Here is a 65118-nt window from a genome sequence, read left to right as displayed (position 1 = left end):
AAGAATTTGCTTCTGCCAAATGGCAGAAGGCTTTGGCCTGGGGGCAAAACGACTTCTGACTGGCAGAAAGCCGTTGGCAACGTACTACTGGCGACCAGTAGTTTGTTGCCAAACTTTTTTTAAAATTATTTTTTAATTAATTTATTTTTTCTATAAAAAACCTTATTTCAATTTTTCATTTTTACTTTCATTTACAATTACAAATTTTCTCAACCTTTTAAATCTCTCCATCTCTCAAACTCCCAATCTCTCAAACTCTCAATTCAACTATTTATATATTTTTAATCTCATTTTTATTTTAATTTTATCATTAATCAATTTATAATATGGATTCAATGTCAAATGCATTCAATCTATTTGAATATTATCATGCTGGCATTGATGTTTATTATATGATAATGCACAAGGTGGAATAGATGGAGTACCAACAGTGTGAAAGTGGTACGAGTACAAGTTCGCATTATTCGACAGACAGAAAAAGAAAACAAACTTCAATGGTATGAGAAATCTTTGATAGAATAGAGGAAACAATAAAGGGGAAAATTAATTGTCGAGCAGTATGCAAACATTGCGGTTCTTGTTTAACATGGCAAGTACAAATGGGATGGGACATTTTCGCCGACATGTTATGATTACTGTAAAAAAATTCCACATAAACTTAGAGGACAACAAACAAATTGCATTCACCAGATTGCGATATGTTGGTCCTGGTGCCACTTCAGCAGGAGGTCCGAGCGGTTCTGGACATATGAGATAAATGTCGACTTTTACGTACGATCAAATGAAGGTACGAGATTACATGGCCAGGTATGTCGTTGCTTTTGATCAACCTTTTAGTTATGCAGAAGATGAAATTTTAGAATGGATGATGCAAAATAGTATTCAACCAGCATTTAGAAGAATTCCTAGGTCAACTCTTAGGTCAGATATATTGAGAAATATGAATTAATGAAAATAAAAATTATTGGAGAATTAAGTAATTTTAATGGTGTTATTTCAATAACTTCTGATTTATGGACTGCTTTAAATCAATATATAGGGTATCTTTGTGCAACTACTCTTTATATTAATTCTGATTGGCAATTATGCAAAAAAGTTATTGCATTTAGAAATTTAGAATATCCACATAGTGGTCTTGCAATTTATCGTGTATTAGCAAATATTTTTGAGGAATATAAAATTAATAATTTTTTTTTCAATTACTTTTGATAATGCTAAAAATAATAATAAAGTTATTGAATATATGTATATTATTTATCTCCTCCATTTAATGAAAATTTTTCATGTTAGGTGTGCATGTCATATTATTAATTTAATTGCTCAAGATGGCTTGAGTTAGGCAAAAAAACATTTAGAAGTAATTAGACATGTCATTGCATATATTTCATCATCCCTATCATGGGTACAAGCATATCATCAATTATATAGATCAATAGGGTTAAGAAGGAAAAAATTAAAAATAGATATTAGCACTAGGTGGAATTCAACATATCTCATGTTGAAAGCATACGAAGGGTATGAAGTTCCTATAACACGATACTTCAATACCCAACCAATGGATTCGCAAGATCCTATTTTTTTGACAGATCAAGATTGGGAAATAGCTATGACTTTAATGAACTTGTTAGAGCCATTGAAAACAGCCACAGATCATTGTTCAGGTGTGTATTATCCAACAACTTGTTCTATAATATATAGTATGGTAGAAATAAGTGATATTTTTAAAGAACACAGGTATCGTCACTCTCATAATGCTTTTCAAAATATATGTATGCAAATGGAATAAAAATTTTAAAAATATTGGAGTGAAATTCCTTTACTTTATTCTGCAGCTACTATTTTAGATCCTAGGGCAAAAACTAATGGATTACAAAATTTATTTGATGTTATTAATAAAAATTTGTCAATTAATAACAATATAAATTCTGTTGAATATGTTCAAGAATTTTTATTTGATATGTATAGTATTTATGAACAAAAATATGGAAAAACTAGACAAAGTTCTGCACCAAAGGTAAGTTCTGGTAGTTCGGGTAAAAAAAAGTCACGCATATGGTCTTTATTGCGTAAAGGTAAACAAACTGTTAGTCAAAGTATAAATTATAGTCAATTTTACAATTATATAAATATTGACCATTATCCTAAAATTGTTCAAAGATATAATGCTGAAAAACTAGATGTTTTGGCATGGTGGAAAGACAAGGCAGAAACCTTTCCTGTGCTTGTAGCCATAGCTCGAGATCTACTAACACCTCTAGTGTCAACTGTAGCATCAAAATCCGCTTTTAGTGCAGGGGGATGCATGCTGGATGATAGACGATCCAATTTACATCCAAATATGGTTGAAACGATAATGTGCATGAAAAATTGGATCAAAGCTGATTTTAAATTACAGAATCGTGTGACAGAAGATGTCTTTGAAGAATTTAAAGATTTGGATGTAGAAGATGAATAGATAAATATTATATAGTAGATAAATTTTATTTATGTTTTGTAATTTATACAATATGTAAATTAATTTATTTTTATTTTATTAACAATTTTTAATATTTTTTATCATGTAACCACGGTAATCCTCCGCCATAAGTGAGAGATTATAAATAAAATATTCGGGGTATTGTCCTCGATTTTAATAATTGAAAAATAATTTGTATTTAAAATTTTTAATTAAAACTTTTTTTTAAATATTTAATAAGACCCGGCCCGACCCATTTAATAAAGCCTGGCCCGACCCATTTAATAAAGCCTGGCCCGGCCCATTTAAAGCCCGTTAGTATATGGGCCGGGTTTTGGGCCTTTATATTTTAAAGGGTCGGCCCGATCCGAAGGCCCATTATTATTTGGGCCTCGGGCCCGACCCATTAGCCCAACGGGCCCAGCTGGAGTCGGCCCGGCCTGACCCATTGACGTCTCTAAGTTCAACCATTAGTTGAATTAATGATAGATCAAATAAATATTTAAATAATATTCAATCAAACATAAATATGACATAATGGAATGTTGTTAATATTCTTTGATGGATTTGGTTCAAGTCTTAGAAATTGTGAAGAGCAATAGTTTGAGTTCGATGGTACTCTTGCAACACAAAAGGTATTGTGGTCGTACTGGATTATTTGACAACTAGATTAAAGAAGGGTGAACAAAAAAATTGAACCAAAACTGTAGGTATCCAACTTTTGATTCTGATTTCTATCTGAAACTAGCCTATCATAGATAGGTTTCAATTTTAATTCTGGTTTCGGTTCCACCTTATAAAAAACCGAAACCGAAACCGAAACCGAAACCTATAAATAAATATCATATGCTAATAAAGGCCTTTTAATTAGTAATCTTATATTTGAAACCTTGAAGTCTTTTACTACTATTATTGACATGCTATTATCCTAGACTAAACAGAATATGGTGGAGATTATTTTTTCTCTTTCATCATCATCTTTCTGATTTTTCTTCTTTGAGGCTACTCGATCGAAGCCATGTTTTCATATGAAGTTCTTTTCTGAGACAGGTTTTTTTTATAAATTTGCATAAAATGAAGTTCACCCAAACAAGAAAAAGAACTGGATCTCTATTGAAATTATAGCTACCACTTCAGTCTAATTCATAACATCAATTGCTGGCATCAAGAAGAAAAAATTAACTCTCAAACAAACGTATTTATGTGCTTGTTCACGGTAAGAAAAATTATTTTGATATATTTTCCTAACAATAAGATGTAAAGTATTTTATACCATTTAATATTGTACAGTTCGAGTAAGAATTAGAACATGCTCCAAATAGATAACGTCAATTCCTATCCAAAACCGATTTTATGGGTTTCAAGTTTCTATTTTTAAGAACTCGTTTACCTTTAGATTAAAAAAAAGTTCAAACTCACTTGAATTTGAAAAAAAATTATCACACAAGAAGCTGAAGAAGAAGAAAAGTCATAAAAAAAAAAAAGAATCTATCAATTACTCATTGGATTCAAGTCAAAGAAGAAAAAAAAATCAGAAATAATAAATATATTAATCGCTCACTAAATCGAGCAAAAAAAAAAGAAAAATTATAAAAAATAATAAATATATCAATCACTCACTGTATTCAAATTAAAGAAGAAGAAAAATCATTGAAAAAGATCAATTTATCAATCACTCATTAAACTTAAGCCGAAGAAGCATATTCATATTGAAATTCAAATAAACTCAAAAGTTAAGTCCTAATAATTATAAAATATTATTAGAATAATATTCTCCTAAACAAAATTGTTCCATGATTTAAAATATAAAATTTTTTTATTAAAAAGTAAAAACTTTCCCACAACATGAACCCTTCATCAGTCATTATCAAAACAAAGAGGGGTAATTTCGTCAACTTAAATCATTTTTAAGAAATTTTGAAAACAACCAATTTTCCAAAACCCCCTCTAATAATTTGGCTAATTTTCCTTACAGTTTTAGTTAGTATCTTTCTTCTCTTCAGTAAGAAAAAATAAAAAATAAAAAACTCTGAGTTCAAAATGAGCAATTCCACGAACGTTGCCGCCGAATCATTCAAACCCGGACAGCGAGTTCACTCAGCCAACGACACGCGTCGAATCGGTACGGTTAAGTATGTCGGAGAAGTGCAGGGTTATTCAGGCACATGGATTGGAGTCGATTGGGACGGCGACGGAAACGGAAAGCATGATGGATCCGTCAACGGTGTCCGTTACTTCAATGCCCGAACCGAGAAGTCCGGATCCTTCGTTCGGGTCCAGAACTTGAGTCCAGGTATTTCGTTGCTTGAAGCTCTTGAACTAAGATACAAAGGCGAAGCTACTAAAGAGGAAGAAGGTCAGTGATTAATTTCAATTTTTTTAAGATTGTGTTACTTTATATTTAATTTAAAATCATTCAATCACCTGTATACCCATTTATTGGTTTTTTATAACGAAACATTGGTTAAATTGCAATCACCGAGATGATGATAATTTTAAAAGTACTGTTCCCGTAATGTGACTATGGCTGCTAGAGTTGGAAAATAATAATATATTCAGATATAGGTTGTATTTTTTTTTTTACAATGATGAGTGTAACACCTCACAAAGTGAATAAGTGATGTTGTGCCGTACCGAAATGTTCATTCTGGTAATGTTACTGTAATTTTGGCAACCAGTAACATGGCATTCTGTTAAAGTGGCTAACTGGAAGTTGCGCAGGCATCATTACTAGTTACTTTCAAGTTTCAATAATGTGATTGGTTATATGTAGCGATTACAGTTGCCTTATTATTTTAGTGCTGTGTTTTTGCATATTTCTTTCAGTTTGATGATGAAGTTTCTGTTATGTTGTGCATTCCATTTCTTTTTCGTTGTTTTTGGTAATGTTATGAGCATTTGTATTTGGGTAATGTAGATGAATTCTTGTTAATGTGGCTACTTTGTAGATGAAATGTATGTTCTATCAGCGACTAACAAAAGGGTGTCAGTTGAATTTGTGGGGAAAGACAAAATTCAAGATAAGTTAAGTAAATTTGAAGAGTTGAAGAGTGCCTCATTATCTTACATGGGTGTTAGCTCTCTTGGAGCTGGTATTGGTTCTATTGTACCAAGTAAGTTGCTTTCATTTCCTCTTTGTTTCTTGAATAAAAATTAATGAGTGAAATGATTTGAAAATTTTTTTCCCTGATTTGGTGATCATATTGAGTTCTTATAGTAAACTTTTGTAGAACTAAAGGAGCTTGACTTGACTGGAAATTTGCTTTCAGAATGGAAGGTGTGTAGTCCTGCAATTTGTAGTGTGTAAGAGTTGCTTTTATGTGTTTATATATTACCATATTCTGTTCTGCTCTTTGCATTAAAGTTTGTACTCATCTAATTTGTGAACTCTTATTTTTGCCGACTTTTGCACTTTCTTAGATTATTTAATTTGTGATATTTCTATTTATTTTATATGAGGTTGTCTTTGTTGTTGAACTTCCTCGTATTGCAATTCTCCACTTGACATATTGGCTCATTGTAAACATGCTACATTGATACTTTAATGTAGTGGCTTGTTATTTTCAAAGCTTATTGAAAACCTTGCGCTGGTGTTGTTGGCATATGATCTAGTGTTTTTCTAGAATCTTTTTATTAGTAAAAGTTGCTTCTGTTGCATAGTCTGGTATCTCTTTTGAGTTGGTCTTTCCTTGCAGGATGTTGGTACCATTTGTGAACAGTTGCCAGTTCTTACTGCTGTCAATCTTTCTCACAATCTGATGTCAAAGAATATCTCTGGGCTTTCACAACTAAAAGGCATCCGCATTTTAGTCTTAAACAATACTGGTATAAATTGGGTGCAGGTGGGTTATTTTTCCCTTCCTCTTTGCTTTTCAAGTTTTATTCATATACTTAAATGTTTAACTACCATATTTTTCTTGATATGGCAGGTTGAAATAATCAAGCATTCACTACCAGCAATTGAAGAGCTACATCTCATGGGAAATAACATAAGTGCTATACAGGTAGTGCTTGTTGGATAATATTAATTTATGGCCTTAAAGTCTCTATAATCTCATTAGCATACCGCTGTGCATATTATTTGTCATTATCTTTGAAATTTTATTTTGGCAAATTATTTCAGATTTCACAAAGATAATAGGTGGCTATTTAGCATAAATTTATTGCATGAATAAAAACTTGTTAGGGATGAAAATGAAAGCGATGAAAGTGCTATAATTGCAGAGATGGAATAGAAAGTATAGAGAGAAGAGTTCAGATATCAGTATGTATGTATGTATGTATGTATTCGGAATAAACCAATACAAGTATGAGCAATAAATTGTATTGGAATAGATCCCATGCTTACTGAGAATACACTAAACTGTTCATCTCTGCTTTCATGATCCACTGTAGTTGTTTGTGCCTTTCAATAATTAAAATCCTAAATCTTGTATGATCATATAATTCGGAATAAACCAATACAAGTATGAGCAATAAATTGTATTGGAATAGATCCCATGCTTACTGAGAATACACTAAACTGTTCATCTCTGCTTTCATGATCCACTGTAGTTGTTTGTGCCTTTCAATAATTAAAATCCTAAATCTTTTTGTTGAATGGATCTTTCTATTCATTCACTGGTTTCTAGCCAGTGTCATCATCTGTTATTCAAGGATTTGAGTCTTTGCGACTTTTGAATTTGGAAGACAACTGTATAGCTGAATGGAATGAAATCCTCAAGCTTTCTCAGCTAAGAAGGTTAGAAAGAACTGTCTGCTTTTCTATCAGCAACTTTTGGCATAAATTTACAATTGTGAGTTGCTAAATTTTGCTGTGATCCTTTAAATATGCTTTCTGGCTTTCAGCTTGGAGCAGCTTTATTTGAACAAGAACAATTTGGCCCGCATCTTTTACCCTGATGATGATACAATATGCAAGCTGCTCGGTGCATCTGAATCTCTTGAGAAAAGCTATATGCCATTTCAGAATTTGTGCTGCCTTCTTTTGGGTAATTTGTGATAACTTCCTATGAGTTTTGATGCTTCCTTTCTCTTATCTATTTTGCAATTGTTTCTTATTTTTTTTCGCTTTTTCAGGAAATAATAACATTGAGGACCTAGCCTCAATTGACTCACTGAATTTGTTTCCCAAATTGATGGTAATGTCTATGTTATCTGTCACATATTAAAGCCTCTTTCATATCAGCTTAGGAGCTAATAACATACGGGAACTTCTTGGTTATTATACATTCTTCAGGATCTTGTTATTGATATTTTCTTGAAAATATGTTTGATCAGTAATATGGACAATATTCCAGTGCATGTGCTAAAAGATTACAGCACTAATTGCCATCTCTTCCTCCATCTCACATACATACACAATTGTATGCTCCTCATTTTTTTTGGTTCATGGTCCATGTACAAAATCCTAGGATAGTTAATGGTTTATTCTCATTACTCGTCTTTTATTATATTGAAGGAAATAAGGCTTTCTGAAAATCCAATAGCTGATCCTGGAAGAGGTGGTATCCCAAGGTTTGTAGTGATTGCAAGATTAAGAAAGATTGAAATACTAAATGGGAGTGAGGTAAAATTGTAGAACTTTGATGCTAACAATTTTTGTTGCTACCCAAGGCTCTTCTGAATCTAATGCATCTGTATTTAATACAACTTTCAGGTAAGCCCTCGCGAAAGGAAGGACTCTGAAATCCGGTAAATAATATATTTTTTTATACTAGTCTGCTCAGTGCTCGCTTCTTCTGATTAATATAGGCAATTGTTCTCACCCCTTTGTTTCCTACCCTTGTGTTGTGTGTCTAGATTTCCGCTTTTTGTCTCTTTGCTGCCATTTTCTGTTAGGATAGTGGAACACTTGTTCTAATTTTAGAGGTTAGGTTTTATTATATAGAGGGGTAGTTAGGGTTATTAAGGGAGAAGGAAGAAAAAATGAGGATTTTTAAGCAACTTTAGGGTTGTGGGCCACCTTAATGCTGATTGTGGAGGGACTTTGGCGTCTCGGATGACTGGAAATGGGAGATCCTAACCCCTCGATTTGTCCAATTTATCTATGTAATTACCTTTGTATGAATAAAATAGTTTTGCTTGCGCTTTTCAGTACTGTTTGAGTTGAAATTGGGAATAATGGTCTGTGTCCCTAAAATTTTCCTATGGCTAAAGTAATAATAATCTGAAAGCTTTTAAGAATAAATGACACAAACAAGATGTCTAGTTGAGCATTTTTATCTTGTCGTGCATTGAAGCTTTATAGTGGCAGTCATAGGTTTGAGATGAGATTGCATCCAGGTGTAAGGTAATTAGTGGCCAGTTTGGTATATTAGAGACTTAAAATTGGACAAGAGGATTGCTGCAATTATATAATTGTAGCTAATTAGTTTACAGATAAGATGGAACTCTTGAAGAAAAATAACTGCTCAATTTTAAAGCGCTTTTGTTCTAATGAAAATACTTTACATGGAGTACTTTTATTGGCTGAAAGGGGGTTTACAGAGACAACATCCTCCACTTAAGTTTGAGAGAGAAGGAAAATTTGTGTAAAGAAATGAGGTATTGGAACAGGTTTATATAGGACGGAGTATTTCTTAGATAGTTATCAGGTCAGTAAATTGTTGTACAGAGTGTTTGTTGTTTCTTTTACCAAAAAAAGAAAATTGTTTTGCACAATTAAAGTGTGTTTGTGTTAGAGAGGAACAGAAAACGTAGATAACAATGGTCTGACTAAGAAGACTATTGTTAGTGATTTGCCAGACTATAATATTATCCAGAATCTTTCTTGCAGGTACGTTCGCCTTGTTATGTCAAAGTTGCATGACAATCCTGAAGAAGTAAAACAGCTTCATCCTAGGTAAATTTACTTCAGTGAAGAACAATTTGTCATCAACAATAGCCAGTTCAATCCTATAGTTGTCAGCTTATTTTTGAGAAGGGATACAGATAAATTATGGTGTATTGGATATTTCTGTCGAAAAGACCAGCTTAACATTCACCACTAAACTCTATCACAAGCCTGATGGAATACTTCATTTCTATTTCATTTCAGTAATGATATTCTTACTGTGGACTTAAAAAACTCAATTACAGATTTGCTGAGCTTAAGGCTTTCCATGGAATTGAGGATGAAAGGCCATCAGTTGGAGCAGCAGGACCCCAAAAACTGGCATCAGGACTTCTGTGTATGAATTGTGAATTTTCCTTATAGCTTCTTTTTTGGGCCTTTCACTGTTGGCATTCATCTTATAATATGCATCTATGCAGCTATCACCCTGAAATGTGTGGGTGCATCAATTGGCGAGAAGCCTTCATTGATTAAGAAATTACCAGCCACTACCACAGTTATATCCTCAACCTTCTTCTACAACTACTTTTGGTGTATACATTTTTTAAATATCACTTTTGATTTTTTATATTTCATTTCAGGTTGGCAAGCTTAAAAGCTTATGTGAAAGCTTTTTCAAGCTGAAGTCTGTCAGACCGAAATTGTTTCTTCAGGAAGAGGTTTGTCTTAGCCACCACTCCATTTATAAACATTAATGATCACAAAAACCCCAAACGATGTGATTAATTATACAGGATGTTCCATCATGGTGAACCTATGATCAGTATGACATTGTACAATTATAGGAATATCTCCCAAATCTCAAACATGTCTAGATCAATGTCTTTAGGCTCGGACCAGGCTTTGATTAATCCGACCAGCTGGACGGACGAGTAATGTTAGCTGATATAATTAAAAATTTAAAACGGATTTACTAAATATATTTATTAGATAATGTTGAACAATTAATGTTTTCAATCCAATGGTTTGGCTTCAGGTTCGAGTTGCTTCATCCTCAAGTTTAAATAAATGATGTTGACATTAACATGATGGTCCAACCAGATTGACTTGATGGTTGAATCGCAACCCGACGTGATTCATATGGTTCAACTTTGGGTGAATTTGCTAAAACGAGTTATAGGCTTGACCCAAATCAGATCGATCACCGGTTCTGGTTGGACCAGCTGGTTTAGATTTTAAAACAGTGGTCTAGATTTTAAATACACAAGAATTTAGATTGAAAAAAACAGGCACTTGCCTCAGAATTTTTTTGTTGGCAAGTTTTATATCTTTGAATTTGTAGGGTTCCCCATTACCATTGTTGCTTGACGATGAAATGGCTTCTTTGATGGACGTTGGAGTTGGCAATGAATCTACGATCCTGATAGATGAAGAGAGTTGATTAAAGTATTGTTACTTCGAAAACATCATTCAGATCCATGGAAGGTAGCATTCAGTCTTAATTTCCTCTCTGCATCTGCTTGTAATTTTTGCCTTTTTACCCCTCCGATTTTATTCCTTTATTCAAATTTGCATGCAGGTTTTTTATATGGAACCAATTGCTTTGCCAATATTTTCTAATTTCTCCCTAGCAGAAGTGTTCTTTCTGTGGTGTTGTGGTAAGTCCTTGGGATGATTTAATTGAGTACTGTTGCCTTATTTTTCTAAAACAAGTGCTATGAAGAAAGAAGAGCATAAAGGTCCTTCAATTTGAATGTTGAACTTCTATGTGGTCAATAGTGCTTGAGATGGTTGCTTCTTCCTTTTTTTTTTAAATAATTATACTCGTAAATTTTACTTATGGTGATTGAATATTGAAATTAAGAATTAAGAATTATTACTAAATGCAAAAGATTATTCACATAAAGTATAAATTATAAATTTAGAGTCTAAAACTTGATTTATGTTTAATTAGACCTGATGACATTTTATGTTATTAGAATGACACTATTCAAACAAAACACTTAACCAGAATTATGTTGAAACACTTAACCAGAATACGATCCGAATCATAAACAGGTTGACACAATATGACCTGATTGAGAAACGGTTGTGTTGTGTTAAAACAATTCATTTAACTCAAAACAATACATTTTAAATGTTTTCTATTTATACATTATTTGAATTGATCTAATTTAACATGTTTTGACATGAATGACACTATTCAAACAAAACACTTATATACGGGTTGTGTTAAGGTTAACATGTTGTATTAATGTAAAAAATACTAATACAATTTGATGTAGAATTAATGTAAAAAATACTCAATCCAAACCTGCTATTTAACATGTTGTATCAGGTCAGAAGATCATATCGAAAATTACGAGCTTCATAATCAATACTTGTTACCACAATAGAGATTATTTGAATAAAATGATTAAATAATTACTCAATATATTTATTTCTTGTCATTGAAATTAGTGATAAAAATGCTAAGATCTTCCTTTTTTTTTTTTTAAAGATAACTTTTAAAATAATAAAATTCTATGATTATATTTTTATATATATAATATGGGTAATGATTAATTTGTTATATTGTGAATAAATGATTTTGAATTAAAGATATATTATTTATATATTTAAATTATGTATAAAAAATATGTACATATAATATTATTTTTTTATAAATTGCTTTTATTATCAAAACTTCTCGAATACTTAAACGAGGCAGGAGCAATACTTATGTTATAAATTTGTATTATTGTTATAACATTGTATGCTCATTTCAATTTTATTTTTAATTTTAAGTTCTCTTTATGTTCAAACACATTGTTTTTTTTTATAATTAATTTACTAATGCTTAAGGAGAGGACTTTTTCCCACCTATTTTTTTTCCCAATAACACTCTTCCACTCTTGAATATTATAACTCACACTTTCTCACTTTTTATTAGAATTCAAACATTCGTTTTAACGATCGAAGAATATGTTTATCGGTTTGTAAAATACATGAATATTATACCCCTAAAATACAATTAATATCACTTTCTTTCTTAGTATACAAACAATTTATGTTTTCATTATAAATTTAAATATTTATAAATTAGACCCTTTGTCTTCAATTTAAACAAAAAAAAATTAAAACTCTAATCCTAATTTTCATGAGATGCAAACCCATAGTCACACTGATTATAGTCGGAATGTGCTTAAATAAGAATAACATTATTTTGATGTGATTCTAATTGCCACCGATGACAATATTTATTGTCAATGAGTGTTTTAATATTTTTACATTAAAATTTTATAATTATTAATCATAAATTAATATGAACTATGAGTGAGAACACGTTCAATAAAGTTTTGGTAGCAAAGTGAGATAAATGGTGTTGTACAGATTGTAGACTGTCATTTCGCTACCACAGGGCCATCCAGGGAAAATTTTTTTGGTGTCTTTTGTGACTATGCTTGTGTTAGTTTTTGCTATCTTGATCCTCTTCTTCGAATCAAGGTGAGCTTAGGTTGTTTTTTGGTATCCGTTTGAATTGTGTGTTGTTTTTGTTAATATATATTTACTTATACAAATGTATCTTTATAATTTTAAATTATTTATATTTTTCAAATTTATTTAGATTTTTGTTGCGTATATTAAAATAATTAATATATGATATTTGTAATATTTGAAATAGTGGACTTGTTTTAATTTTACTTAATTTTGTTATTTAATATATTTATTTTGTGTTTAGAGGGTATGAGAAAGAGATTTTTCTCCGCGGGTTTTAAGAGAGGATTTTTTTCTCATGGGATAAGGAGGGAATAGGGAGAAGATTTTTTTTCACAGAAAGAAGACGAGAAATCTTTGTCATCTTCGTAACGAAAATAGACTGGAGACAATGATTAATATCTTCTATAAAAACAAAAATGGGGACAGAGATAGAGATTGAGATTCCCTCTTCAGCCCTCTAGTTGCCATCCCTATCTCTACTCTTTTAAAAAAAGAAAAAGCTTTGTAGTTGGTACATCTATTATTAATCTTATAATATTTGGGGATTTTAATTTAAATAACCAAATATGAAGGGACTGTTACATAAGTAATTAAAGTTCTATTTTTTAATACCATGAGCATTAATTTCAATTTGGACGAAAATATTCTCACGGAATTTTCCTCACTTTTCGCATAAAAATTAAGTAGTATTTTACAATTTTTTATATAAATAATGACACATCACTATACAATTGAATAGTTAAAAATTAAAAATAAAATAATATTCAATTATACAGTAATATATTATTATTTATACATAAAATTTTATACAAAAAATTATATATATAATATTATTGATGAAAATTATTCAAACTTAAAACTTAAAGAAGGGGGAGACTGCAAAATGATAAACTGTCACCTTTAAAAGAAAAATTAACATTTTTCTCACATTGATTTTAATAGTTAAAAAATATTTTTATTATTATATGAAATCTATAAATATTTAATATTTTATCATTAATATTACTTAAACCCTAAAATATAAATAAATAATTTTTTATATTTACAAATTTAAAAATTTATCATTTAAACTTCTCTCTTCAATTGAAAAAAAAAAACAAAACCTTAATCTTAATTATGACTAGATCTACATATATTACAATTGAAAATATTAGATACAGGTCGACCCATGACGGGTCGACCAAACCCGATTTAATATAACTGTCATGAGCAGTTATGAGAAGGAGTTGGAGGACAGTTAGACATATATAAATTGTCTAAACTGCCTCCTCATTGAGAATTACGTTATTTTCAAAAAAAAAAAAGGTCTTTCCTGTCTTCTTTTGTAAAAACCAAAAATATACAGTAAATTTGTCCCCCAAAATGAAAAGCAATACGTGGGCGAATGACGTCGTAGAAATAGACTAACGTCAACACCTCGTGCAGTATTCGAAGACACTTCATCAAAAATCAATACGGGTACGCAAAATCCTTGTTTATAGAATTCATAGAATTTGATCCTGACATGTCATTTATTCCCAACATTGGTATCAGAGCCTAGGATACATATTTGTTATGTTTACTGTGAATCGTATTGCGTATATTGTGCAAATTAGAATCTGTGTATTGAATTTTGTTTTAAAAATTCATTTTTGGGCACGAATTTAATTCGACCAAAATTGCATGAAATTGGTGTTGGGAAACATGTTGAATAAATTATTGGAATGGTATTGCATGTTTTGAATTGAAAAACGACTCGAATGAACGTCGGAATCGATGAAAATTGACCCAAAACCGAGACCATAGGTGTCTTTATGCTTCCTCGCTGTTTCGATGGATTCCGACGCCATCGGTGCCGAAAATTGGAATGATAGGACTCATCATCGACTGGGCTACAAAAGCCCTATAGTTTAGATGTCGGAAAATCGTCGAAAAACGACCAATTAGATGAACAAAAAATCTAGGGTTTATGCACAATTCCGGATTAAACTCGGGTTGGAAAAACCCAATTACCTAACCCTTTGGTCAACGGATTGGTCAAGACTCGAACCGATCAACGGGTTAACCCGTTGAGTCAATCGGATTACCCGAATTGTTCAATGATCCATCTGGTCAGTTGATCAGTCAACGATCAAAATGTTGACCATACCGTTGACCGACGCGTATGAGCTCGTGGAGGAGTGTGACTACATAGTTTGACGCGTGAAAGTGCGTGACATACAATAACCGACGCGTTCGACTTATTCCTAGCATGTTAAAGCTTGTTGCAGACTCTTTACGTCATGTGGAGGCACGTGCGGTGTCGACTAGACGTATGAAGGGGTGTATGAGCTTATTATGGCACATGATAGCACGTGAACATCCATTTCCAACGCGTCTTGGCACATGAAACCTGTTTTCTGATCCTCGGATGTTGTGTAGTACTCGGATCTGTATATAAGATGTGTTCCATGGGTCTTATGGCACATAATGACATGTAATATCTTATTTTGACTCCCGAAAATACATATTGGTGTTTTGAAATATATGTTTCTACTTCATGCAAGGTTGTTGACTAGGGACCATCGCATTGCATGTCGAAACTATGAATACTCTATTGAATTATCTTAATTGGAAAAGAGATAATATCTATGCATGAATATGAGCCCCATAATCAATGTCTTATTCGGGACAAGAATTTGAAACTTTTTGGGATTGAGTGGATTCATTATAGCTTGCTATAGAGCGACGCTTGGTAATGTACGAGAGAATATCCACTACTTTAATGTTATTCCCAAAACTAACGTAATGCGAGGTATTTGACCTAACACAAATGTAATAAAGACTTTATCATGGATAAAGTGACTGAAAGATCAATACGGGTTGATGAAATGATCATAGTCAAGATAGATGATGCATTCATTGTATCATATATATTAGTTAAGTGTGAGAATTCTGAGATTGATAGAATTTAATGAAATTCTCATTCAGAATTAATATTGGCGCAATTAGATTAAAGTTTAAAATGTCAAACATTTGTGTCATGGAAGATGATTGGGAACATAGTGAACTTTTGATTCTGTGCCTTATGTGAGATATTTTAAAATTTTAATGCATAATTATGACAATTGATGTGTATTTGATTGCATTGATAACGTTATGTCTAATAGATATGTCTCTGTGATCTAGTTAACCATAACATCTTAGAAAATGATGACTGATTTGAATGAGAATGATATTGAATAGAGAGAATTACAACGTGTGGCATTTGAAATGCACAATACCCTAAATGAGCAAAAGGCTTTGAAGGTCGTAGATTAGGTTAAGATAGAGTTGTGGCTGACTAAGGGATAGAAACCCAATCAGTGCCTTACACAAATGTTATTTGGATGCACATCACGCATGTAAAAAACATGATTCACTTTGTGTGATATCTTGATCAATTTCATGAATAATGATCTGGTATATGAGTACTATTAATGTTCAACTGTATATGTCATAAATATGGGTTTAGTTGAAAAGTTTGGAGGAACTACAATCCTAAAATAAAGACAGTTGATTGTTAAATTTGATTAAATGTCAAATCTGATTATGAAACTAAAGTCAACTACGCATAACTTGATACATGAACAATAGGTTCATTTAGAAAAACAATCTATTCCTGATAGTGAGAGTGTATAAAGGTGCATATGACTCACAATGAGGAAAGAAAAACTTTTGTTAGTTGTTCTAGCCATATAGAATTAGAGGATAAACGCCTTTGAGGCAGCTGAACATGTTATTCGTGCATACGTTACAGAATCAACTTTTAAAAGTGAGTGGCTCAAGTCCTTATACAGGAAGGAGATCGTTTAATGCTCAAAAAATAAGAACAAGGAATCGAAATAGGAGAGTGACAAAAGTACTAGAAGTAGAGACGAAAACAAGATGAATAGTTAATATAGAAACAACAAGAATTATATCGCCTGTGAATGAACGAAGTTAAAAATGATAGTCTTGTTCAACATAAAGTGATGAAACTTTGTTTTCTAGTACTATGATATTAACTGAGTATTATTCTATGTGGATTATGGACTTAGAAGCCACCGACTAAATGACTCATGATAGAAGATCTTTAGTAGATTTCTATCGAATTCTGAATAAAGTGAATTGGATATATGTAGGTAACAACACAAAGGTTGTAATAAGAGGAATAAACACAAGCAAATAAGTTTTGTGGGTGGTCGAATATGTATGAATATAAAAGCAAATATATGACATGCTATATTAGGGCATGTTGGCCTAGATGAGTTGAATAAATTGGCCTATGAAAGATTATTAGAAACTTTCACATAAATAGAATTGTTCACATGTAAGCATTGCCTAGTTGGAAAAACTTCTAGAAAACCATTCAACAAAGCTATAAGAGTTTGACTTCCTTTGCAATTTATATACTTAGGTATATGTTTTCCTATGAATGTAAAGTCTGAGAATGTATCTCATATTTCATTACTAGTGATGATACCAATGCTTGATTCGGTCTTATCTACTTGATCTCCTATAAGTCAGAAGCAATAGATTGTTTTAGACACTATATATAATTGAAGTAGAGAATCAATTAGACAAAATAGATAAGAGTTTTATGAACTCATCGAGATTTTGAGCATTTGTTCTAAAAGTTCAAAGAATTGAGTAATGAAAAAAATAGTATGATAAATAGTAATTCCAAAACTTCGTAACAAACCAGTATAGCAGAGAAGAGTAATTGAACTCTATTAGAAATGGTTAAGTCAATGAAGGCGCAAGCAAAACATCAAGTCACTTTGTGATGATATGATATTAATTGCTGCTTGAGTACTTAACCGATCGCCTACTAATCCAGTTGCTTCCACTCCTTATGAGTTATGGTCAGGTAGAAAATCTAAGTTAATTGATAGCAACCTTAGTGGTTAGCAATGTCTATCCATAACTTTTTTCATAAATTTGAACAATTAGGACTGAGAAGAAATGAATGTATCTTTATCAGATACGTTGAACACTCTAAAGGGTATGTGTTCATTAGGAAGGATTCCGTTGAAAGATTAACTAAACTTGTATTAGAGATACTACATTCATAGAGGATATTTTTCTAAATAGGGATGATGCTGATAAAAAGTTTCATGTAAATGAGATGAGAAAAGAACGAGGATGGATATATTGTAACGACCATTAGTTGAATCTTAAGATATAAGACTTATACTTGTTCTAAATAGTGAGAGCAAATACAATTGAGTTCCAATCTATTTTGCATAGTGGGAGTAATGATCCTCAATTGCTTATTTCATTCATCTTAACCTAGTGGGAGCATTGAGATTAAGCTTTAATTTATTTCGAATAGTGGGAGCATTAATTCTCAATCGTATTGGAGTAGACGTCCGAAAGTATTCAAGTGACGTTTTTGAAGTAAAAACGAGGTTTTCATAACTACTTCCTAAGATGATGAAGAACCTAAAATAATTGTCTTATCTCTTAATAGAAAAATTTTGAAATGCAATGAAAGAAGAGATGAGAATTAATTAGACAAAATAAATAAGAGTTTTATGAACTCACCGAGGTTTTGAGCATTTGTTCTAAAAGTTCAAGGAATTGAGTAATGAAAAAAATAGTATGATAAATAGTAATTCCAAAACTTCGTAACAAACCAGTGTAGCAGAGAAGAGTAATTGAACTCTATTAGAAATAGTTAAGTCAATGAAGGCGCAAGCAAAACATCAAGTCACTTTGTGATGATATGATATTAATTGCTGCTTGAGTACTTAACCGATCGCCTACTAATCCAGTTGCTTCCACTCCTTATGAGTTATGGTCAGGTAGAAAATCTAAGTTAATTGATAGCAACCTTAGTGGTTAGCAATGTCTATCCATAACTTTTTTCATAAATTTGAACAATTAGGACTGAGAAGAAATGAATGTATCTTTATCAGATACGTTGAACACTTTAAAGGGTATGTGTTCATTAGGAAGGATTCCGTTAAAAGATTAACTAAACTTGTATTAGAGATACTACATTCATAGAGGATATTTTTCTAAATAGGGATGATGCTGATAAAAAGTTTCATGTAAATGAGATGAGAAAAGAACGAGGATGGATATATTGTAACGACCATTAGTTGAGTCTTAAGATATAAGACTTATACTTGTTCTAAATAGTGAGAGCAAATACAATTGAGTTTCAATCTATTTTGCATAGTGGGAGTAATGATTCTCAATTGCTTATTTCATTCATCTTAACCTAGTGGGAGCATTGAGATTAAACTTTAATTTATTTCGAATAGTGGGAGCATTAATTCTAAATCGTATTGGAGTAGACGTCCGAAAGTATTCAAGTGACGTTTTTGAAGTAAAAACGAGGTTTTCATAACCACTCCCTAAGATGATAAAGAACCTAAAATAATTGTCTTATCTCTTAATAGAAAAATTTTAAAATGCAGTGAAAGAAGAGATGAGAATCAATTAGACAAAATAGATAAGAGTTTTATGAACTCATCGAGGTTTTGAGCATTTGTTCTAAAAGTTCAAGGAATTGAGTAATGAAAAAATAGTATGATAAATAGTAATTCCAAAACTTCGTAACAAACCAGTGTAGCAGAGAAGAGTAATTGAACTCTATTGGAAATGGTTAAGTCAATGAAGGCGCAAGCAAAACATCAAGTCACTTTGTGATGATATGATATTAATTGCTGCTTGAGTACTTAACCGATCGCCTACTAATCCAGTTGCTTCCACTCCTTATGAGTTATGGTCAGGTAGAAAATCTAAGTTAATTGATAGCAACCTTAGTGGTTAGCAATGTCTATCCATAACTTTTTTCATAAATTTGAACAATTAGGACTGAGAAGAAATGAATGTATCTTTATCAGATACGTTGAACACTCTAAAGGGTACGTGTTCATTAGGAAGGATTCCGTTGAAAGATTAACTAAACTTGTATTAGAGATACTACATTCATAGAGGATATTTTTCTAAATAGGGATGATGCTGATAAAAAGTTTCATGTAAATGAGATGAGAAAAGAACGAGGATGGATATATTGTAACGACCATTAGTTGAGTCTTAAGATATAAGACTTATACTTGTTCTAAATAGTGAGAGCAAATACAATTGAGTTTCAATCTATTTTGCATAGTGGGAGTAATGATTCTCAATTGCTTATTTCATTCATCTTAACCTAGTGGGAGCATTGAGATTAAGCTTTAATTTATTTTGAATAGTGGGAGCATTAATTCTCAATCGTATTGGAGTAGACGTCCGAAAGTATTCAAGTGACGTTTTTGAAGTAAAAACGAGGTTTTCATAACCACTTCCTAAGATGATAAAGAACCTAAAATAATTGTCTTTTCTCTTAATAGAAAAATTTTGAAAGGCAGTGAAAGAAGAGATGAGAATCAATTAGACAAAATAGATAAGAGTTTTATGAACTCATCGAGGTTTTGAGCATTTGTTCTAAAAGTTCAAGGAATTGAGTAATGAAAAAATAGTATGATAAATAGTAATTCCAAAACTTCGTAACAAACCAGTGTAGCAGAGAAGAGTAATTGAACTCTATTAGAAATGGTTAAGTCAATGAAGGCGCAAGCAAAACATCAAGTCACTTTGTGATGATATGATATTTATTGCTGCTTGAGTACTTAACCGATTGCCTACTAATCCAATTGCTTCCACTCCTTATGAGTTATGGTCAGGTAGAAAATCTAAGTTAATTGATAGCAACCTTAGTGGTTAGCAATGTCTATCCATAACTTTTTTCATAAATTTGAACAATTAGGATTGAGAAGAAATGAATGTATCTTTATCAGATACGTTGAACACTCTAAAAGGTACGTGTTCATTAGGAAGGATTCCGTTGAAAGATTAACTAAACTTGTATTAGAGATACTACATTCATAGAGGATATTTTTCTAAATAGGGATGATGCTGATAAAAAGTTTTATCTAAATGAGATGAGAAAAGAACGAGGATGGATATATTGTAACGACCATTAGTTGAGTCTTAAGATATAAGACTTATACTTGTTCTAAATAGTGAGAGCAAATACAATTGAGTTCCAATCTATTTTGCATAGTGGGAGTAATGATCCTCAATTGCTTATTTCATTCATCTTAACCTAGTGGGAGCATTGAGATTAAGCTTTAATTTATTTCGAATAGTGAGAGCATTAATTCTCAATTGTATTAGAGTAGACGTCCGAAAGTATTCAAGTGACGTTTTTGAAGTAAAAACGAGGTTTTCATAACTACTCCCTAAGATGATGAAGAACCTAAAATAATTGTCTTATCTCTTAATAGAAAAATTTTGAAATGCAATGAAAGAAGAGATGAGAATTAATTAGACAAAATCAATAAGAGTTTTATGAACTCACCGAGGTTTTGAGCATTTGTTCTAAAAGTTCAAGGAATTGAGTAATGAAAAAAATAGTATGATAAATAGTAATTCCAAAACTTCGTAACAAACCAGTGTAGCAGAGAAGAGTAATTGAACTCTATTAGAAATAGTTAAGTCAATGAAGGCGCAAGCAAAACATCAAGTCACTTTGTGATGATATGATATTAATTGCTGCTTGAGTACTTAACCGATCGCCTACTAATCCAGTTGCTTCCACTCCTTATGAGTTATGGTCAGGTAGAAAATCTAAGTTAATTGATAGCAACCTTAGTGGTTAGCAATGTCTATCCATAACTTTTTTCATAAATTTGAACAATTAGGACTGAGAAGAAATGAATGTATCTTTATCAGATACGTTGAACACTTTAAAGGGTAGGTGTTCATTAGGAAGGATTCCGTTGAAAGATTAACTAAACTTGTATTAGAGATACTACATTCATAGAGGATATTTTTCTAAATAGGGATGATGCTGATAAAAAGTTTCATGTAAATGAGATGAGAAAAGAACGAGGATGGATATATTGTAACGACCATTAGTTGAGTCTTAAGATATAAGACTTATACTTGTTCTAAATAGTGAGAGCAAATACAATTGAGTTTCAATCTATTTTGCATAGTGGGAGTAATGATTCTCAATTGCTTATTTCATTCATCTTAACCTAGTGGGAGCATTGAGATTAAACTTTAATTTATTTCGGATAGTGGGAGCATTAATTCTAAATCGTATTGGAGTAGACGTCCGAAAGTATTCAAGTGACGTTTTTGAAGTAAAAACGAGGTTTTCATAACCACTCCCTAAGATGATAAAGAACCTAAAATAATTGTCTTATCTCTTAATAGAAAAATTTTAAAATGCAGTGAAAGAAGAGATGAGAATCAATTAGACAAAATAGATAAGAGTTTTATGAACTCATCGAGGTTTTGAGCATTTGTTCTAAAAGTTCAAGGAATTGAGTAATGAAAAAATAGTATGATAAATAGTAATTCCAAAACTTCGTAACAAACCAGTGTAGCAGAGAAGAGTAATTGAACTCTATTGGAAATGGTTAAGTCAATGAAGGCGCAAGCAAAACATCAAGTCACTTTGTGATGATATGATATTAATTGCTGCTTGAGTACTTAACCGATCGCCTACTAATCTAGTTGCTTCCACTCCTTATGAGTTATGGTCAGGTAGAAAATCTAAGTTAATTGATAGCAACCTTAGTGGTTAGCAATGTCTATCCATAACTTTTTTCATAAATTTGAACAATTAGGACTGAGAAGAAATGAATGTATCTTTATCAGATACGTTGAACACTCTAAAGGGTACGTGTTCATTAGGAAGGATTCCGTTGAAAGATTAACTAAACTTGTATTAGAGATACTACATTCATAGAGGATATTTTTCTAAATAGGGATGATGCTGATAAAAAGTTTCATGTAAATGAGATGAGAAAAGAACGAGGATGGATATATTGTAACGACCATTAGTTGAGTCTTAAGATATAAGACTTATACTTGTTCTAAATAGTGAGAGCAAATACAATTGAGTTTCAATCTATTTTGCATAGTGGGAGTAATGATTCTCAATTGCTTATTTCATTCATCTTAACCTAGTGGGAGCATTGAGATTAAACTTTAATTTATTTCGAATAGTGGGAGCATTAATTCTAAATCGTATTGGAGTAGACGTCCGAAAGTATTCAAGTGACGTTTTTGAAGTAAAAACGAGGTTTTCATAACCACTCCCTAAGATGATAAAGAACCTAAAATAATTGTCTTATCTCTTAATAGAAAAATTTTAAAATGCAGTGAAAGAAGAGATGAGAATCAATTAGACAAAATAGATAAGAGTTTTATAAACTCATCGAGGTTTTGAGCATTTGTTCTAAAAGTTCAAGGAATTGAGTAATGCAAAAATAGTATGATAAATAGTAATTCCAAAACTTCGTAACAAACCAGTGTAGCAGAGAAGAGTAATTGAACTCTATTGGAAATGGTTAAGTCAATGAAGGCGCAAGCAAAACATCAAGTCACTTTGTGATGATATGATATTAATTGCTGCTTGAGTACTTAACCGATCGCCTACTAATCCAGTTGCTTCCACTCCTTATGAGTTATGGTCAGGTAGAAAATCTAAGTTAATTGATAGCAACCTTAGTGGTTAGCAATGTCTATCCATAACTTTTTTCATAAATTTGAACAATTAGGACTGAGAAGAAATGAATGTATCTTTATCAGATACGTTGAACACTCTAAAGGGTACGTGTTCATTAGGAAGGATCCGTTGAAAGATTAACTAAACTTGTATTAGAGATACTACATTCATAGAGGATATTTTTCTAAATAGGGATGATGCTGATAAAAAGTTTCATGTAAATGAGATGAGAAAAGAACGAGGATGGATATATTGTAACGACCATTAGTTGAGTCTTAAGATATAAGACTTATACTTGTTCTAAATAGTGAGAGCAAATACAATTGAGTTTCAATCTATTTTGCATAGTGGGAGTAATGATTCTCAATTGCTTATTTCATTCATCTTAACCTAGTGGGAGCATTGAGATTAAACTTTAATTTATTTCGAATAGTGGGAGCATTAATTCTAAATCGTATTGGAGTAGACGTTCGAAAGTATTCAAGTGACGTTTTTGAAGTAAAAACGAGGTTTTCATAACCACTCCCTAAGATGATAAAGAACCTAAAATAATTGTCTTATCTCTTAATAGAAAAATTTTAAAATGCAGTGAAAGAAGAGATGAGAATCAATTAGACAAAATAGATAAGAGTTTTATGAACTCATCGAGGTTTTGAGCATTTGTTCTAAAAGTTCAAGGAATTGAGTAATGAAAAAATAGTATGATAAATAGTAATTCCAAAACTTCGTAACAAACCAGTGTAGCAGAGAAGAGTAATTGAACTCTATTGGAAATGGTTAAGTCAATGAAGGCGCAAGCAAAACATCAAGTCACTTTGTGATGATATGATATTAATTGCTGCTTGAGTACTTAACCGATCGCCTACTAATCCAGTTGCTTCCACTCCTTATGAGTTATGGTCAGGTAGAAAATCTAAGTTAATTGATAGCAACCTTAGTGGTTAGCAATGTCTATCCATAACTTTTTTCATAAATTTGAACAATTAGGACTGAGAAGAAATGAATGTATCTTTATCAGATACGTTGAACACTCTAAAGGGTACGTGTTCATTAGGAAGGATTCCGTTGAAAGATTAACTAAACTTGTATTAGAGATACTACATTCATAGAGGATATTTTTCTAAATAGGGATGATGCTGATAAAAAGTTTCATGTAAATGAGATGAGAAAAGAACGAGGATGGATATATTGTAACGACCATTAGTTGAGTCTTAAGATATAAGACTTATACTTGTTCTAAATAGTGAGAGCAAATACAATTGAGTTTCAATCTATTTTGCATAGTGGGAGTAATGATTCTCAATTGCTTATTTCATTCATCTTAACCTAGTGGGAGCATTGAGATTAAACTTTAATTTATTTCGAATAGTGGGAGCATTAATTCTAAATCGTATTGGAGTAGACGTCCGAAAGTATTCAAGTGACGTTTTTGAAGTAAAAACGAGGTTTTCATAACCACTCCCTAAGATGATAAAGAACCTAAAATAATTGTCTTATCTCTTAATAGAAAAATTTTAAAATGCAGTGAAAGAAGAGATGAGAATCAATTAGACAAAATAGATAAGAGTTTTATAAACTCATCGAGGTTTTGAGCATTTGTTCTAAAAGTTCAAGGAATTGAGTAATGCAAAAATAGTATGATAAATAGTAATTCCAAAACTTCGTAACAAACCAGTGTAGCAGAGAAGAGTAATTGAACTCTATTGGAAATGGTTAAGTCAATGAAGGCGCAAGCAAAACATCAAGTCACTTTGTGATGATATGATATTAATTGCTGCTTGAGTACTTAACCGATCGCCTACTAATCCAGTTGCTTCCACTCCTTATGAGTTATGGTCAGGTAGAAAATCTAAGTTAATTGATAGCAACCTTAGTGGTTAGCAATGTCTATCCATAACTTTTTTCATAAATTTGAACAATTAGGACTGAGAAGAAATGAATGTATCTTTATCAGATACGTTGAACACTCTAAAGGGTACGTGTTCATTAGGAAGGATCCGTTGAAAGATTAACTAAACTTGTATTAGAGATACTACATTCATAGAGGATATTTTTCTAAATAGGGATGATGCTGATAAAAAGTTTCATGTAAATGAGATGAGAAAAGAACGAGGATGGATATATTGTAACGACCATTAGTTGAGTCTTAAGATATAAGACTTATACTTGTTCTAAATAGTGAGAGCAAATACAATTGAGTTTCAATCTATTTTGCATAGTGGGAGTAATGATTCTCAATTGCTTATTTCATTCATCTTAACCTAGTGGGAGCATTGAGATTAAACTTTAATTTATTTCGAATAGTGGGAGCATTAATTCTAAATCGTATTGGAGTAGACGTTCGAAAGTATTCAAGTGACGTTTTTGAAGTAAAAACGAGGTTTTCATAACCACTCCCTAAGATGATAAAGAACCTAAAATAATTGTCTTATCTCTTAATAGAAAAATTTTAAAATGCAGTGAAAGAAGAGATGAGAATCAATTAGACAAAATAGATAAGAGTTTTATGAACTCATCGAGGTTTTGAGCATTTGTTCTAAAAGTTCAAGGAATTGAGTAATGAAAAAATAGTATGATAAATAGTAATTCCAAAACTTCGTAACAAACCAGTGTAGCAGAGAAGAGTAATTGAACTCTATTGGAAATGGTTAAGTCAATGAAGGCGCAAGCAAAACATCAAGTCACTTTGTGATGATATGATATTAATTGCTGCTTGAGTACTTAACCGATCGCCTACTAATCCAGTTGCTTCCACTCCTTATGAGTTATGGTCAGGTAGAAAATCTAAGTTAATTGATAGCAACCTTAGTGGTTAGCAATGTCTATCCATAACTTTTTTCATAAATTTGAACAATTAGGACTGAGAAGAAATGAATGTATCTTTATCAGATACGTTGAACACTCTAAAGGGTACGTGTTCATTAGGAAGGATTCCGTTGAAAGATTAACTAAACTTGTATTAGAGATACTACATTCATAGAGGATATTTTTCTAAATAGGGATGATGCTGATAAAAAGTTTCATGTAAATGAGATGAGAAAAGAACGAGGATGGATATATTGTAACGACCATTAGTTGAGTCTTAAGATATAAGACTTATACTTGTTCTAAATAGTGAGAGCAAATACAATTGAGTTTCAATCTATTTTGCATAGTGGGAGTAATGATTCTCAATTGCTTATTTCATTCATCTTAACCTAGTGGGAGCATTGAGATTAAGCTTTAATTTATTTTGAATAGTGGGAGCATTAATTCTCAATCGTATTGGAGTAGACGTCCGAAAGTATTCAAGTGACGTTTTTGAAGTAAAAACGAGGTTTTCATAACCACTTCCTAAGATGATAAAGAACCTAAAATAATTGTCTTTTCTCTTAATAGAAAAATTTTGAAAGGCAGTGAAAGAAGAGATGAGAATCAATTAGACAAAATAGATAAGAGTTTTATGAACTCATCGAGGTTTTGAGCATTTGTTCTAAAAGTTCAAGGAATTGAGTAATGAAAAAATAGTATGATAAATAGTAATTCCAAAACTTCGTAACAAACCAGTGTAGCAGAGAAGAGTAATTGAACTCTATTAGAAATGGTTAAGTCAATGAAGGCGCAAGCAAAACATCAAGTCACTTTGTGATGATATGATATTTATTGCTGCTTGAGTACTTAACCGATTGCCTACTAATCCAATTGCTTCCACTCCTTATGAGTTATGGTCAGGTAGAAAATCTAAGTTAATTGATAGCAACCTTAGTGGTTAGCAATGTCTATCCATAACTTTTTTCATAAATTTGAACAATTAGGATTGAGAAGAAATGAATGTATCTTTATCAGATACGTTGAACACTCTAAAAGGTACGTGTTCATTAGGAAGGATTCCGTTGAAAGATTAACTAAACTTGTATTAGAGATACTACATTCATAGAGGATATTTTTCTAAATAGGGATGATGCTGATAAAAAGTTTTATCTAAATGAGATGAGAAAAGAACGAGGATGGATATATTGTAACGACCATTAGTTGAGTCTTAAGATATAAGACTTATACTTGTTCTAAATAGTGAGAGCAAATACAATTGAGTTCCAATCTATTTTGCATAGTGGGAGTAATGATCCTCAATTGCTTATTTCATTCATCTTAACCTAGTGGGAGCATTGAGATTAAACTTTAATTTATTTCGAATAGTGGGAGCATTAATTCTCAATCGTATTGGAGTAGACATCCGAAAGTATTCAAGTGACGTTTTTGAAGTAAAAACGAGGTTTTCATAACCACTCCCTAAGATGATAAAGAACCTAAAATAATTGTCTTATCTCTTAATAGAAAAATTTTGAAATGCAGTGAAAGAAGAGATGAGAATCAATTAGACAAAATAGATAAGAGTTTTATGAACTCATCGAGGTTTTGAGCATTTGTTCTAAAAGTTCAAGGAATTGAGTAATGAAAAAATAGTATGATAAATAGTAATTCCAAAACTTCGTAACAAACCAGTGTAGCAGGGAAGAGTAATTGAACTCTATTGGAAATGGTTAAGTCAATGAAGGCGCAAGCAAAACATCAAGTCACTTTGTGATGATATGATATTAATTGCTGCTTGAGTACTTAACCGATTGCCTACTAATCCAGTTGCTTCCACTCCTTATGAGTTATGGTCAGGTAGAAAATCTAAGTTAATTGATAGCAACCTTAGTGGTTAGCAATGTCTATCCATAACTTTTTTCATAAATTTGAACAATTAGGACTGAGAAGAAATGAATGTATCTTTATCAGATACGTTGAACACTCTAAAGGGTATGTGTTCATTAAGAAGGATTCCGTTGAAAGATTAACTAAACTTGTATTAGAGATACTACATTCATAGATGATATTTTTCTAAATAGGGATGATGCTGATAAAAAGTTTATCTGAATGAGATGAGAAAAGAACGAGGATGGATATATTGTAACGACCATTAGTTGAGTCTTAAGATATAAGACTTATACTTGTTCTAAATAGTGAAAGCAAATACAATTGAGTTCCAATCTATTTTGGATAGTGGGAGTAATGATCCTCAATTACTTATTCATTCATCTTAACCTAGTGGGAGCATTGAAATTAAACTTTAATTTATTTCGAATAGTGGGAGCATTAATTCTCAATCGTGTTAGAGTAGACGTCCGAAAGTATTCAAGTGATGTTTTTGAAGTAAAAACGAGGTTTTCATGACCACTCTCTAAGATGATGAAGAACCTAAAATAATTATCTTATCTTTTAATAGAAAAATTTTGAAATGCAGTGGAAGAAGAGATGAAATACAAAAAAAACAAACAAATTCTAGGTTTTGGTTGACTTACCGCTAGATCGAAAATTCATTGAGAATGAATGAGTTTCCTGAATTAGTCGTAAGACAGATGACTTAATAAATAGATATAATTTCACTTTATAGCGAAAATCTATACCTAATGAGAAGGTATAGATTGTGTAGAAGAATATGTTTGTCATTTATAAGATTTACTTCAATATGTTTAATTCTAGCTGTAATAACACATTTGAATTTAGAATTACACCAGATGAATGTTAAGACAATTTTCTTTAGTGGAAAACTTGACAAAGAAATCTATATGAAATGACATATAACTCTCGTTGTTATAGGTTTGAAGTGTAAAGTATGCGAGCTTCAAAGACATTGAATAACCTAAAACTGTCATCCAGATACTGGTACTTGAAATTTGAAATGATTTCATAAGTGTTAATACCTTATGACTTTGTAATGATTAATCAAGACCATCATGTTTATGTGACAAAATCTGATGAAAAATTTATAATTCTATTAATATGTGTGATGATGTATAGATAGCGAGAAATAATTTGAAGTGATAGTCATCAAAGGATGGTTGTCCATATTTTTTGACTTGCAGGATGTGGAAAAACAAATCACATATTGTGAATTTATATTTAGAGGAATTGTTCAAAGAAACTTTTGACTCTATTATAAGAGCATAATATTCAAAAGGTTTTAGAACAATCCAATATGGTATACTGTGAACTCGATGATATTCATGTGTTAAATGACGAATTGTTGAGCCAAAAGAGATATGTCTCAAAACTTAAGATAGAAGCAGAGAAATGTCAAAGGTTACCTATTCAAATGCCATCAGATGTATTATGTATGCTATGGTGCGTACATGTCCAGATATTTATTTTTGTTATTGGGCTGGTTAGTCGATATAAGTAAATGTTGAAAGAGCATTGGAAGACTGTATATAGAATTTTGATATTTAAGAAGCTCTATGGATGATTGATTATGTGATTAAAGATCAAATTTGTTTTTGATTGACTATTGAGATGCTAGTTGGGGAAGTGTTTTTAAACCAACGCAAATTAAATTATGGCTAAATTTTCTTACTCCAAAAGGGCCTATATCTTGGAGTGATAAGAAACAGAGATGCGTAGCTGTATCCACATCGGAAGCCTAGTATATAACCTGTTCAGTAAATATGCAAGAAACTATTTGGTTAAGAAGATTCTTCGTGAATCTGAGTAAACAAGATAATATTGTTGGAGCAATGGTTGTCTGTTGAAATAAAAGATTCTAAATTGTTATAAGATAACCAAACGTATCGACACTAGACACAACATAATAAAAGACTCCATTTCTAAGAGGAAAATGAATGTACAATATAATTCTACGCATTGTATGGTCACTGATCCTTTGATCAAGATTGTTCCAAGAAAAGTATTTATTGCACATGTTAAATTTCTTAGATTGCGTAGACTATGATTGATAAATGTTGAGCTTATATATTGTACCGGTGACACAACATCGAAAACCATAAATTTAAGTTTATTTTATGTTTTGAACTTACGTCCCAAAATTTTTGGGTTTTCACTGCATTAACATCGTTTTTAGCTTAACAAGATTGTAATGTCACACAAGTTAGAGATTGACTTACTCACACGAGCAATCGCCTTTGGCGTTGAAAGAGCGAACAAAGATGAAACATTATTCTTGAGAAATGTGATGCTGAAAGAGTATACCAATGAGAGATAAATTTTTTAAGAAAAGATTTATTGAAATAAAAATGTCGCCTTGATGATTGATCAAGATGAAGTCATGAATAAATACATTTGAAAATGATCGATTTGGATTCCCCACGTCTAAATAACTTGTGAATGTCAGATATGAGTTCCTAATATAGATAAATAACTTCAAGTGTGAAGATGATTAAGAACTCAGGTTAGACGCTGGGTGTAGTGACTGAACTAAGATCTGTACAGTGTTGTGAATGACATTTGAGAAAATACACACTGTAGCACATGATTCATACCATATGTGCATAAGTAAGACGACTAGTTAAAGTAGTGAGAGGATGAATCCCTGCTCCCTCACTGTGTGAGACTTTATGAGGATTACCTCATGTTGATACCCTTTGACTCTTTACTGTTGTTCGATATTTACTTCTAGTGTTGTTATCTTAACTTGAAACATATGACCACGCATGATTCGGTCTATAGAACATGACTAGAAAAGTAGCTAAATTTAAATTGAGAATTTCGAATAGAAGAGGAAGACTTATTTATTACGTGTGTCCATTGGTCGGCCGATCATATCACTCATATGGAGATTAGACTTGATCATGGATACATAAAAAAATAACACAATGATAAATGAAAGATTAAAGGAAGTTAGTGCTATCGAATAAGTTTGGGGTGCTGGGAGCCTAACACTTTATTTTTGTTTTATTCGGATTGAAGCGGCTATGCTATTCCTAACAGATGTATAGTATTTAGCTCCCAAGTGCAGGTTACTCGCGAGGTCGCATGACACATTTGTAAGTATGAAACGTACCGCTATATGAGATTTATGTAGCTAAGTATTTGGTTCAGGTCTTTCGTCATGTGTGAGTGGGAGATATTGGTTACGGGTCTACCCATGACAGATCGACCTGACCTGGTTTAATATAACTGTCATGGGTAGTTATGAGAAGGAGTTGGAGGGCAATTAAACATATATAAATTATCCAAACTGCCTCCTCATTGAGAATTACGTTATTTTAAAAAAAAAAAGGTCTCTCCTCTCTTCTTCTGCAAAAACCAAAAATACACAGTAAATTCGTCTCCCAAAATGAAAAGCAATACGTGGGCAAATGATGTCGTGAAAATAGACTAACATCAACACCTTATACAGTATTCGAAGACGTTTCATCGAAAATTAATACGGGTACACAAAATCCTTATTTATAGAATTCATAGAATTTGATCATAACATTCATTTATTCTCAACAGAAAATATGGTTAAAATCACCTTATAATGATGCGATTTCATTGAAATCATATCAAAGTGATCTAATTTAATCAAAATTACACCATTGTGGTACGATTCCAACTACAATTATATTAAAATTTTGACCAAAACTATATTAAAATGATGTAATTTCAATTGAAATCACATCAATCCACTACAGTTAAATGGTGTATTATTAATTGCCTTTCCATTTTATTTTACTAAATAATATTAATAATATTGTAGATATAAATAATAAATATAAATTTATAAATAAATAATAATATATTATTATATAATTAAATATTATTTTATTTTTAATTTAAAATTATTTAATTATATAATAATATTTCATCAATTATACACCCGGAACTGGTATATTAACATTAAATATCCCAATTTCAGAATTTCGGTAGATACACGTTAAATATCTTTGTCCAGGTGTGAACAGATGCATATGAGATATTGTACCTTGTGCTACAAATGTTGTACTCCAAATCCTTTTAATATAATTTCAAGATATTTATTTTCCAACCAGGGTTCACTTTCTTCAACAGAAACCAGACGCTAAAACTCCTCCATCATGTATTGCTTATCCTCCTGCCATTTCTCAACTGTTGCTTCTCTCACCAACAACTCTTCTTCTACTTCTCCTCAAACCGAAAATCCTAGAAATACCCATTCACCTAAACCTAGAATTCCCAGAAAAAATAACTCGTATCTGCAGAAACAGCTCCAACTTATGGAGGTTGAAAGAGCCATCGGTGCCGGCACTTTTCGTGACAATGAACCCAGGCAAGTTCCTTTGACTCTTTCTCAATCTTCATTTTTGAAAGTGATTTTCTAAAAGTTAATAAATTGAAACTCCTAATAATAGTATTATTGGTAACATTGTCGGCTACATATTGTAGCATTTTATCATAAGGAATCTGTTCTGGTTCTGGGGATGTAACATTACCCAGATGAATCTGTTAATTGTGAACCAAGATTAACCAGGGGAAAAGTGAGAGGTTTTTTTTTAACTAACGAACCAGAGAGTTTGTGAAATCAATAAAACAAATATAATATCTTATCTTTTCTGAGCCACGGTTAGCAAAATTGGTGATGCAGTAGAACTTTTAATGCTCAATTTGGGTTCAAGTCTCTGTTGCATTCGTGAAACTTTATGCCTTGAGTTTATTCGTCCAACAAATATGAGTGGGATCTTCTGTTATCAAAATACACACACATATATATCTTTTCATCTCGTGTTACAATCTAAATGTGTTTACTAATGAATTCTTAACTTTAACGTGTTTATATTATTTCTGTATTCAAATTGAGTCAAGCCCAAATATGTTCATATTTGAGTTCTAACTTGAATTTATAGTAGTTAGTTTAAGTTTGTTCGAATTGATAGAATATGTCCCCTGCAAGATGAATTGTCAGAGGGGATTTTAGTCAAATTCGAGCCGGGGTGTTGAGCTAAAGTTTCAATACAAATTCAATCCAAACCAAACTGAATATCAAGTCAAGCCTAGTTGGTTTGGTTTGGATTGGATCCAAACCTAGTTTATATACTATTGTTTTTTTTTGTAAACAAACTCGTGATTCTTATTCCTAAGAAAACTTGAGAACTTCTGAAACAGTTGTTCATGGCTCAAGTTAAAACCACTTTACGGGTCTTTGGGTTCTGTCCTCTCACCCAGGAGCACACCTGCACCACTCGATGGGTAGCAACACCTGTGTGTTAGATCTTATAGACGAAGTGATGGGTAATTCAGCTATGCTAGTAATTTTGTTAAGATTATTATTTTTCGAAATTTGGAATATAATATTGCGTGAATTTTCTGATAATGTTGCTGAAATTATTATCTATTTGTTGGCAGCGCCTCTAAACGTTGGAATTTTATTTTTAATGATTTGTACAGGGACTTAAAGGAGAAGCAGAAAAAGGTAGTGTTTTATGGGATTTTGCCAGATTTTAGTGGTGTATTTGAAGGAGCAGTCCAGAAGCAGCTTCGTGAGACGGGAGAGTGGCTTTCTGAACATGCTGAGAAACCGCTTCAATCCTCCAGTATTCATTTTCTCTTCTTTCTTCAATCTTTCACTCTGTTTTTTTACATGATTTTCTCTTCATGTTGCTCATCAAGAAGACGTTTGAAGGCTTGAAAGTTAACCAATCAAGATTTTCCTAGTATAGTAGTATTGCAAGAAAAAAAATCCTTCTGAGCGTCTTGTTGCGACACTGCCGGCCTAAATATGGGCTTATTGGTTGGCTGTCTTGCAACATCACACCATATATAGAAATATGATTGGATTCGAGTCAAGTCAAGCCTAAACATGCGGATCTCAAATTCAGTTCAAATCATATTCGAACCAAATTTAAACTAGTCAAAGATGTCAACAGAAGGTTGTCAATTAGAGGAATATTATTCTCGGTGGGATAAATAGTGTTATTAACAAGATAGATAATATCGCTGATAGGATAAATTGTATAATTAATAAGACGAGTAGTATCAGTGGAGGAGAATTCAAGTCAAACTATAGTTGAACTATCGAACTAAAATTTCAACTCAAATTCGGTTTGAATCAAATTAAATATCCATTCGAGCCGAATTAGTTCAGTTCAAATCCACCTCTATTTAGAAAGAATCTCTAGGGATATTAAAAAATCTAATTCCACAGTTTATTTTAGTGGAGACATTGATATAAAAAGGTTTGTAGTAACTAAGGGTAGATTCGATTTGGAGAATTTGAGCTTGGATCAAATGAGTAGAGTTTAAATCGATTTGAGTAATCGAGTTTTAGTCCGATCAGATGAAATATAAAATTAAATTATTTTTTAACCGATCATGATCTCACTCTTTTAAGGTGAATCAGAAAAATTCAGTAGACTAAGAATGTATAAAAAAATTCCTAGTTGTAGATATCCATGTATCTTTTAAGAGCAACATTATTTGGGTATCAACTATAATATGACATCATTATTTTATACTTAATTTAAAATTAATTAATCATATAATGATATATCATTAATGACACCCAATTTAGTATTGGTTCAAAATGCATGTGGTTTTATTGTTTTTTAAAACTTACTCTCCCCTTAACAGGCATGGCGCCTGCAACTTCAAAGAACAAAATTCTGCAGTTTTCCATTGGAGCTGGGGAGAAGTTTACTGGTGTTTCAAATTTGACGTTTGTGTGTTTATTTTTGCAGGAAAAGGAATTCTGATGGTGTTGATTAAATGGATTCTTCCCATATGGACTTTCTCACTCCTGGTGGCTCTGGGAGCCATAAAGCTTCCATTCATGGATGATCTCATTTTGTGAACATGTTTTTTTCAAGCAGAACCAGAGATCGTCAGTCGGATTCTGGCTCGAGATGAGATCAGAATCTGATCAAATGTTCAATCAATTTTCCAGAAAATTCGCTGGTGAGTGGATTCATCCATGGCCAAAACTCAATGTAGTTTTTTGTTTATCTGTTATTAATGTAGCATATATATAGTTGACCTTGTTAAGATTATATGCGCATCTTGGTCGTAAAAAATAATAAAATAAATATAATTTATCTTCTCTAACAATGTTTTTAGATCTGCACTGAGCTTTGACTTGGTCAAAGGTGGGCTGGTTAAACCAATGATGTTAACATTACATAATTAAATTTTTAAAATAGGTTTATTAAATATATTTATTGGATAAAGTTGAATAATAAATGTTTCCAGTGCAATGGAGCTAGGGGTGGAATTGATTTGAATCAAGTTTGGAGTCAGTTTGAGCTTAGATCAAAATTATAATACCTAATTTGAGTTCATTTCAACTAGTATATAATATCACTAAAGGGTCATCGATAAAGTAAATAGTATCATTAGAAGGATAAATAGTATCATTAGTAGAATAAACAATTATCGAATGAACAAACAAACCAATATTGAGTTAAGATATAGAGTTGGAGTTCCAACTCAAAATCGACTTATTCAAATTGAACTATAGATTTAATACAAGCCAGCTCAAATAAGATCTACCCTTAAGTTTAGCATTTGCCTCCTTATACTTTAGCCCTTAGTTCAAGTCTCTTCATTCTTAATTTTAGATAAATAATGTTATGTCATAAATAAATAAAAGAAACTCAAGCTAGATGAAAACTAAATATAAACGAAATGAAGAGACGAGGAGATTATGCTTGAATTTATAAAGCATAGAGTGCATATACCTTTCATTTAGAAAGAGAAAAAAATGTGAGCATGCATTAATACAAAGGGAGGGGACACTTTATATAGACATCCCCCCAAATGGATAAGCAAGAAAAGTCTTGCATAATTTGAGTTCGTTCCAACTAGTATATAATATCACTAAAGCATCATCGATAAAGTAAATAGTATCATTAGAAGGATAAATAGTATCATTAGTAGAATGAACAATTATCGAATGAACAAACAAACCAATATTGAGTTAAGATATAGAGTTGGAGTTCCAACTCAAAATCGACTTATTCAAATTGAACTATAGATTTAATACAAGCCAGCTCAAATAAGATCTACCCTTAAGTTTAGCATTTGCCTCCTTATACTTTAGCCCTTAGTTCAAGTCTCTTCATTCTTAATTTTAGATAAATAATGTTATGTCATAAATAAATAAAAGAAACTCAAGCTAGATGAAAACTAAATATAAACGAAATGAAGAGATGAGGAGATTATGCTTGAATTTATAAAGCATAGAGTGCAGATACCTTTCATTTAGAAAGAGAAAAAAATGTGAGCATGCATTAATACAAAGGGAGGGGACACTTTATATAGACATCCCCCCAAATGGATAAGCAAGAAAAGTCTTGCATAATTTCACCGCCACCCCCCCCCCCCCCCCCCCCCCCCCCCCCCCAAGGAAGGCATTAAATGTAGCCTTTGATATTACAATAGCTTTTCCTTTGCTAGGAGGAGGAGGTGGAGGTGGTGTAATTGGTCTGGTTAGAGTAGCTTGGTGAGAGGAACTTGTAGTTCTTATAGGTGGCCTAGAGTGAAGTATGGAGGAATCTCCAAATATACTTTTATATTTTTCAAGACCACTTAAATATCTGCCAGTGTGGACTTGTTGAGGCTTCTTAGGGAGAAGCGATGAAGGTGATGCATTATAGAGCTGAAATGGCGAAGATGGAAGTATTACAACACAAGGACCTTGTTGGATCATAGCTTCCAAATAAGCAAGTTGAGCTTTAAGAGAATTCATCTTTTGTTGTTGGTAATGAAATGGAAGGCTTTGATCAATATAGGTCGTAACATCAATGTGAACATATTGGGTCTTTAAACGAAGTGCATCGATTGGTTTAAGCATAAGGTGAGTATGATAATCCAAGTTTTGCTCAATTCTTTAATTAGTATGTTGTATATTATGGAGAACTTGATTTTGGGCCATAACATTATGAGATTGCCAATTAAGAACTAGTTTAGTGGGATTGATCTTTTCGAGTATGCTATCAGGTTTAATAGTTTGGGGATATTTGATTTTCCAAGCATGAGCAGTTCACTGCACTAGATTTGTTGTTTGTTCCAAAGGTGAAAAATTAGCTGGCTGAAACATCATGAAATCTGGGGCTGATGCAGTTGTTTGTGGTGTTGTTGGAGTTTTGGGTTTCCATTGCCAAAAACATTTTTTCTTTTGCTTAGATCTAGGTGTGGCTTTGATAAAATTATGCATTGGTTGTGATGTGGAGGAATCATCATCATTAGAATAAGAAGAATTATTGTTCCATCCTAAAGAAGGAAGATAATGAGAAGTGTCTGTTAACGAATCTTTTTTACCATAATAGACAACATAATCAAATTTATCATAAAAATCTCTTAAAATATCATATCCAGGAATACCAAGCTTATAATGTTGCCAAAAATGGTGTTGAGTATCGATTGGTTTCTTTTTGGAAGGACTTTTTTGCCTTCAAGCAAGATGTTGTCAATTTTGAGGACGAAATGGATCTGTTTGTTCTGAGCATGAAACACATCTGCATCTGGGATTGGATGGATCATGAGGTTGGAGTAGATTAATGGTCTCGCCATTAGGAGTAAATCCATAAATTTCTTTTTAAGCTTCTTCATGGGCAGGAGAAAAAAAGAACTGTGGAGGAAAACACAAAAGGGCCTTAGTCTCAAAAGAAGATGAGTCACATGAAATAGACAATCAGCCACTGCTTGATTTAGCAAACATAGGATTGGTAGACTTAATTGGAGGCGTAGTTGCTGAAGCACCATAAATTTGTTCATATGCAGTAAACCACTTTTTTGGGATGAACTTTTCTAGTTTTTCCTTTGGCATCTGTTTGGGTACCAACGTAAAGTAGGGCTTTTTGTTTGTGTCAATATTGAGAAAGATAGTGTCATGTGTGTTTTCTAGGGTAGCAATGTCCGAAGAATGATTTTAAACACGGTATGCCAATTGATAATGAATAGTCCCTATAAGAGTTTGGCCTTGAGGAACAACTCTTGTGACGTGAACATGAAACTTGAGGGCATGACATAATAAGGGACCTTGCAAGGACATATAGAAATTAGGGAACAAAGTAACCATAACAGTCCCAACATTAAGAATGGTTTGAATAGTGTCAAGATTACCATGTTTAAAATTAGGAAATCTGGTATCCAATAAAGTAATCCTGAAAGTAGTTGGAAGTCCTTTTCGGCTATAAAAAGTGAGAGCAAAGCAAATAGCTCTAAAATGAAGATAGGTATAGCGTTTAGCCAATCATTCCTGAGTAAAATGAGTAGGATATTCTAGAGTAATATACTATTCAACAGTAGTAGCAAAAAGTTGATAACTATTAAAAAAAGTGCTTTAGACGTACTCCTTAATTTTGATAGTAGAAGGATGAATGATTGTATTAATAGTCCATCTAAGAGAGGTGAGAGGTTTGAGATAATTATGATAAATATTAAGGAAAACGAGATTGGTGGTAGGTAACTGAGATTTGTTGTCAAGATACTTGATCTCGTAAAGGTTGTCCATTTTATAGGAAAATTGGTAGGTAATAGTAGAAGTAGAAGGAGGAGTAACAAGGTGTGTTTCAAATTATGGTTATGGAGTAAAACAACCCATTATAAGAAATAAAGTTTCAAATTGAGTCAAAGCAAAACCTATAGATCAAAGAACAAAACCTTCTGAAACTTTGGCTCTAATTCAATAGGAATGAGAGAAAGGGCGGAACCCTGACTCCCCAGTTAACTAAGATAGGAAGATAAAAAAATCTTACACAAAGACCAGGATATGTCAAAGAGTATGGTAGTGAAACAAGTGACTTTCTTTCCAAGTTATAACCAAAGGATGTCTAACACAAATCAAACGCAAAAGGAGGTATTTTTATGGAAACTTAAATTGCTTAGCTCACACTCAATCCGACCTTTTTGGGGTTGTGTTTAGATTACTATGTAATAAGACCTTAGGTTAACTAAGATAGATGATTTCTGATGTACAAAATCTTTGAGTAGTTAAAGCAAGTATATAACATACTCTTGTTTTAAGGTGACTAGGAGACCTGAATAAAAAATTGTACTCAAAGATCTAAGGATTTTATCCATGACTCAAAGAAAGAGTTCATAGTTGGAAGTGTTGTGATTAAATATTTCCTCTATATCCCTTCTAGAGAAGGGGAGACTGATTTTATAGAGAAAGGTTAATCATTACAAGGGGTGGGTTGGCTACCACAGTTGTAAAGGTAGCTCACTCATTGAGTAGACAAAGAAACACTCATACAATTATTTTACAAAAGCAAACAATAAATCAAGTAGAATCATAAGATACTCATACTATTATTACAAAAGTAAAATAGGGAATTCTATGGGGTAAACCCTAAAGAGATAACGGGGACGTCTCATCAAGAGGGTCTTTTGACGTGGAGACCCCATCTTTTTACTTTAAAATTTTCATTGTTATTGTTAGGGTAATATCATCATTTAAAAATTTTATTTAAACTTATATTTTGAATTATCCTTAAGTTTTGAAATTTTATTTCTATCCCTAACTTCATATCCCCCCCCCCCCCCCCCCAAAAATCTAGGATTACAAAACTCCCATCTTTTTGCTATAAACAATCGCCCCCAGAGTTTTAAAAAATCTCAATTTAACCCTTATTCAACTTTGATTTTTAGATTTTCATCTCCAATGACCAACTGTCGACCTTCTCCCTCCTACCTTCCTAATTGATTGGTCTTCTCTCTCCAATCATCTCCAAAGACTTCGTCTCTAGCGAAGACAGTTGAACAAGGAAAGGAGAGTGATCGACAAGGTAGAAGGGAGAGACTGAAGGCCAATGATGGTGAATTGTCGTTGGAGAGAAGGAGAAAAGAAGACTGAGGTGCAATTGAAAATTTCTAAAAATCTAGGGGCACCACTGTATAAGGCAAAAAGATGGAGTTTTACAACCCTAAACTTGAGGGGCAAATCAGTTTTTAAACTTGAAAAATATTAGTTTATGAGATAAAAATAAAAATTTTAAAACTTAAGGATAATCCTAAAATATGAGTTTAAATAAAATTTCTAAATGATGATTTTAGTCTTAAAAATAAAAGTGAAATTTAACAAATGAGTAAAAATAACAAATTCGAGCGACAAAGAGATCTTGGTCTCTTCGTACGCTGGTCGGTGACAGTTGATGATGGTAAAAAATGGACGGTGGTAAGAGAGAAGTTGGGAGAGAGAGAGAATGTCATCGTCACTGTTGTCTCTGATCGTTGATAACTACTATAAAAACCCTAGAGGGGGAATATTGATTTTTCAAACCTTGGGTAAAGGAAGATAAAGTAAAATTGTTAGTTTTTAAACTTGGCCGAATAAAATATAATGAATTTCTAGTTTTTAAAATATTTTTATTTTTAAAATAAAAGACTCACCTAACTAAAACATAAACTCATTCAATCAAAACATAAAACTCTATCACTCACCTAATCAAGACTTAAAACCTATAAAATAATATAATAACATTTATTATATTTAATTTATGCATATTATTATGAATTAAAAAAAAAATTCATGCACACTCGACCGGTCAACCTATCCGACCAAACCCAAATCCCATAATTTTATCTTTTTAAAAATAAAATCAAATTAAAAAGTGACTATATTTGTGTAGTAAAAAAAAAGGTAACATATATATATATATATAAAACAAAAAAATAGATATTTAATTAATATCCCTAAAAAAGCACCTTTATGTTTTGTCATAACTCATAAGTAATGGATTAAAGAGTGTTTATTTTTTTAATAAATACTATAATTATAAATTTACTTATATATCAAATATATATATTTTTGGAATAACAATCTTGGTTATTAATATTCTATGATAGATAATATATAGTTAATATGATACAATATAAATAAAAAATAATAAGTATTTTAAGATGTATTAAAAATTAATACAATGTGGTGGACGTAGCCTATGATAAATATTAATGAAATGAATCTATACAACTTTTTTTAGAATTATGATAATGTGGTAAGGTATATCTAAGAAAATTTAAAAATTTTAGAGTGTTTGTTATATTTTTAAAAATAATGTGATAATTAAAATTTTTCCTTCTTATTAATTTTTAATAGATCTATATTGTGGTACGATACAATATACAATACAAAAAATTAAATTTTTAATACATGATATAATATGTAATTTGATTACCATGATAACAACAATTAAGATATCAAATTATCACTTTATTTTATTAAATAAAATGTACTTTTTTTAAAAATTATAGAGATTTAACTCTTTTAAAAAAAAAAAAGATCAAACTTTAAGATTTTTCTATTAAAGGTATTTAATAAACATATTTATGACTCTAAGCAAACTAATTAGTTTAGTAACTTTAATATAAATTGTGAAATTTTCGTCTATTTGATAGGAAAATTTAAAAGTTTGATTACTTTTAATAGTATAATTTGAAAGTTTGATTGTTTCGATAAAAAAAAAAAGGGAGAATGACTATTTCCCACCCAACATTTGATGCGTTCTCAAAATGTCACACACGCCAGATGAAAATTCAGTTTTCCCACCCATGAGCCGTTAATGTTGATGGTTTCTGTTTGCATAAGGGTAAAATATCCATTTTACCCTTGTTAGATGAAATGACAAAAATACCCCTCTGCAAAATTCATCCCAAAATTGATGTGAGGGTTTTCCTTCACCCTCCTTAGGTTTTAGAAACTAACATTTCACCTTACCTAAAGTTTTTAAACTTTGAAAACTAACATTTTCACCCCCAAACCTAGGGTTTCCAAATTTTTCAAAAAGACAGCCGCCCCCCATAACTTTCAAAACTAGCAGTTTCACCCCCATTCTTCAACTTCATCTCCCGACGTCGTCTCTGGCGTAGTCACCTGCCTCCTCCTTCTCCTGGTGCGACGACGGTGGTGGCCGAAGAAGGAAGAGATGGAGATCTCCTTCTCCTGGTGCACGGTGCGACGAAGAGACGGAGATCTCTTCGTCGCACAATGTGACGAAGAGACAGAGATCTCTTCGTTGCACCACCATGCGATCTCTTCGTCGCTCCACCCAGACGACGAAGGACGACTCTTCGTCGTCCTTTGTAGTCGGAGATCTCTCATCGATCGATTGCAGCAGTCGTCGGTGGTGGCCGAAGAAGGAAGCAAACCCTAGGGGGTGAAATTAAACTTTTCAAACTTTGACCCTTCGTCGCCCTTTGTAGTCGGAGATCTCCCATCGATCGATTGCAGCGGCCGTCGGTGGTGGCCGAAGAAAGAAGCAAACCCTAGGGGGTGAAATTAAACTTTTCAAACTTTGAGGATGGGTTAGTTATTACTTTTTAAAACCTGAAGGGGGAAACGGTAAAATTTTAAAGTTTTAATGTTTTAAATAGTAAATGACGATTTTACCCCTGTTCCTAACTGAAAAAATGGACGGCAGTTTGGTCATGAGTGGGAAAACTGGATTTTCATCTAGCGTGGGTGGCATTTTGAAAATGCATCAAAAGTTGGGTGGGAAATAGTCCTTCTCCCAAAAAAAATTGCCTTATTTCATTTTAAAAAAAGAGCAATACCACATGTATCTATTTTTGGGATATAAATGTGTATATATTTACACAAATTATCACATAATTGAATATTATTTTATTTTTAATAAAAAATCACTCAATCATATGATAATATATATTTATATATTCAAAATGAATACACATAATTTTATTATAAAAAAAGTGATAATTTAATATTTCCTATTGTTATTATCTTTTTTATGAGATTTTTATATGCAATTATATTGTCATAAATTATTATATAAATACTTTTTTACATCTCTAATCATAAAATTAAGGCCAAAGGACAATTTCCCACTAGACGTTTAGTGAAAAGACAAATTTTCACTCGTCAAGTTTTAAAAACTTAAATACCAATTCATCTGTTAAAATTAACTGTTCAGGGTAAGGGTAATTGTCATTTAGTTAAAAAATTAAAAAAACTAAAAAATAATTTATTTCCCCTAGGTTTTATAAATCTAAAATTTCTCCCTACGAAGGTTTGAAAAATCACTTTTTTCCCCTAGAGTTTTGAAACTGTCACCGAAGACAGTGGAGACTTCGACGGATCTTGGCATCTTCCAGAAGCATCCCCAAAGAGTAGAAGCATGATGGAAGTGGCTGAGATTCGTTGTGCGATGGATCTGTATGAAGTGCCATAATCGAGCGCACAACAGATCTTCGACGATGCCACTTCTAATTGTCACCTTCGTGGCTGCTTTCAGCTAGAGGGAGCGCTAACAAATGGAATGTCAGCTGGAGAATGTCGTCGGAGAAGAAATGAAACCCTAGGGGGGAAATGACTATTTTTCAAACCTTGGATGGGGGAAATTGTTTGATTTATAAACTTGAGGAAAAATGTTATAGTTTTTCAATTTTTTTAATATTTTTAATTAAAAGATAATTTTATCCTTACTCTTAATAGTAAATTTTAATAGATGGATAGATATTTAAATTTTTAAAATTTAATAGGAAGGATTTTGTCTTTTCATCAAACCTTGGGTGGGAAATAGTTCTATAACCTAAAATTAATAAGAAGCTTAGTGTGATCATAGACGTGAGTAATAAAATTACCAATTTCAAAATGCATTGACCTCCTCCCCGAAAAAAACACTTGATTATCATCAAAATTTCCAAAAATTAATTTAAAGACATAAATTTCCTTAAATTGGTAATAAAAAAATAAATGCGGATTTTCTTTGACAAAATTTAAAAAAATGATTAAAAAATATTTATAGAAAATCCAAAAACTACTCATTCCCGACCAGGAGACAACACTTTGCCACCTAATCAAGAAATATTTATTCCTTCTGCTTTATATTTATTAATTAAAATTATATTAATTTAATAAAAGATACTTAGGCAGTTGCACTCCAAGCTAGTGGAATTGGCACTTTTGGCCCACAAAGACGCTCGTCTCATTTACTATAATTGCCAATTATTTCTTTTATTTATATTAAAATGTTCACATATTAAAATAAATATTTTATTTAAGTAAAGTCCAATTGCTTAATTGATAGACAAGTCTCATATTTTATTTTAGGCCAAAAGACTTTTTCCGTGCATTCTTCAACTTTTACTCATTAAATTTTAAAAATTTAAATATTCATTCATCTATTAAATTTTATTATTACAATTAAAAATAAAATTGTTTTCTAAAAATTTTATTTGAAAAAAAAATCTAATCCTTTTCCTACCTTAATTTTAAAAACTAACAATTTCTTTTCTAATTTAGTTTTAAAAAATTACTTTTTCACTCATATCATATATTTTAGGATTAACAACCCTCCTTAAAGTTTAAAACATTGTATTTACACTTTAAAAAATTCATTCACTCTTTCTGACAATTATTCTTCTTAGCGTTTCACTTCGACACATCACCAATCCAATACCGATAGTTCCTCTATTTTTTCTATGGTTTTTCAGTACGAAAACCACTAAAAATCTAATTAAAATAGTTAAATTTACTGTACATCAAATATTTTAATTTTAAAAAAATAATTATTATAATAAACGATTAGATGATTTTGAATTAATGATAAAGAAAAATTTAATTACGTGATGATACATATAAATATATATCCATTTATATACCTAAAATAGAAAGGCCAAAAGACTTATTCCCATCCAAGGTATAGTGAAATCCCAAAATCATACCCTCCAACTTTTAAAAACCCAAATACTCACCCAAAAGATAATTTCTATTAAAAATTTTAGTTAGAGTTAGAAGTAAAATCATCATTTAACATAAAATTTAAAAAACTAAACTTTTATCACATTTTCCCTTCTCAATCTAAAAATCTCATAATTTTGCCCTTCCCCAAATTTCCTTCAAAGTTTGAAAAGTGACAATTTTCCTGAGGGTTTGTTTTCCTCTTTTCTTTTACATGGATCCGCCATCTTCGACTGTCACCATCTTCGGTCTCTCTTCAACCATTGATTGACAAAAATTGTTTGAAAATCTAGACGAAAGTCATTTGAAAATATTTCAAATGACTTTTATTTATAGATGATCTAGACGAATTATCTGAACATGTCATTGTCCAAACAAAAATTGTCTAGATTCTATATGGCTTTCATTTGGATTTCTAGACGATTTTTGTTGATATGTGGTCGGAGAGAGGTTGAGAGGGAGAGATAAGGCAAAAGGGTGGACGACTGATGGCGGATCCTCACAAAAAAAAGAGAAAAAATTCTAGAGGGAAATTGTTATTTCTCAAACTTTGAGTGAGGGAAAATTGTGAGTTTTTAAACCTAAAAGAAGAAAATGTGATAAAAGTTTTTAAACCTCTAATCTTAATTAAGATTTTTAGCAGAAATTAGCTTATGAATAAGAATTAAAGTTTTTTAAAATTAAAAAAATATAATTTTGAGATTTTATTATTCTTTTGGTGAGAATAAGTTTTTTAGCCAAATAAAAATACACAAAGTATTACACCTCAAATTATAAATTTATTATGTAAATAAATAATTTTAAATTAAAATTAAAATAATATTCACTCTTATAATATTTTTTAATTAAATAAATTTAAATTAAAAATAACATTGCTTGCTTGTCCAGACAATCATCTTGCATTACTCATTCTTTCATTACCGTCGTTGAAAAATGTAATTATTTTATTGCGGAGCACAACCGGAGAAGAAAATGATGATTATGACACGTACCAAAAGTAGGGCAGCCAAAAGCCAGCCATTTCAGAATAATTCTATAAAAAAAAAAAAAAAAAAAAAAACCACAAAAATAATAAAAAATAATTAAAATAAAAAATATAAATAAAAAGAGAAAGCACATTTTTCGCCTTTATTTGATCGAATCGTTTTCTTCTCTCTCCATTCTGCGGAAACAGTATCAAAATTACCTCTGAGAGAGGGAAACCAGGCCCCGAGAACACGTAATAACTGAACAAGAAACCGATCTCCACGCTCAGTACGACACCGTCTACTTGGAATGGGAACGCTTCAAACTTGGCGAAAGGCCTATGGTGCTCTGAAAGACTCCACCAAAGTCGGTCTCGCTCATGTCAACAGCGACTATGCGGTATCTTTTCACTCCCTCTCTCTCCCATCCACTTTCTCGCTCAATCTTTAGATCGGATTTGAATTTTTTTCTTGATTTTTGCTATAATTAGGATATGGATGTGGCCATAGTCAAAGCTACCAACCACGTCGAGTGTCCACCCAAAGAGAGACACCTTAGGAGTGAGTAATTTTAGTTTTAATTTTAATTTAATTCATTTATGGATCTATTTTGGTTTTAATTTTTTTCTTCTTTTGCGATTATTGAGGATTTTGTTGAAAAGATGTAATAATAGAGTAATTCTAAATGAACATTGGGTGATTGAGAGAAAAATTAGTCAAATCACATCACCCAATCACAACACTTCAGTTTGTAGGAATAAATTATATTTATTGGTACATATAGTTTTATTATTAATGATAATTGTAAAATTCTTTGCAGAAATCTTGGTTGCCACGTCAGCAATTCGGCCTCGAGCAGATGTTGCTTATTGCATTCATGCGCTTGCTCGTCGATTGGCCAAGACGCGTAATTGGACGGTAATTATTTTGGTTATTACATATTTGATGTATTTTATTTTATAATTTTGATTTGTGTAGATTTTTTTATTAATGTATATTTTTAATTTTTCACTTTGCTTCACCTATAGGTATAGGAGATGTGAAGAAGACAACTTAAACTGCAACATGTGTTATTAATTATTATACTATTATAAGTGTCTAATTTAACTGATCATGACAGTGGTCATAATCAAAGTTTTGTTGCATTAACACATTGATTTCAAATCTAGTCATGTGATCAACTTAGTTTTTAATATTTTTGTTAGTATGTTTTGAGCTTTGGTGTGATAATTTGATTTCTTTCATTTCTAAAATGATGGGGTGAAAGATTAGATTAATGCATTTCAAGACTCATGAAAACATAATGTTCACCACGGGACTAGATAAAAGATTTGTGATATTTGCAAGATTCAAATTATTGAAGCTATTTGTATTATTATTGGTCAACCTTTTTGGTTGCATGTGTTTTATTAGTCAAAATGGATTAGCTTTTGATCGGAAATGCATAAAGGGCATTTCCTTTGATCTAATGGTGACAAGGAGACAGGAGTAGCCCTCTTGCTTACCGTACACCTGTCATAGTCCTTGTGCAAGTGGGAATCGACCTGGATCTGTTTATGTTGCGCTATAGATTTCATCAGTGGTTAACTTCGTGATCCTTGGAGGGTTCTGTCATGGTTGATGTCCATTTATGAATTCCTATTGTGAAAGATTCTAATTAATCATGTAAAAAAGGTCCCTGTCAAAGCTAAGTGATGATTTCTTTTTCCCTTTCTTGCTCCTAAAGAACAAAGAGATGTATATGGTTTTTTCTTTTGGTCAATAGTAGTGCAGGTGGAACTACTTTATATTTATCGTGAAGGTCATGAAATTTGTTTATCTTGTTTTCTAATGTGAAGTGTGATAGTAGATGTGTAGAATTTTTAGAAGTGGACTGTCCATTGGTCCTTGGATGATGGTACAGACTATCTCATGTCCCCCTTGTATCAGAAGTTTTATGGATCTTAATTACTTTCATATGCTTTTTGCTTTATGAGTTGCATATCATGAATTTACTATGTATGGAGTGATTAAATAAATTGATTTATGGCTGTAATTATTGTCTGCAACTAGAATCCTTTCAACGTAAAAAAAAAAAAAATGCTTGTATTATCATTACATATTATTAGTAATCTTTTTTTTTTTTTTTTGGTTGGGTTGTTCAACAGGTTGCATTAAAGACACTGATAGTCGTCCATAGAACTTTGAGGGAGGGTGATCCTACTTTCCGAGAAGAGCTGCTGAATTTCCAACAGAGAGGACGCATTCTCCAACTTTCTAATTTCAAAGATGATTCGAGTCCAATTGGTATTTTGATGCCCTTGTCCATCTTTTTCACTTGTCTTGGGCCATTACAAATTTTTGTCTGTTGGATGTGCTGGCATCATATAAATGAACAAAAATACATGTGTGGTGTGTTTTGCTTATTTATAAAGAGGAGAATTCTTGAATTAATACTTAATATATGTTCAGCCTGGGATTGCTCTGCATGGGTACGTACATATGCACTTTTTTTGGAGGAACGACTTGAATGTTTCAGGGTTCTAAAGTATGACATCGAAGCTGAACGTCTTCCAAAACCTGCCCAAGGGGAGGATAAGGTGCATTCCCTTCATGATTGAAAATTTAACTTTTGTTGAAATGGGAAATCACAAGCGAATAAAAGTTATGATGATAACATGTGCCTGGGAATGAACAGGAAATGTAGACTTAGTGAATGTTATTGACAAATTTGATTTTAATTGACTGCTTAAATGTGGGGTTAGTATCTGTTTTTAGTTGTCAGTTTTATACATCGTATAAAGTTGCTCACATCTGTGAATTTTGTGTTCAATTTCTAGAGTTATATTTTGATGGTTGTAACTGTCGTAGAATTTGATTTTTGGAAGTTTGATATATTCCTTTTTCCTTTGAAACAAAGAAAACTATTTTATTGTGTATTTTACTCCTTGGATACTTATAGTACATTGTGTGACACTGTCCTTGGCTTCCAAGGGTGATGCTCATCTTATTGTTATTGTTATTATTATTATTATTATTATCGGTGGAGTTTCAACCATTGCACTCTTTAATTACATTTCTCTCTTTTGGTGGTAATGGTTATATATTAGGTTGTTAATCATGAGAAAGTGGTTTTTGCAAAACATCACTAAATTAAGTGCTTTTGAAAGTACGTCTCATTCGGTGCTAGATTTAATACCCTTGAAATGACGTGGATTCTTATTGGAGTAAACTTGTTTAATGCACTGCTTCTTTTTGTCTTTTGAGCAACATGTGATACCGAGTAGCCTGCGTTGTTAACTGCTGGGGCTTTTGATGACATGTGCTTTCTAATTTGTGCTAGAATTTTGAATGAAAAATAGTTTCATAGGACTTCATGGTCTTAGTATTATTTTACCTCAATTTGCAACAGTTCAATCAATCTTTAATAATAAACCTACATGAATAGCAACTGCGTTGGCCTTGGAAAAGAAAAAACCTCTAAGAAAGTCCTATCCCAGATTATAGTTTGAAAAATCCAAGAGAAATCTAAATTTGGAGCTTACCCATCTTAGTTAATGATATAGGTGAATGTATGTGTTTTATTTTATGAGAATTGTAACTCTGTGCTTCTTTATCTAGAATCCTGCACAATTTAAAGTTTTCTTTGTAAGAGAACATGAAATTTGGTGTCTTTATTTTGGACTAAAATGAAAGTAGCTTGTGGTTACATTATTGATATACCTAATACGTGAGCCGATGAGCAGTGTATTTCATCTTAAATTTAATGTAGAAGGTTCTCACTTCTCATAAATTTATAGCGGTATAAATATTCTATCCTATTGCTGCTATTAAAAGATTAAGCCTTTAATTCTAAACCAATCATTTTATCCTTTTTCCCACTTATTTTCCCCAGGATACTTAAAGTCTTTGTGTCCCTCTGTTATTGCTTTCTTGCCTTACCACAATTGTTATTCAAACACGGTATTAGCATTTGAGAAAAGGAAGTTGTCAAGTTAAATTCTAGAGTCAGTTATAACTTTGACCAATATGTTGTTGATTTATTGTTTATGATGTAATCTGGAATTATTTTCTGTTCTAATTTTTTAGGTGAAATTTGGCTTTTATTAATAAGAAAGTATCAGTTATCTGAAGATGTAAGAAAGCATCAGTTGGATATATGATGCTAAGGACCTATTTGGTATATAATTTAAATGCTTTTTTTTTGGAAACTAGGGGGCAGAAAAAATTTATGAATTGCATTTGATTGAATTGAGTTGAAATGGTTTCATAATAGTTCTGGATACAATTTTGGAAACTAGTGTAAGAAAAAAAAGGGGAAAAAAAGTTTTTTTTTTCATTTTTCTATTTTTATTTAAAGTTGAAACAATTTTCGAGTAATATATTAAATCCACTTTTACATATGAAAAATATGAAGATACTAAACCATTTTTAAATATTGTATTGCAGGCGTTTGAGCTGCAATATTCTGTTTGTTTTTATTTTCTTTTGTTAATTTTTATGTGTTAATTAAGTTCAGTTTTTCTCTTCAATGGGTAGGGTTACAGCAGAACCAGAGACTTGGACAGTGAAGCACTGTTGGAACAGTTGCCTGCTTTGCAGCAATTGTTGCATCGTCTTGTTGGTTGCCTGGTACTTATTTTAAATCTTCTATAACTAATTTTCTCTCATACTCATGAATATGGTTATCTATTTTTTAAATAATTGTTCATTTTGGACATTTCTTACTCGTATTATCCCCTCAAGGATATAAATCTTTGTGGTTACAATACTTCTGCAGTCTGAATCTGTTCATTGTTCATTTTAGCATTTGTGAATGAATAAATGAGGATGCTTCTCTTGTCTTTGCAGCCAGAAGGTTCAGCACTTCATAATTATGTTATACAGTATGCTCTTGCTCTGGTATGAATGCTATCTTTATCCTTTTCCCTTTTAGGTAATTTTACCTTTTTTATCACCTTAAGATTTGCCTCTATACCACCCTGTACCTCTGTGTGAATGTGTACCACTGTGATCCCAAGGTAAAAGGTCCTCCTTTGTGGGACCAAGTTATTAACCTATATACTGATTGATTGAGAGATTATTGCATAATCCAATACTTCGTATCTGTTCCTGGGAAAATCTAAAAACTCAAAAAAAAAAAAAAAATTAAAAAGGAAAATTGAACTTTTTGGAGAGATGAAAATAGAGGGATGGTCTTACATGTGTGATTTTTGAAGTAATGCTTTCAATATTTGGATAATAAAGATTGTTGTACTTATGTGATTAGGCCTGTTAGATAACAAAATTGTTGTTGTTTTCTCTAGCATTTATTTGTAATGTACTTATTTGTTTATTAAATCATTAATCAATAGTAGCGTAAAGAAGTATTCTTCATGGTAGAAGATGTATAATAAAAGAGACAAAAAATTGCATAACTGATTAAGGACATTATTCAAGATTTTTTGACCCTGTGAGTATACAATTTTCAGGTATTGAAAGAGAGCTTTAAAATTTATTGTGCTATTAATGATGGAATCATCAATCTTGTTGATAAGGTAATTTGGATTGGTCAATTATGCAAGAATTATTTTGTTTTAGCTAGATGTTATTATGCTTTCTGTTTGTCTTTGCTGTTAAGCTTTGATTTCCTTGCAGTTTTTTGAGATGCCAAGACATGAAGCTATCAAAGCCCTTGATATCTACAAACGAGCTGGCCAGCAGGTTATGTAGTGCATTTCTTTTGTCTAACCTTAATATTAAGTTGACTATATAGTTGACAACCTTCATATGCATTTCGATAATACTTTTAGGGTATGTGGTTTGGATAATCTTTATTATCAAAATTGGAAGATTATTCCAAAAATAGATTGCTTTGAAGATTAATGGGTATAAATTAATATTGTGTTTGGGTAAATTGACATGTATAATAATAAAAGAATATTGAAATATTATTTTGCTTAAATGTCATTACTATGTCAAACTAAATTTATGAAGTATCGGTAAAATTGTTTAAAAAAATAAAATAAAATCACTTTGGTGATTTTTAATACCTAAGAAAAATGTGGGAATCCAATTATTCCTATATTACCTATCATGTCATATTGGTAATAAAAAATTACTATAATATTTTATTATCTAGCGAATCAAACAAGATAATGTCAGTAATAAAAGATAAATTATTAAAGTAATTTATTATACACCCTTATGGTATTAATTATACTTTTTAGGTTCATGGCCACCTAATATATAGTTGTTTTTCAGGCTGGGAGTCTTTCTAGTTTCTACGAAATTTGCAGAGGATTGGAACTTGCTAGGAATTTCCAGTTTCCTATTCTGAGAGAGGTATTGATCCTGTAATATCAATAGAATAGTTTGTTTTCATTGTTATCTTTTTGCAATTAACGTCCATTAATTTTTCATTTTCCTTTTCCAGCCACCACAGTCTTTTCTCACAACAATGGAAGAGTATATAAGGGAGGCACCCCGGGTGGTTACTGTTCCTAGTGAGCCATTGGTAGGTACAAATTTAGTGATGTATATAATACAGTGTTTTGCAACTTTAATTTCCCTTTTATTACTATTATTATTATTATTTATATATTTATAGGCATCTGACTACCTTTATCATTTTCAAGAACAAAAAGGAGTCACAAATAAAGGCAGCATAATGTTAAGAGTGTGAGTGAGAAATGAGTGTAAATTGTCAAAATCTCAGAACGTGAACAGTTTTCTGATGTGATTGAGGATGTCATTTACATTAAAGCTAAAGAAATGGTACTGGTGTCCCATATTTTATGGTTGAATACTGGCTGGTATATTAAGAAACATATGAAGGAAGATCAGGGCTAAAGTAAGGGAGAGTTGAGGCGGATGAAGAGTGTTGAAAATGGAATAAATTTATTTGAGACAAGTATGGTAAGTTGAGGAAGATGAGAGTTTCTTCAGGCAGTTTTGCAATGTGAAACAAAAGCATGATGTTGCCCTCAATGAGAAGGAATTGAATCACACGTCCTGGGGTTTTTGCACTACTGGAATTATAAGTTGAGAAATGATGCATGTTGAGGATTTCTTGATTTTGGCTTGACAATAGTGAAGCAGATACTTAGTGCCATTAACTCACTCTAGTTCTCTATGCTTATTTTCCCGAGTATTGTTTTAAGAATGTATGTTCCTGTAAGACTAACTTGTGATTATTGACAGCTACTAACATACAGACCTGATGAAGGTCCTTCAGAAGATGCAAATATTCCTAGTGATGAACCTGTGCCTCAACCTGTGGATGAAGTCGCTGTCTCTAGTATGGAGGTTACACCTCCTACTCCATCTCCTCCTCCTCCACAGAACAACAATGATTCTGCAGATCTGCTGGTAATCGATATTGGGTTTGGTATATTTGTTCTCAAAATATACCATTTTTTATAACATTTTATTTTGTTTACCCATTCTGGTGGGATCAGGGATTGAGCTTTGCCGCACCTGACGCATCAGCAATTGAGGACAGTAATGCCTTGGCTCTGGCCATAGTGCCATCCGAACTTGGTAATGCTAATTTATTGTTGTTTTTCTCAACAGTATTGCCGACTTGTGCTTCTACAATTTTTGTTGCTTTTTATGTTCATCAAGAGTATCCTTTTCCTTTAGGTGCTAGTACTCCAACGTTCAATTCACAGTCGGGTCAACCAAAAGATTTCGATCCTACTGGATGGGAGCTTGCCCTGGTCACCACACCAAGTACCGACATATCTGCAGCTAATGACAGAAAATTGGTATGGCCTTCTTGTGGTATTATCATGAGTCTGTCAATCTGCAGTAGTGGGTGTAACCTAGAATATTTTGCATTTTTTAGTTTGAAAATATTCATTAATTCTTTTTTTCTATAGCCATAGGAAGCCTTAGTTAAACCCAAACTTGTAAAAATTAGCAATAAGGTTTGATCCAAACTGAGCCAGTTTAGTTCAGTGTTCGGTTTGATTCGAGCCAAATTCGAGTTGGAGTTTCAATTTGACAACTAATCTTGAGTCTGGCTCAAATCTCTTGCCGGCAACACTGTTTATCCCGTCAATGAGATCTCAAGCTGGACATTATAGATTCAAGCTGAGTTTGAGTAGCCCATGTTTGGATTTGAATTGGCTTGGCTCGAATCAAGTCTTGGGAAGTGTCTATTTTCCTAATGTTGTCAATTGATGCTAGGCTGGTGGACTGGACTCCCTGACGCTGAACAGTTTGTACGATGAAGCGGCATATAGAGCGCAACAGCCTGTTTATGGAGCGCCAGCTCCAAATCCATTTGAGGTGCAAGATCCATTTTCCATGTCGAACACAATTGCTCCCCCTCCTTCAGTTCAAATGGCAGCAATGTCTCAGCCACAGACCAATCCCTTTGGACCATATCAACCAACCTTCCAGCCTCATTTGCAGCCATTGCCGCAGATGCAGCCACAGCAACATATGATGATGACCCCATCAAACCCATTCGGTGACACCAGTTTTGGGACACTTCCTATGAATCCTGCAGCTCATCCGCAAACAACCAATCCTTTTGGCACACCAGGTCTTTTGTAATGACACGCATTGAAGCTTCTGAAATGTGTAGTAATTTTTCTCGGGTGCAGTTGGTTTTGGCATTTTTTGTTCCAAAAAATTGGTACATTGGGGCCTGAGTTGATGGCTTGTCTGGGTTGTCTGAGTGGATAGTAAAAGATGTAATAATAATTAGTTGATATATATTTTTTGTCCATCTTCCGCACTGAAATAAATATTTTTTGTCCATCTTCTCTTTACTGAAGATCTGATGAGATTCGATGTGACGGTGCTGATGTGGTTGATTCCAAACCTAAAATTTATTCTCATATTTTGGTTAGAGCTTCTGACTATGTTGTTATATCAATTGGGGATGGATGATATGAACTACTTAAGTTTGAATTTATATTTGGCTCGAATAAATTGAACTCAAGTTAAAATTCTAGCACTACTTAATTGCGAGTGCATGTCAGGTAATCTTCTTCTTAGGTGGTCTTACATTTTCTTCTCTGTTGATCTCTTTTCTTATTTTTCAACGGCAGAGACTCTTTGTTTTTTTTAACGATTTATCTTTTTGTGACAATTTTTCTTTTTTGCTGATTCAGTATCATTTTCTATTTTGGTTCAAATGAGTTAAATTCAAATTGAAGGTTTTAATATAGCCCCAGTTTGAGTGGTTGCAAGGGAATTTTCTTCTCCAAAGATCTTACTTTTCTTTTATTCTCCACGATTTTTTTTTTTTCATTTTTTTGCCTTTTCATTTGGTAATTTTTGCTCCTCAATAATTTGTTGTGGTCTTCTTTGATATTACTGTTTACCCATTAATTAAGTCGAGCTTGATCTTGAGTTCATCTTTCTGGCTTTGAGCTGAGTTTAAGTCATTAATTGTTCGGTATGGTTAAGTTCAAATCCACCCGGAACATTATAAATTATGATCCCGGAGATTGGCTTACCCATAGAAGAAAAAGGCAATTGAATAATGATATTGGGCCATTTCCTCTTCATCAAACCAAGATTTAAAAGATAAATCGGATTCTGTGAGTTCTGTGCTTGAGATATACGACATGCTAGAGGGGCTCCATCAATTTCTGTGAATTAGTTCTAGTTTTCCATTGGATACCATTCCTAGTAAAGAACAAAAAGATGCATAATAAAAATTGTGATGGGCAAGTTATTGATACAAAGCTATAAAAATAATAATTAAAGAATAACACTTCATCTACAAATATTTTTTAATAAGTAAAAATAAACTAACATATCATCATATAATTAGAAGAAATTAAAGATGAATAGAAGAAAAATTATAGAAGAAGTATGTGAAGAAAAAAATTATCGGAGAACTTGAATCTATCAATGACTTTATTATGATGATTTGTTGAATTTGAGCCGATTTGACTCAATCAAGACCAAATTAATTTGATTCAGATCTAACCCTACCCAAAGTAAGAAACTTAGACATCCAAAGGAATCCCAACCCTAGGCTCTTGTGGAATCACGGGCGTGCAACACATGTGCTTTATAATTTTTTACATGCTTCGGAATTATCATGCAATGTTTCTTACTGGGGAATCTCTTTTTTATGTTATTGTTATGCATGCTTCATAATAGGATTGGCTCAGTCACTTTGCTTCTTGCTTTACATCAAAACATGTTGGTGCCATCAAAATTTCCCTTTTTATTCTTTCAAAAAAAAAAAAAATAATAATAATAAACAAAATTTTCGATTGGATTAGGGAAATGTATAATAAAGAGAAATACTGAAGCTTCTTTTTTTTTAATTTGGTCCGTTTTTATATTCTTAAATAATAAAACTATATGCACCCAATTTTGAATATTTAATTGAATATTCAATTAATATATTCATTATATGATTAGAGGATTTTAAATTAAAAATCAAATAATACTAAATCATATAATGACGTATAATTTGAATATCCAATTAGATATTTAAAACTGAATACACATAATATTGCTTATTGTAAATATAATTAAAAAAAAGGCCAAAGGACTTATTCCAACCCAAAGTATCTTTTTATCTCAAGTCCCTACCTCTTAACTTTGAAAATCCTAAACACTTATCCATGGGTGGTTAAAATTAATGGTTTTAGAGGCAAAATCGTTATTTTATCTGTAATATTAAAAATAAAATAAAATTTAATCTCCTTTCCCCTCCTCCCAAACTTTTAAAACTAAAAGTTTCCCTATAACCCAAGTTTTAAAAAATGACATTCCTCCATAGAGTTTAGTTTCCATATCTCCGACACCAAATCTGACATCATCTTCGGCAACGAATATCTCTTGATGTCTTCTCTCCCCTTGGCGGCCGAGCTTCTCTTATTTGAAAACTTAGACGATATCAACTGATGCCAAAAATAAGATGAAGACAAGATTCGATAAAGATGAGAGATCTTGTCTTTATCAGGGAAGACGAGATCTCGTCTTCGTTGGGGAGACGATGTTTCGTTTTTTCTAACAAAACATTGTCTCTTGTTGGGTTTAAGACTGCCAGTCGAAGGGGGAGATGATAAGAGAGCAACCGTCGGAGGAACAAAAAGGGGATGCCATCAAAGAAGCACTGAAGATGACGTCGGAGTTTGAAAACTAATCCTTGAGGGAGAGGGGGGGAATGTCATTTTTTAAAACTTGGTCTATCGGTAAAATTGTTAGTATTTAGAGTTTTGGGGGAAAAAGAAATAAAATTTTAAGGGTAGAGTTTCGTTAACTTTAACTGCTCATGAGTGGATAAATGAAAATTTCAAAATTAAGGGGTGGAAACTGAGATAAAAAGATACTTTGGTGGGAGATAGTCCTTTGGCCTAAAAAATATATTGCATATTTTTTGTTTTTGTTTTTAATAATCTATGAATTCCTGAATTTTTTTACAAACTCGAATTCAAATTGGAACTCTTGTAAAACCAACAATTTGTAGGAATATAGGTAGATTTGATCAAAGTTGAGTCAAGTCTAAGGTTAGTTTAAGTTCTTATTGAATTTGTAATATTTAACTTGAGTTTATTTAAGTTAGTTTAAGAACTCTCATCAAGGTGAACAGCGTCACCAGAAGAATAAATAATGTCACTAATAGATTAATCAATATTATTGAAGGGACAAACAAGTTAATCTTAAATTAAGTTATCGAATTTAAACTCTAACCCAAAGTTGACTCGTTCAATTTAAATTGTGGATTCAAATTAACTCGGTTGAGATCAAATCCAACCCTATCTAAGAAGCATTTGTAGGAATACACTATAGGATTTTGATAATTAAACTAAGAGGTTATCATATACTCTCATGATTATATAGAATTAAAGGCAATTTTCTAAATTTATAGAATTAAAAAACTATCAAGTTTTAAAACAATAGTAACATTCTTCTTCTCTCTCTCTCTCTTTTTTTTTAATCTTTTTCCTTTTTAGAGGAAAAGAGATAATTTTAAAATTTACAAAAGCCGAAGTATAGGGGGGAGAGGGCCGAGAAGCTTAAAAAAGTAAGGCGAAAAGTAAAAGAAAGAAAACTTAGGGCCCAATGCCCCCACAGGCCGCAACCCACGACTCTCAAAACCATCTCAATCTTCATCATTACATTCATAATATCCATTTGGGTTTTTCCTTTCCTAATTTTTAATTTTAAATATTTTATAAAAATAATATTATATGTTTGTATTTTATATACACAAATATATATATATATATATATATATATATATATATATATATATATATATATATATATATATATATATTATCATACGATTAGATATTATTTTATCTTTAATTTAAAATACTTAATAATATAAAGACATATAACTGTGTATATATTTGTGTACCTAAAATAAATATATATATAGTTTTATTGATTTTATAAATAATATTATATGTACAAATAATATACATAATTTTAACTACAAATAATAATATATTATCATATGATAGATAATTTTATATTAAAATAAAAAAATATTTAATTATATAATAAAATCTTATTATTTATATACAAATTATATATATTTTTTATACATATAATTTTATCGATTTTTTAATTTCAATAATGTAACACTTTCGCGTTACATCAAGCATTAAAACCTTAACTTACAAAATTACGAAATTACTTTTCATTAATATTAAGCGGAAACATACAAAAGATAAAAAAACAAAAACAAAAAGGTCTAATCATAAAAATCAGAAATTATAAGTAGTCTTAATACAACATAAACATAAAACAAGGCTATAAGAACTATAACGCCCCCATGTCGGCTCCATTTAATACTTAAATAAATTCTTAACTTATACCTAGACCTAGTAGTTGATGTCATTAAGTTGTGTTTATACGGTGTTAATTCAGATTTTATACCAAATAATTTAAACTTAAATCTGATCTAAAATAGAATCATGTCAAATTTTTTAATCTTAAAACGAACAAAAAAAATTTTCAAATTGATTTGATTTGATTCGAATTAACTGAAACTATGTAATAAATAAAATTATGTTAAAGCACAATATGTAATGACAAGATTTGCTAAAAAAAAAAAAAGACATTTTCTCATGAAACATTGTTTTGTCAAAACTCAATTGTTTTATTTCAAGTTTATACTAATAGTTTATTTATTGTCTATTTATATGATAAATTATAAAGATAAAAAAACATAATATTATAATCAAGAATCTAAATAAGTTTACAACTTTAGCTTCAAAATAATACAATTGATAATCAACGAAATTAACAACTACTAATCAAATATTTAAGAAATTTTATTTTCAATTTATATGATTAAATGTGACTGACATAAATATTAAAACCATTAACAAATACACAAATATGAAACACCAAATATAATAAGTTCAAATTAGTAGCAGTTATAATACATTATCAAAACAAATAAACAATAAATAGTTTTTTACAAGTATGCCAAAAAGAGTTATTAGATTAAAGTGAATATCTTTGGATGATGTAGATTTGGTATTTGGTGATATAATGCCAATTTTTTTATTGATTCAAATTAAAGAATATAAATTTTGTGGATTGAAATTCTTTCTGTCAAATGATAAAAAAATAGAAGTTATTGAAAATTTTTTGCTGTTAATATGTCATGCAATATTCTGTTTAAAATTTTTGGATTAGTTTATATCGATTCGATTTGGTTTCATGTCAATCCTAATCTAACCCAATTTTTAAGGGTCAACCCGACCCTAACCCAAATTACTTTTTGTGTTAAAAATTATAACCCTAACTCAATTTTTTTTTATACCGGATTAATAAATTGTGTCAAATTTTGTCAAGCTAATTATACAACATACATTCATAACCTTAAACATATATAAAATAACATAAATTTATTTGAGACATACCTATGAGTGTTACAATTATTGATACTTGTATATGGTTGGCTAGCACAACTAAGTTTGATGAATCAATTGAAGCGTTATTATTTTCCTAATCATGGAAGAGTAATATTACATAAATAAGTGGTGGATATTAATAGGAATAAATAAAATGATATATTATCATATAATCAAGTGATTTAATTGTTTATTTTATTTCTAATTTAAAATCATCTAATGACAGATCATATTACACTCCTATGCAAATCTCACAAAAAAAAGTACGAAAAAGATATTGAATAATATATATAGACATCCCACATTGTTTGGGATGCCAACAAAAGATTTGTGAAATAGCATATGAACCATAAACTATTAAGACTTATTTTGGGTATAAAACCTAAAAGCAAAATTTTGATAAGATAATCTATTCAAAATAGACAATATCTTAACAATAATTTGGATTTTTCTGAGGATACCATTATACATAAAACATAATCATATAATAATCATCCTTATTCCAAAATTTAATTAATCATTTCTATTATACCATGCATGTATTTCATGAAAACCAGAGACGTCAATGGGCCGAGCCGGGCCGACTCCAGCTCGGCCCATTGGGCTAATGAGTCAGGTCGGGTCGGGCCCGAGGCCCAAACAATAATGGGCCTTCGGGCCGGGTCGGCCCTTTAAAATATAAAGGCCCAATATACTAACGGGCTTTAAATGGGCCGGGCTTTATTAAATGGGCCAGGCCGGGCCTTATTAAATGGGCCGAGCCAGGCCTTATTAAATGGGTCGGGTCGGGTTTTATTAAATGGGTCGGGTCGGGCCTTATTAAATATTTTAAAAAAAGTTTTAATTAAAATTTTTAAACACAAATTATTTTTCAATTATTAAAATCGAGGACAGTACCCCGAATATTTTATTTATAATCCCTCACTTATGGCGGAAGAATACCATGGTTACATGATAAAAAATATTATAAATTGTTAATAAAATACAAATAAATTAATTTACATATTGTATAAATTACAAAACATAAATAAAATTTATCTATTATATAATATTTATCTATTCATCTTCTACATCCAAATCTTTGAATTCTTCAAAGACATCTTCTGTCACACGATTCTGTAATTTAAAATCAGCTTTGATCCAATCTTTCATGCACATTATCGCTTCGACCATATTTGGATGTAAATTGGATCGTCTATCATCCAGCACACATCCCCCTGCACTAAAAGCAGATTCCGATGCTACAGTTGACACCGGAGGTGTTAGTAGATCTCGAGCCATGGTTGCAAGCACAGGAAAGGTTTCTGCCTTGTCTTTCCACCGTGCCAAAACATCTAGTTTTTCAGCATTATATCTTTGAATAATTTCAGGATAATGGTCAATATTTATATAATTGTAAAATTGACTATAATTTGTACTTTGACTAACAGTTTGTTTACTTTTGCGCAATAAAGACCATATGCGTGACTTTTTTTTACTTGAACTACCAGAACTTACCTCTGGTGCAGAACTTTGTCCAGTTTTTCCATATTTTTGTTCATAAATACTATACATATCAAATAAAAATTCTTGAACATATTCAACAGAATTTACATTGCTATTAATTGACAAATTTTCATTAATAACATCAAATAAATTTAGTACTCCATTAGTTTTTGCCCTAGGATCTAAAATAGTAGCTGCAGAATAAAGTAAAGGAATTTCACTCCAAAATTTTTTAAATTTTTGTTCCATTTGCATACATATATTTTGAAAAGCATCATGAGAGTGACGATATCTATGTTCTTTAAAAATATCACTTATTTCTACCATACTATATATTATAGAACAAGTTGTTGGATAATACACACCTGAGCAATGATCTGTGACTATTTTCAATGGCTCTAACAAGTTCATTAAAGCCATAGCTATTTCTCAATCTTGATCTGTCAAAAAAATAGGATCTTGCGAATCCATTGGTTGGGTATTGAAGTATCGTGTTATAGGAACTTCATACCCTTCGCATGCTTTCAACATGAGATATGTTGAATTCCACCTAGTGCTAATATCTATTTTTAATTTTTTCCTTCTTAACCCCATTAATCTACATAATTGATGATATGCTTGTACCCGTGATGGGGATGATGAAATATATGCAATGACATGTCTAATTACTTCTAAATGTTTTTTTGCCAAACTCAAGCTATCTTGAGCGATTAAATTAATAATATGACATGCACACCAACATGAAATAATTTTCCATTAAATGGAGGAGATAAATGATTATACATATATTCAATAACTTTATTATTATTTTTAGCATTATCAAAAGTAATTGAAAAAATAGAATTATTAATTTTATATTCGTCAAAAATATTTGCTAATGCACGATAAATTGAAAGACCACTATGTGGATATTCTAAATTTCTAAATGCAATAACTTTTTTGCATAATTGCCAATCCGAATTAATATAATGAGCAGTTGCACAAAGATACCCTATATATTGATTTGTAGCAGTCCATAAATCAGAAGTTATTGAAATAACACCATTAAAATTACTTAATTCTCCAATAATTTTTATTTTCATTAATTCATAATTTCTCAATATATCTGACCTAAGAGTTGACCTAGGAATTCTTCTAAATATTGGTTGAATACTATTTTGCATCATCCATTCTAAAATTTCATCTTCTGCATAACTAAAAGGTTGATCAGAAGCAACGACATACCTGGCCATGTAATCTCGCACCTTCATTTGATCGTATGTAAAAGTCGACATTTCTCCCATATGTCCAGAACCGCTCGGACCTCTTGTTGAAGTGGCACCTGGACCAACAGATCGCGATCTGGTGAATGCAATTTGTTTTTGTCCTCTAAGTTCATGTGGAATTTTTTTATAGTAATCAGTAACATGTCGGCGAAGATGTCCCCTCCCACTTGTACTTGCACATGTTAAACAAGAACCGCAATGTTTGTATACTGCTCGACGAATTAATTTCCCCTCTATTGTTTCCTCTATTCTATCAAAGTGTTCCCATACCATTGATGCTTGTTTTCTTTTTCTATTTGTCGAATAATGCGAACCTGTATCCGTACCACTTTCACCTGTTGGTGCTCCACCTATTCCACCTTGTGCATCATCAATAATATCATCAGTGCCAGCATGATAATATTCAAATGGATTGAATTCATTTGACATTGGATCCATTTGTAATATTTTGTAATGATAAAATTAAAATAAAATGAGATTAAAAATATAATAAATAGTTGAGATTGAGAGTTTGAGAGATTGGGAGTTTGAGAGATTGAGAGTTTGAGAGGTTGAGAGGTTGAGAAATTTGTAATTGTAATTGAAAGTGAAAATGAAAAATTGAATAGGTTTTTATAGGAAAAAATAAATTAATTAAAAAAAATTTTAAAAAAAGTTTGGCAACGACTACTGGCGCCAGTAGCCGTTGGCAGAAGCCGTTCTGCCTGGGCTTCTACCAGGCAGAAGCTTGCTTCTACAATTTGGTAGAAGCACCTTCTGCCATTTGGTAGAAGCACCTTCTGCCATTTGGCAGAAGCAAATTCTTGCTTCTGTCGCAAGGCAGCAGCAGCTGCCTTGCGACAGGATAGGCGGAAAAAATTTTAAAAAAAAATTTATATATATATATGAACAGTGTCGTGCCGGGCCGGGCCAACCCATGGGTTTAATATTAAAGCCCAAGGCTCGGCCTGATAAGCCCATGGGCCTGGCCCGGTAAGCTACAGTACCAGGCTGGGCTTTGTCGTGCCCGTGCTTTTTTTTGTGCTTCGGGTCGGGCCTTCATTCAACTCGGCTCAATTGACGTGTCTAATGAAAACTGAAAAATTATATTATTAATATGCATGAATTATAATATAATTGCAAGAGTTTTCAAAGAGTACCTTGATAGATTCTTCAAATAGATTTTGGAAGAACTCAAGTTAAAGAAAATCCTTTTTTATTTACTCTTGCAATTGAGACAAACTTCCTCCTTACATTGATGAGGAAGTATAACTGTGCCGAATTTCAATTGATTTTGAATCTGTGACATAATAATCAAGACTTTACACATGTCTAACCAGTCGACGCAAAATGATAAATATAAAGTTTTACACATGGCGTATTAGTCAACGCAAAATGATAAATTTTAATAAAAACACTAAGGTCTTTGTCTTTCACGTGTTTTATAATATTGATTTCATGGAAGTAAAGTTTCTAAGTGTCGACAGCATCTTGGGCATTGATTTGTTGAGTGTCGGTAACATCTCATCCTTCTATTTATATTCTGTTTATTGGATACATTTCGCGTCTTATATGTCGATCATTTGAAGGTTAGTCTCATCCTTTCCTCTTTTGGGCCTCAGACAATTTTAAGCTTTATCTATAGAGTCCATAAATAGTCCAAAGGCATTTTCGTTTTCTTTTTCCTCAGTTGGGATTTTAGCTTGGGCTTCAGCCTTGGCTTCTACTTAGGCCTTAGCTTCCTGAGTTAATATGAGCCGAAGAGTCTCCTTTGTTGTTTCCATTAGACTTTGTTGAAAGATATTTTGGATCCTAAATCCATCAATCATCTCTTGGAGTTGAGCTCGATTCCCTTTAAACAGAGTATCTTGAACTTTTGCATATTTACTTGGTAAAGTTACTATAATTCCTTTGTCCTTATGAACTGTAGTATTCCTTTGTAGAAGTTTATCAATTTTGGACTAGACTTGTTACCTATATAAATTCTTGTCTAATACCAATCCTTTTTATCAAGGTTATTTACTATTTGTTGTAGTGCATATCGTCTTATGGAGACATCTTCTCGAACCATTAATCCATACTATGGTTCTCCTACAACAAACTCCCATATCTACACAGGTTAAATATTATCATTCCCTGTATAGAAGAAGTAATAATGCAAGTAAATGTGTGAATCTTTCAATCTAAAATGCATAACGCTTGTTTTACTGTGTCTAGTATGTGAGGATCCACCATTGCTTCCTGTGCATCTATCTCCATTGCATTTATCCATCATCTTTTCAAGAGTTGTCTGCAGTTTCCTCTTCTAAAGAGTTTCCATGGAACATGCAATTTCATAGCTCTATTTGCAAAAACAAATAAACCTGCTAGAAGATCATTTACTTCTTCTTCTTACCAATGGGCGATTAATGTTTCCAATATAACTAGTTCTAAATAAGGCGTAGCAAAATTAGCTATATCTTTGGGTATCCTAGTTTTTAGAAAAAATTGTCTCCAAAGAATTGATCTCCCTAAGAGCTCATCTTCTTCGTAATATGCCTTGTCTACTTCTAACCATGCTAGCCTTTACATTAACTGACTAAGCTCTACTAGCCCTAAACCTGTTGCAGTGGTTATTCAGCACTGAACTTCTAAGTCATCCCGTAATGTTTTACTGGATTCTGTTAGTTTAAGGTTTTCAGGAAAGTCGAAGTTGTTTATAGTATTTATCATCTCCTATAACTTCTTCTTTTCCTTTTCCTACTTTGCAACAGTTTTATCCTGCCTCTGGGCAGTCTCAACCTTTTTAGGTTTTCCTCTATTCTTTTTGAAGTTTTTCTTCTTATTGGTATTTGCATTAATTTTAATTTCTCTATTTAATATAGAGTTTTTGTTACTACATTCGCCAATTTCAAAGTTCCTTTTTTTATTCAAGTTTCTCTTTCTATCAGAGTTAGCTTTTTGTTGTACTACTAGCTTTTGTATATCCACCAAGCTGCTTATGTTGG

General features: G+C 31.8%; 3 protein-coding genes across 3 annotated transcripts; all 3 read left to right on the top strand.

Moving 5' to 3' along the window:
• The first annotated feature begins 4411 nt into the window (after window positions 1-4411).
• Window positions 4412-11029, top strand: LOC123205360 (tubulin-folding cofactor E-like). Its single transcript, XM_044622304.1, has 16 exons — window positions 4412-4811; window positions 5404-5568; window positions 5686-5732; window positions 6151-6297; window positions 6385-6459; window positions 7087-7196; window positions 7304-7446; window positions 7535-7596; window positions 7917-8024; window positions 8115-8149; window positions 9234-9299; window positions 9536-9627; window positions 9710-9786; window positions 9872-9949; window positions 10573-10715; window positions 10810-11029. Exons 1-15 carry the CDS (start codon window positions 4496-4498, stop codon window positions 10669-10671), a joined length of 1620 nt encoding a protein of 539 aa, XP_044478239.1. The 5' UTR covers window positions 4412-4495; the 3' UTR covers window positions 10672-10715; window positions 10810-11029.
• A 20953-nt stretch (window positions 11030-31982) lies between these two features.
• Window positions 31983-35020, top strand: LOC123205368 (probable NAD(P)H dehydrogenase subunit CRR3, chloroplastic). Its single transcript, XM_044622313.1, has 3 exons — window positions 31983-32257; window positions 33373-33518; window positions 34662-35020. Exons 1-3 carry the CDS (start codon window positions 32046-32048, stop codon window positions 34772-34774), a joined length of 471 nt encoding a protein of 156 aa, XP_044478248.1. The 5' UTR covers window positions 31983-32045; the 3' UTR covers window positions 34775-35020.
• A 10728-nt stretch (window positions 35021-45748) lies between these two features.
• Window positions 45749-54315, top strand: LOC123205390 (putative clathrin assembly protein At2g01600). Its single transcript, XM_044622334.1, has 15 exons — window positions 45749-45985; window positions 46077-46146; window positions 46406-46503; window positions 47733-47871; window positions 48037-48164; window positions 50104-50196; window positions 50416-50466; window positions 51036-51101; window positions 51202-51267; window positions 51808-51888; window positions 51980-52060; window positions 52747-52914; window positions 53004-53085; window positions 53188-53312; window positions 53737-54315. Exons 1-15 carry the CDS (start codon window positions 45896-45898, stop codon window positions 54106-54108), a joined length of 1710 nt encoding a protein of 569 aa, XP_044478269.1. The 5' UTR covers window positions 45749-45895; the 3' UTR covers window positions 54109-54315.
• Window positions 54316-65118: the final 10803 nt, after the last annotated feature.

The sequence above is a fragment of the Mangifera indica genome, unplaced genomic scaffold, assembly GCF_011075055.1.
Source record: "Mangifera indica cultivar Alphonso unplaced genomic scaffold, CATAS_Mindica_2.1 Un_0004, whole genome shotgun sequence".
Lineage (NCBI taxonomy): Eukaryota > Viridiplantae > Streptophyta > Magnoliopsida > Sapindales > Anacardiaceae > Mangifera > Mangifera indica.
This window is presented reverse-complemented; position numbering and strand designations above follow the sequence as displayed.

Bases quoted from the DNA above. Each gene is read 5' to 3' on its own strand.
- LOC123205368 (XM_044622313.1), top strand. From the start codon at position 32,046: ATGTATTGCTTATCCTCCTGCCATTTCTCAACTGTTGCTTCTCTCACC. The intron at 32,258-33,372 runs GCAAGTTCCTTT...TGATTTGTACAG, and splicing joins TTTCGTGACAATGAACCCAG to GGACTTAAAGGAGAAGCAGA. The intron at 33,519-34,661 runs GTATTCATTTTC...TTATTTTTGCAG, and splicing joins GAAACCGCTTCAATCCTCCA to GAAAAGGAATTCTGATGGTG.
- LOC123205360 (XM_044622304.1), top strand. From the start codon at position 4,496: ATGAGCAATTCCACGAACGTTGCCGCCGAATCATTCAAACCCGGACAG. The intron at 4,812-5,403 runs GTCAGTGATTAA...GCTACTTTGTAG, and splicing joins AGCTACTAAAGAGGAAGAAG to ATGAAATGTATGTTCTATCA. The intron at 9,628-9,709 runs GTATGAATTGTG...GCATCTATGCAG, and splicing joins ACTGGCATCAGGACTTCTGT to CTATCACCCTGAAATGTGTG.
- LOC123205390 (XM_044622334.1), top strand. From the start codon at position 45,896: ATGGGAACGCTTCAAACTTGGCGAAAGGCCTATGGTGCTCTGAAAGAC. The intron at 51,102-51,201 runs GTAATTTGGATT...ATTTCCTTGCAG, and splicing joins TCATCAATCTTGTTGATAAG to TTTTTTGAGATGCCAAGACA. The intron at 53,313-53,736 runs GTATGGCCTTCT...AATTGATGCTAG, and splicing joins CAGCTAATGACAGAAAATTG to GCTGGTGGACTGGACTCCCT.